Below are 60,948 nucleotides of genomic sequence, written 5' to 3'. Positions count from 1 at the left end.
TTTCGCCTATTTTATCCTTTGGTGTTTCCAGTTAGGAGTCTTTCTTTATATTCTTCTTTGGCTGCCAAATGCAAATTTTTACTGCCAATTAAGATCACTCCTCTTGACTTTGTTGGGACCACGTGATGATGGTGGAAAAGTTCCTAATCTGCAGGTTTGTTGCACTGCAAATGAATAGCATGTTTGCTAAAAGGAGGTTGAGCATGTCTCTGACATTTTTGGTCTTGGGTGAATCACTTAAATCTCTCTGTGCCTGAGTTTCCCGATCTGAAAATATGGATAATACAGCCCTATATCGCAGCCGTGTGGGGAGGATTAAGATAAAATTTGTATAGTGCTTTGAACATATAAAATACTAAATGGGTGCTAAATGGTTATTTGGTTAGTCTGTTCAGCTAGTCAAGTGACACTGACTGGTGTCAGCACATTTCTAGAATCCATACTAAGATATATCTGGTAACTAATATGAAGTGAACTCAGACATGCTGGAAAAATACGGTGTAAGTGGATCAAAAATCAAGCAAACACAATAGAAGCGAAAAGAACAAAAACCTCTGAGCACCACTAATTCACACTCTATGGGCAGTAGTGGTGTGGAACTTTCCCTCTTCAAGCCTTAGTTTATTGACCTGGAAGACACTTTCACAGTTCCCAGTACGTCTGACTAAGCAAAGGACCCAACAGGGCAACAGAGCTATCTTCAGACCAGTCAGATCTTGTATTCTTCCCTGCATCTGATGACTCCAATTACCATTAAAAGAAATGTTACTGAGACAGAAGACCCATTTTTCTAAATGCACAAAAATAGGCCAAATTCATCCCTTCTGTAACACACCATGAAGATTACCATTACGGCAGGGATGAATTTGGCCCAGTCAGTGAATTGTGACCATCAAGAACATTCGCAGACTATCTCACTTAGCTTTAAGAGAGATGAAAGCCAAAGAAAGGACAATAGATGCTGAGGGTACTTGCTTTGGGTTACTAGTATTCTAACAAGCAACTTGTAGCATTCACTGTGGTTAAGTTTAGACAAATTTCCATTTAACCCTCTCCTCAAAACAATAACTTCCTGAAGAGTTAATTTTTTCCCACACAAGTTAAGTTTTTGGCTGAAAGTTTCCAGAGTTGGTTTCTCCCTACCGATTGTGTGGTGGTTAGTCGGTTTGGGGGGGGGGTTGTTTGTTTGTTTTTTGGAGGATGGTGGGGGTATTTATTATTTGGAAACTTGAGGAAAAATCCCTTCCGCTCCTCTGAAGTGATGGGAGGATGCAAAAATACCCACATATGGCCTTGTAAAAGAAACATTTGAACCATACCTTTTTTTTAACAGGGTTGCAGCAAAAGCACCTAGAGTTTGAAACTTAGCATTGGCATGTTCTCACTGAGGAAAAGCACCTTTACTGAGTCTGGGGAAGAGGGAGTGATTTTCAGAAAGAAGGGTTTGAAAATCATCAACATTTGTTTTCGTAGAGCTTTGCACCTCCAATGATAAACATTCTCTCTGCCTAACTTGACCAACTGATCAGCATAAGGTAGGTTAAATAGCTGTCTGCTAGTGTCCCCTTGTACACTGACACATCAGTAGTAAGATTCTGCTTTTTAAGCAGAATCTCCAGCTTGTCTGCAGGGGTTTTTGACGGTTTGTTTTGATGTTTTTATACTAAAAATACGTTGCTTAGGCAGATCTCTTGTTAACAGCACGATGATAGAAATGTATATAATTTAGTGAATTACACAGAAAACTTTGTTTGGAAATGCTGAGTTTAAACTAACCCTTTTAGAGATCAAATAACAGATTTTGATAAGCAGGTATAAGAACATAAGACTGTCCATAGTGGGTCAGGCCAATGGTTCATCTAGCCCAGTATTCTCTTTTCTGAAAGAGGCCAGTGCCAGATGCCTCAGAACGAATGAACAGAACACAGCAGTTTATCGAGTGATCCATCTCCTATTGCCCAGTCCCAGCTTCTAGCAGTCAGAGGTATGCAAAGAACAATGATAGATAGATAGATATATAGCATGACTGCTTTAAAGGGAAAGAGAAACCCTATTGTCCTATACTTACTATTTTAATGATCAAGACACAGGTGAGTTATGGTTAGAAATATCTTGTGAAACTAAGTGTTGAATAAAACTGGTTGAGAGAGGTCAATGTACAATAGACGTTTGCCATCTTTTTCCAACCAGCTCTAGCGCTGAATACCAGTAAATTTAATTGTAAGTTGAACAAGGTCCTTCCTTATATTTACAGACCAGTAAGAGGCCTAGCAACTGAAGAAATGTAAGTAAAGTGACCATCAAACTTTGGCATAGTTGGAAAGCAAAAGAATGGATGTTTATAGGACCATGAAATTTACAATCGCTGGTATGATTACCCTACGTCCCAAGTGCTTTGTTCTCGATATTTGAAGCATCTGACAAAAACACTAAGCTATTTTATTTTTAAAAACTCAGCTGACATGATGGCAATAGCATCCTCCACAGAATTTAAATTTTCTAGTCTTTGATTATTCTGATCTGAAAACCAATGGAGTTTTTCCATTGACTTGGGCAGGGAGTAGGAGTGGGCTCTTACTCATGAAGCATAAATATTTCACTTTTCTCCCTATGTACAGAGCAGTTTCCCTGATTTGTGAGTTAAGTTTGTGCTGTTACAATTTTCACAGTAGGTTACAATCTGCATGTTAGAATCTGTTTCAGACTGTACTAGATTATGGGTTTCCTGTAGCAATTTGTGCTTTAAGACAAAGGAAACACACACAGTCCTGTATGTGTCAGCATAATGATATATTACTATTCTGCAGATGCAGTTTGGAAATTAAATGTGTATCCTTTGACAGAAAAATATTTTTCTAAGGTGTATCTAACTTAATGTGAGTTTATTTGTGATTGTTGCAGTGTGTATCAGTTTTTTCTAAGCTCTCCTGAACATTTTTTTTGTGCAGTAACTACAGAGGTGCTGTAGCCATTTGCTACTTTGAGAAACAGAACACCACAAAATTGATTGGTGCTGACTCGTAAAAGCCAGTCTTTGAAACAATATACAACTGCTGACCACATCTCTGTTTATAACATGGGGATGGTGCTGACAAATGTTGCATTTTTCATGATTTAAAAATAATTGTTTGTGGATATCTGTATTAACTTGTTTAAAATATACAAATAAATTTTATGAAATTTTATTGAGCAACTAGGTTTTATTACCCCTGTGCATACATCAACCCAGGTTTAAAGTCAGTTGACACTTCAGAGACACATTCAAATTAATGAGTAAGATGGGACTTGCCAAAAGTGGGGACTGCTTTCTGCTGTTTACTAGCAGTGCGGCCCTGCTCAGGTCTAGTTCTATGCTGCTTATTTTGATTTTCCTGTTCCAGCTTGCTACAGTTAATGCCAGGTCCTCTAAGTTATCATCATGCTAGTCCAGAAATGATTTATATATAATACCCTTCAATGTGGCAGTCTCCTTGCAGAAGGATCCCATGTATTTTTTTTTTTTTTTTAAAGTTACTGACAGCTTGATAACAGCCAAGTGCATTAAGGCTGTCTAGCGTCATTAAAGATAAATTACCTAAATACACTTCAAGTGATCAAATCTATACCACTTTCACATAACTCAGTAGACTGTTAGTATGTCAGTCAGCTGATGTATAGCTGATCTTTTTACCTAGGTTTTTTTTTTTTTTTTTTTTTTAAAGATCCCATGAGACAAGCTAGCTTAAGTCAGAGAGGGCTGTCTTCTACAAGAATTGTGGATCAGGCTGCAGTTTCATTTTGGCAGCCCTCTGCCCCTGAAGTTCTCTTCAGAGCAAATGGCTAGTGAGAAAGTGCTGTTATGGTGGAGACTTTTCCTATACCAAACCAGAGAGCAGCTTTGCCATTTAAAGTTTGGCTAATGACATACCCTCAATCTCTGTTGCATCATTTTTTTTAGTCCTTTTCAAAGGCATTTTCCATTTACATCAACCACTGTGCTGTTAAGGACAGTCTAGGCGTAGGACTCCCTCCTCAAGCTCAGGTCCTGCATGTTTGACAGCAGGAATTCCAGTCTCTGTTCTCACATGGATAGAGAAACTCCTTGTCAGGAACCATTGCACCCTGTATAAGTAGTTTTCCATGGAATGACAGCCAGATGCCTCATTACTCAACAGCCAACTCACTATCCAGCAAAACCAATGCACACTCTGACTGACCAAGTAAATGGGTCTTTGTCTTAAGAACAGGCATAACCACTGCTTTTTAGAATGGGTGTGTAGGTCCTTCTTCTTTGCACCAGATTACTTCATTGTAAATTAAAATACTCCTGCAGACAGTACAATTTTGACCCCCACCTCAAGTAGATGTCTTAAACTAGGCAAAGCTTAACTTAGTTTTGCAATGGAGAGTAATGAAACTGAAGCACTTTCAATGTTTGTTTTCCTCTTCCTATTTGCTGACTACTTTCCTCATCTGTATCTGACAGTACTTCAGCATTGTGTGGTTGTCCTTATGATCAGCTTAGACAGTGCCCAAGCATTGTGCATTTTCACTTTTCCAAACATCACCAGGAGATTTTAACACTTTATTTAACAAAAGTTAAACATACAAAACTGAAATTAACACACTTTGTATTCATAAAAATCACTTTCTTCCATTAATAGGAAGAACTTTTTTCTATGCATGGATTCTACACTATCAGTTGCAGAGTTTAGCTTGAGTTGTGACTCAGGTAACTGATGGACATTTTCACCAATCAGTGCATTATCAATTGCTGACATGACCTGATCTAATTAACAAATTACAAAATGAGCTACATTAACATAATATACAAGGGAAACATGGTCAGGAGTAATGAACAAGAAGTACACAAGTTATTTAATGGAGGAAATAGTTGAAGTACTCTTGTTCATTAACTCAGCCCTAGATTTTACAAAAATATTTACATTGTATACAGGGCTAGACATTAACTTTTATGTTTTAAACACTTTACGGATTCAGAGGTTGTACCACTACCGTAAGTGAGAGATGTAACAGAGGGAAGCAATCAAAGGCAAGAGCTTTTACATGTGGTTTCTGGAATAAAACTGAAAGGGCTCAGTGACACTGTAGGGCTAAAATTACAATGAACACTAGGGCCACAGACAGGATTATAGCGAGACAGAAACTTCAGACTAGCCTTTACTCATTTACAACTAACTAAATAGGATCCAGGCATTCTTAGCTAATGTGCTTCAGTTCTGTTTAAATGGCTGGAAAAAACCCACACAGGCTACTCAAGTTGAGGATTCACTGTACAGGTGTCAAGTTCCCATAACCTGACCATGAAACCCAGCAGTTCAAGGTGTAGAAGGGTTGAGAACATGACTTTCAGAGCATACGATTTAAATTTCCCCAACACTTAAATCTTCACTTTTAAAGTGCAGTTTTACTCTGAAATTTGACTTTCTCTAAAAATGTCATCTTATGGTTTCCCTGGTTGTGTCTCACTGACTTCCAGTTTAAATTTGCTCAGTATACAAACAGGGAGATTCCTTCCCCCAATTTCTGGCCTTGCAAATTCAGTCTGAAAGCTCAAAGTGAAGTTGTATTCTTTCTAGCACATAAATCATCACACTATTCATATTCTGCCCTCGGTTACAGCTGTACAAGCCTACTGTCTTCAGTGAGATTGCAAGGGAGTAACTTAGAATTTTATTAACAATTCCATTTTATATACAAGCTAGGATGGAATCCAGCTGACTTTCCCAGAGCTGTACTGGCTCTGTAGTGCTAGTGTAGTTTGTCACTAAAGCAAGGAGATAGGACTGTGAATGAGAAGCTTAAGGTGCCATTTTTACACAGTCATTTTTCTAACTCTATCCTTGCCAAAAAGTATGAATGGAAGATTCTGGAGACCAGCATTTCAGCTAACTGCTATGTTGGTGTAACCGCCCACAGCAGCTCATGAAAACAACTGTCTGCAGAATGTTGTTTTAAGATGACTATATAAAAAGTGGAGTAATGATGAAGGGTCAACTGAATAGCAGTAGATTTCTTTAAGGCTAACATCAGCTGAAGCCAAGTGATGGTGACAAATTGAACTATTCACTACATGCCAACAAATAATTTACTTTTAGAAAAATATAATGATAAAAAGATAAGTGTAAAGCCCTGCAGAGATGAAGTTTAGCCTTTTCCCCCGTTACTGAGGCATCAAATGCCTAACGTTGTATTTCGAGGTATCTTGATACTGTGTCATGGGTTTGTCTGCAATTCCACACGTTCCAACTCCCACCTTGCCAGTTACACTCTCAGGGGAAGCAAAAATACTCCTCTTTACCTGAGAAGGAAACAAAAACACCATTCCTAATTAGTCAGTTCAAGACAGTTTGCTAACTGTGAATACATCAGTACTGATTAGCCAGTTCTCTAATTCTCCAATCCTCACCACCCTATTTTACAGACAGGCAAGATGACGCATTAGCGTACTTACGGGCACAGGAGGAGTCAGTGGCAGAGGCAACAGGGAAGTACCTGGCACCTAGTCCTGGGCTCTGACCATGTCTCTCAGTGAGCACTTCTAGCCCATGCTCATGAATAAAAGCCACATCCCTTATGATAAGACTGTTTGTGGTAACTGGTCAGTTTTAGCACAGCCTCTGCGTGACAGAGAGGAAGCCAGAGCGGGCAGCAAAACAGTCTCCCCACTACCTCCTCTGCAACACCGCTGCTCACAGCCCTGCTGCCCTATCCACCACGCCTGCATTTCAAAGGGGAGGTGTAAGTTTCAGCTTGAGGAGACATACCCACGCTGGCTCTGACTGAGCTAGAGTGCTAAAAATAGAAGTGTAGATGCAGGGGTGGGAGGGGCTAGTTACCTGAGTCTATGCCTAGCACCTCGGAGGCGAATGTACTTGGCATAACTAATACCGCCATATGTCTCCTCAAGCTGGAATGCACTCCTCCAGATCAATGAGAAATGGTTGCCCAGTTAACCACAGACCAGACTTTCCGAATCTAAGCTCCCCTGAACCCTTCCCCGTGCTAAACCAAGGCCAATCAGAAGGGTTTATGATGAGCTTGTATTGTATTTATTTTATCTATTGGTTAGTTCATAATAATGACTAGGAACAGCTTCCAATTCCTATACACTATTGATGTAAGTTACATTAGACACATGCACCTCACCTATAGATAAATCCCAGCACACACCTGTGCATAGGTCGTCTTGCAGATCTAGGTTGTGGAAAGAATTCTTTTTCCTGAACCATTTTGACAATGTGCATTGCTATATTTCTATACCGTTATTCAGTCCACAGCAGGTGCACACCACAACTGAACTGCCAATGGCTAACACTACTACTGACAAAGCTTATAGCGGTGAGCTCTCAACGGTGGCATGAATGTATGCTAGTGAAAACCAAAGTACATACAATCTGAGGAATAGTGCTGCCACCTTTCCCTGGTATTTGTTCAACGTTTTTCCTTATTTCCTATGTAAGTATAACAGCAGTGAAAAGATATGCATGGGAGGTTTATGAGAGACCCAGTTACATACTTGTCCACATTAAGGTCTCAACAGTTTCCCCAAGATATGGTATGAGGTGGAGCAGTTTGGCTATTCCTCCAAATGCAAACTTTTCAGCGCAGCACTCACTTGCATAAGAGAGACCAATTTTCCCAACCTAGATAAGCAAAGACCTAAGAATTACTTTCCATATTTAGTCAGGATTACTGAGCATCAAGTTACCTTTTTACACTTATTCAGTTTTGCAGCTGGGTTGCCTCAGATTGTGAAGGTGAGAAGTTTCCTGTCAAAGCATAGTCTGGCTGTGGCTTTTTTCCCCTGTAACTATAAAGCTGGACTACTTCTTTTGCTAACTATTCACACACTGACAAGACATACAAACCTGGCCTTTTTTGTTTTTAGAATAGGCTCTGTTGTTGAACTGTTGCCACTTGACTTTCTGGTCTTCTCGCTCCTGTTCAAGTTCTTTGATTCTCTGGGCTTTTTTCAAAGCTTTCTTCTTTTTATATTCTCGTTGCTGGGCAATCATTTCTTTTCTGTAGGAAAGAAGAGTAGCCCATGATTGCTTGTGCTCCACTTCATAAAGCACTCTGAGGTACACCAAATACCACGTAAGAAATTGAATACAACTATTTTGCAAGCCATTAAGATGTCTAAAACAGGACTTTCAAATGAGTGATTGCACAACCAAGTCAGGACTATGTACACTTATGAATAATACTGACAAATGCCCCCCAAAAGCAGTACTCCTTAGATGCAAGAGCAAAGCTGTGAATTAAGTTACGTGTAACACATGGGTACCATGGTGTAATAAGATCCTCTTAAGCCTAGTTTCATCTGTTGCTTGTACAGGACAGATTCATTCTTTGATTTTAGAAAGAGCATTAAGTCATTTCTTCTGTAAGGCAGCCTATCAATGGAGAGTTTTATTACAGGAATCCACTCCTGTAATATTTATCAGCAATAAAAATGCCCCAAGCAGGCCATTTCAAATAGAGCAACCCCACAGCTAGCACAGATGTGAATTTCTGAAACTGGAAATTTGTCAAATGACCTGTTCAAATATCAAACAACATTTCTGAATCTCCAAGAAATTACTTGGCTCTTTTCCAACACAGGGCCAAATCTCACCTTGGTGATCTGCCTGAGAACGCCCTTGATCTGGAACTCCGGCATTGATCAGGTAAACATCAGCAACTGTGGTGGGGATCAGGCACAGGGAAGAGGAGAAATGGGCTGAAGTATATCATTCCCCCCACTAGCCTCTGTGGGGAATCTGCAAAGAACTTGATAAGACCCAAATTTGTATTGCCTTTTCTGCAGAAGCTTTCTTCAATGCTATGGAACCACTTCTTGCAACGTCCCTCCCATGCCAAAACAACAATAGACTGAGGAGAGCAGGGCTGTGTGGCTCTAGCAAAACCCTAAAGCCAGGAGCAAAGGGTAGGGACATGAGTGCTGGGGAGCCAGGGCAGAGACACAAGTCCTCCACACCAATGTGGATCACAGGGGATCTGTACGTGACAGGAACAAGATGCCATGCTTCTTCCAAGAAGGGAGGAATTAAACACCACCCCCCACCCCTCCCTCCCTCAAGGATTATGTTGGTGTTCCCAGTTTGGTAAGGGAGAGTCAGTAGTCCCTATCCTATGAATTTCTCCTACAGTCCCAGCCTAGGCTGCAGGAAGGATGCAAGAGCTGCTCCAGTACTTGGATCCCCAAATGGACGGGTTCCCAAGATGTAACCCCCTACATTTGGTTTCTTACTAGGAAGCTGTGAATCAGGAACCTCCTGGTGCCAGCTGGCAGGGGGCACAGAGTGCCTAGTTTTACAGGATCTCCTGGGTCAGATACATGCACAATAATTCACGACAGGGTGGCATGCGAGATCTCTACTGAGAGCCAATAGCCCACAGGTCATCATAACCACTGCAAAACGTGTGAACAGATAATATTTGAAGTGTTGTGTGTCTGTGCTGAGAATTATGTTCTTAAGGCAGGTAACCAGGATGTGACATGTCTCGGACAACTTCCTTTCAAGCAGAGAGGTAAGTGTCTTTTACTTCCTTTCTGGTCGTGTTTGTATCGGGCACTGTTTGAATATTGAGCCAATGCTAATCAAGAGTTTGCAAAATCTTGGAGAGGAAATTTACAGGAAGGAATAAACAGCAGGTGTGGATCCTGTTTGAGTACAGACAATGGATTCCTGGGGTATATCTGGGGGTTCAGAGGTACGGCCTGGATCCTTCACTGAGAAGGCAAGCTAGCAGCATATTTGTCTTATGAACAAAGGGCCACAGCACTGCAAAGTTCTGGAAGGACTTTGGGTGAGCATTGCTCTAAAAGACAGGAAAGTATCTAGTTAAGTCTAGGTTCTAGAATGCTTGTTATGATGTTATTGTATATGTAACCATTTATTTCCAATACTTTACTTGCTACCACCTGGATCTCTAGACTTTGTTAAATAAACGGTTACTTGTTTTCACTATAAACATAGCGAAGTGCTTGCTGTGTGTTAAGTGGGGCCATGATCTGAGATGTAGTAGTAAGCTGGGGTGCACTGCTTCTTTGGAAGCAGCAATCTGTGAATACGGTCAGTGTCCAGTGGCACAGGGGCAGGATACTCCAGGGAGATGCTCAGGTCTGGAACATGCCCACTACTAACCTGAAGCGAGAGAATGGGACCTGCATAGGCTGAGAGAGGATGGCTTGTGTTGCCTGTGGCCGGTGAAGTTGGGGATGTGACCTATGGCAGGCACAAACAAGGCTTCCTTCTGCTAAGGGCAGTGGGTAATGAGATCCTTCACATCCCTGGGTACTCCCACCAAACATCACAGAAGTGTCACTTGTTGAAGCTATTTTTTCATTCCTCCAAATGAAAACTGGTCTATGCAGCACTCACACTTTCAACAAGGAGCTCTGAAAAGCTTCTGCTAGATGACAGGCCTCTACCACTTCTTTAATCAGTCATTTATAATATACTCACTGCTTCACCACACACAAGTCTCCATCTTCTCCAGAAACACAAATTGTAAGCATCATCTGCACTGGCCTATTTGCTGGCAATGAAAGAACTCTACTTTTCTCTCTCATTAATATCCTTGATAAATATGATAGCAGAATTGGTCTAAGAGTGAGGTGCTAACAGGCTGTTTTACCAGAGTGTGTTTCCTTAAGCAAACTCCATCCCTCCACCACATGAACGTAACATGCTTGGCTGGCCTCAGTTCTTTGTTAGATAAACATATAAGGCTCTAAGTCACTTACTTGGACATGGGTTTGTTGCCACTGTCCTCTTTTGCCTTTCTTCCCTCTTCTACAGGTTTGAGGTTGAGCAGAGGTGTGACTTCAGCATTGCCATACCCAGCAAACGTGATTGCAGCAGTCCCATTCTCCTCATCTATCTCTTCAATCTCAGCTTCGTAACACCTGTAAAGATATCATGGCTGTAAGCATGTGAGTAATGGTTTAATACTCAGCCCTACAACACCTACACTATTATTCTGCTACTCACATTAAGCTAAATACTTGCTACCAACCTGCTTCAATTTTTGGGACAAAATACAAATCAGACTGAGAAGTTAATGTTCTTCAAGGACATAAGTACATCAGTCCTGCACAAGAGCTTAAGCTCACTAGCTGATCAAGGAACCAGTGACAGTTTTAAGGCCCAGTAGTTATTGAGGCTAGAAACAAATATCTTATGCAACTGCAAAGTTAAACATCTTTTTTCTTCCTATTTGATTTGATAGGTTATGCAATATCAGATTTTAAAACTATGGCAATCTAGATAACAGATTAGAGATAGTCAGGAATTTTCTGACAATGTCTTTTCCACCAGAAAATATTGATTTGTTGAAACTAAAACTATTCACAGGAAAGGATTGGATTTGACAAATCTTCTGATTCAGATTTTTTTTAAAAAAGTTTCAAAATTGTTGAAATGTTTTGATATTTTCAAAACAAAAAAGTGTCTTTTTGGTTCAAAACAACTTGTTAGTAGTTAATTTATACTAAAAACTTTTTTAAATTCAAAACCAATTTTTTTTCAGATGATCGGTTTACAAAGTTTTTCAGACTAACTTTTTGTTTCAATTTGGGATGGGAAAAAAATCTGAAGTCTCAAAATCTTGCCGAATGGCAAAGTCATCTCCCACCAAGCTCTACTACAGACGCTTGAAACTACACTTACAGATATCATTTCAATTAACATCTGCCTACATCATTTTTATATAGTTTGATATAGCCACCATCTTGAGAAACACTTGAGTTGCATTTGTCACCAGTGCTTTATACCATATGAAAATTGATGGGAGCCCCAGCTTTTGTGTGGTAGGAAGCATTAATCTCTTAACTAGTACTGCATGAGACATTGGCTGCATAAATCATGTTGCAGCTTTAATGGGGGAAAAAAACACGATAGTTATCAAAGTGATTAAGGTCCAATATCACATGACCTGCACCAGAAGTAGAAACACCTAAGTGGACCAGCACAAATGCTTTTAGATCCAGTAAACTTCTCATTCTGATCACTAGTTTAGGACCAGAGCTTGGGACAAGACTGAAACCCAGTGGTGACCTAAGAATTTTAAAAATGTAACATTTATGATCTTAGGTGAAAATATTTCAGCTGTCAATGCCTAGCAACAGAAGTGTTTTCCATTTTAAACAGTTTATTTTCTACATGAAAGTATCAATAATTCTGCATCAGTACTTATATTTGGTGGTCACTACATTAGCAGCTCCATTGTACGAGGATACTACTTCTTTTCTAAGAGCAGGCAATGGGATGTTGACTGAATCTGAACAGTTTTCAATTAGCAAAAAATTCAGAAATGCTTCCATGTTACAAAATAAAGGATAAAGTATTTTGAAAATATGTATCTTTGTATTTCAAAGACTACAAGATGAGACTAAATTGAAGCAATCCCAGAAACTCTCAATAACATTAGCTGGGGGGTGAAGGGAGGAGAATCAAAACCAAATGTTTTGGTACAGCATCTTCAGAGCCTGGTGCAGCCAAGTATTAAGCCCTAAATTACAGAGAAATATTGCAATCTCAATATAGCTACAGTTCCTTTAAAGCCAAACGATGGTGTTCCATGTTAAATACACAGACTTAAATCTCTCAGTCAGTCATTTTTCATGACCATTATTAAATATAAATTATATTAACAGAATTGCAGTTACATACCCCAGGACATTTGAGAGGCACTACACTAAGTGATTATAATTAGTTTATGAAAGTGTAAGGGTTTTTTAAAAAGTTGTATGTTATATTTCTTTTGAGGGTGGGGACAAGAAAAGGTGTTTTCAGAATCACCCAGTATCTCCTTCGCTTTGTCTATAATATTGACCTTCACTAAAAGGAAATGCAATAGTTACTTAATACTAAATTTCTCTTAGCTATCCTATGTTAGAGTTGCTCAAATGGGGCAGTTCAAACTGAATTAAAGTCTCTTACCATTGTACTGTATTATTTCATGTAACTGTTAGAGAAGTTTGTTTTCTACACTTACTGTCCATCTTCACTCCATACAGCCATACATTTATCCCCAACTTTCCATGAGTGACTGGGCAGGGCAGAAGCAGAACTATCAGAACTTGCAAGGGCTTCCGAAGGTTGTGTTGAAAGGAGATCTTTGGTTAATTCTATAACTTCCTGGAAAAGGAAGAGGCAAAGAATATACTTTCAAACACTATTACCATGCTTTATTTTTCCCCACATTGACAGATCTATTTTCTAATAGTTACTGTGTTCAACGGATATCTGATGTAATGCAGATTTCTGGCTATCTACCACTAACAACAGTGTATTATCCTCATACATCACAGATATAGAAGAAAACAACGTATGGGTGTATGCTATATTGAAATGAGGCCACCATTCAATCCTTGGCCAACTTTCAAAATGCCCCAATGTTTCCTTTTTTACAGCAATTCGTTCTAGCTGAACTGCTTTTGCATAGGCACAAAGATATAGCCAGCTATTCATGTGGAAACAATCCTTGATGTGACTCTTTGCACATGTGTGCAGCATGTGATTCTTAATTTCTGACTGAAGAGCACATGGCAGCAGTGGGTAGGTAGAGTCAGTGTCACATTCACTGCTCATAGGGAAGGCAGGGCTAAAGAACAGATTCAAATACATTTTAAGTTAGAGGTTTTTGATAGATAATTGTGAATGTTTTGCTTTTCCGCCTCAACTGCAGTTTATTTTATATTAGTGATTATTTTAAAAAATGATTGGTTAGCCCAGAAATTACACATTTCTTAGAGTTTTAGAATACTGAATATAAAATAAGTGTACTAATGATAAACACCTCTGAATAAGAGGTGCCATTTTTTCGGTTCCTTTGAAAGAGTGGGAATTGGCTAACTTGAAGTATCTACAGAGACATTATGGGGAGAGGAGTGTCTCCCTTTTGAGATCCCAATTCAGGAAAGTATCCCTTTTCAGGATTAGGCACATGAATAATTGCCTTCCTGAAAAAAGATGGACTTAAGCATATGCTTAAGTGCTTTCCTGAATCAGTGCCTCAAAGTATGGGGCCAGAACCTCCCCATTAACCTGACAGAATGACCTGAACCAGACAAATGGCAGAGGAAAATATACCTTTTTTCTATTAATTGATTTTTAATGCCTTTAGACATTAGAAAGTGAAGTCTTATTTATTCACAGAGCAGATGCATTGCTGCATACTGTGCTGTAAGTTTCCCTCAACTGCCCTGCCATTGTGATTGAACCTGAAGGGACTACATCTATGGGTAAGTGTTTAGTTCAGTCTCAATATTGCCTATTTTAACCTAGATAACTGCCCCGATTACACAGCCACCCTCTTTACTGTCTCGGGAGCCAAAATAGATAGGCAAATTTCCAGGATTTCTATGAATTTTGTAAACTAATGAAGAAAATGCTTAGATTGTTTAGAGGGTAAGAATTTGAATGCATATTTTTCACCTTAATAAAAAAGGTATTTAGCGTCTACTACTTTTATTGCAATCTAGCCAATGCCAATTGAATCAGTGCTACACTCTTACTTGCCAGACTCTTGATTATGACTACTGAAAAAACATGTGGTTCAACAGATAGCAGATAAAAGCAAAACACAAGCACATGAGGAAAGGCAACTCCACAATTCACAAACAAGAAACAGTCATTAGCCCTCACAACATCCCAATATTTTTATTATCTGATGCAAGTCACAAAATTAAGGGCAAATATTTCAATTGAGGAGATTACAGAAATCCTGCATTTCCCCCACTGCCTCCAAATAACCTTCTCCTCTCCACAGATTCTCCCCGCACCATGTTATATCTGTGCTGCTGCTCCTACACATAATATTGCCCGGAGGCAAGGCCAGCAGCAGGATGAATTGGAAACAATTCTAATCAGCTTTGCCAGAGCAGAAGTGGCATAAGCTGTTCCAGCAAAGGCACAAGCATTCTTTGCAACTACTGGCTGTGGGGTGATTAAATAAAGAAACTGTACTTGTGATGAGGAACAGCCTTTTTCAAAATGCATTTCCACTTTAGCCCATGAAACAATACAAAGCATGGAGATTCAATGTTCCTGACCCCATTGTTTTTGTTAGCCAAGATCCAAGATAAAAACTACTTTGGGTAAGTTGTACACCCTAAAGATTTGAAAGGCCCCAAAGGGAATTCAACAGTCTTGATAGACTCCCCTTCCCAGTTTTCTTAATAAACAGGATCTAGACAGTGGGACAGAAAGGCTCCAGGACCCAGCAGGGTTCTTCTCTCAGCTCAGCAGAGATGAGAGAGAACAGCTGAGGCCTGACTCACTAAACCTCATTGATAAAATAAGGGCCTATAAAGAGAGGGCAAGCTCAAGGCAGCGAGGAAACTGATAGAGGGGCTGCTCGTCATTCCTCAAAAAGTTTGAGGCTTCTACTCAGGCAATTCCTAGAGACCAACCCCATAAAGTGTATGTTTTGTTTTCTTATATGTATTTTTGTTTGAGTAGCTAGTCCAAAGACACAAAGAGCCTGATAACAGGATTCTCTTGTGTTTGTTGATATCTGAACCAATCAATCAGACCTTCCTAACAAGGAGGTTTGGGGTTTGTTTTTGCTTTAGCAGACTCTCTGGTGATTTTGTAGTAGGGACTGGAACAGAGAATGTGGCCACAGTCTAACTTTACTACAATCTTTATTTTGCAGAATATTGCATATGGGCCAACACTGATTTTGATATTTAGAGTATTTCATTTGAGGGAGCTCCTTAGAGTACATACCATTAATTACTTTTCCTTCCCCAGGTCTGAGCTCTAACACTGCTCCTTCACTGACAGAGCGGGTGGTAGTAGCAGTAATCTGCAAATCCAGGAAGCATCAGGGCTTGTGATATGTGTATCAGCAGGTCAAAGAAAGTACAGCTGTGCACTGATTACCTGAAGGTAAGCGTTTCAGATATACAGAAACCACTGTAATTTGAGACAGTTGACTTACTCCTGCCTCCTTCATAAGTCATTTATCTATTAAAATAGCTTATTGTAGAACTTGAGTGAATATGCACACAGACTACTCTATCAACAATCCCCTGACTTTGCCATAGTCATTTAAGGGATAGGCTGCAAATAAACTTGTAATAAAATCTTATTTTGTCTAAGTATCTTAGACTGGACACAGCTAGTGGACAGAAACGTCAACCATACAGTCAATGTCTTGAATTGATTTAAGGTTCCAATATCTCTTATTGTTTTGTTGTTCTAACATATAGCATGCTATAGTGCTAGTGAGAACACAACTAGAGTACTGCACATAATGGGGGGCATCACATTACAGAAACAACTGCGGAACTGGAAGGTGCAGAAAAGCGCCATTACGTTTATGCAGGGTTTCAAGGGTTAGGGAAACTAGATTAGTATAAATAAAAAGAGAATGGGAGAAAAAAGGGAACTTGATCCCATAAAATTTTAAAGAAAGTATCAAGCTGGAAAAAACATGAGGACAGCAACTGAAACTAAGTACAGGCATTGAAGGAGTTTGAAAACAAGTTTATTTAAGCAGAACAATGTGGGACCCACTACCAAAGTAGCAACAGAAGCTGCAACTGTCTAATGTAGATATCAGACAAGCACTTATGGGTGGTCTCTGGACTCTAGATAGACTGTATCTCATGAACTAGAGTAAAACACTACAGGCTGAATAGGTCATTTTTAAAGCAAGATTTGTGGGGATAGGAATATGTATACTACAGCAAAACTGCTTATTAAGGTGGACAAATGCAGCCAAGTGAGCTATATATACAATGTGGCTTGCTGCCACCTTCCTGTGACATGGATATGCAACCTGTGGAAACTACAGGTCCCAGCATGCAAAGATCCATCCTCATGAGAGTGGCCTTTTACACAGGTCAAGATGGAGCTCTGTATCATGGAACGCATAGTTTCCACAGCTTTTATCACCACATTAAAAAGGAGGGTGGCTGCAATCCACTCTAGCTCATGCAAGTTAAGTTTGATCTTTGGTTGCAAAGGTACTTTGCTAGAACTCCTTCAGTAAAGTAAAATATGGGGAGCCCGTTATTTACATGAAAATATCTTGGTCAAATCTGAGTATGCTGTGTATGGTAATGATGGATGCAATACTGAGAGAGGATTGTTTTGGATACATAATTAATTATCTTTAGAACAAACAGGAAGCAACAATTTAATTGAGACATTAAAAAAATACAGTTGGACTTATTTTCCATTTTTAAGGTCGAATGTATGGGTAGCAAACTTTTTGGAGATGAAAATGCGAGTATCTTCCCTATTCTGTGCAGAAAGCTTTTATTTAAATTTTTTTTTTTTGCAATTTGACCTTTCACATCAATGATTTCTTCACATTAAAATGGACCTTGTGTTGGAAATATGGGTTTTGCTCTGCATTTTAAAAATACACATGCTTTTAACAATGTACAATAAAGTACATTCGGATTATACTACAGGGTTCCTTGTGGGCACAAGTCCTTTACATTTAAAAGGAAATCTAAAGCTTATTGATTACGACATTATTGGTTTAACTTTTGTTTTTGAGTTGTATTTTTACTGTTACTATTTCTTCAAACAGCAGCAGTTACTGAATGCTGCAGTGGGTAGTTTTATCTACTTAAGTTTTGTTAATAACATCTTGGCTGCTATAATGCTCGTGCTCTCGACATTTATTTATATATTAGCAGTATTTTGCACTCATACTCTAACATTTAAGAAACTATTAAAGGTAGGCTCAATTATGGGTCAATTTTGTTGCCTGATGTGACTAACGCAGAAGATTAAAAAGGCTTTTATTTTTTTAAAATCATCTTATAATCAGAGTAGGTGTTCATGCCATTGTCCAAAGTGGGACTAATCAATACTTTAAGTGGCTTTTAACTAACAACAGAAAATAACGTTATGAGCTCAAAAGTCTAAACATCTTCCCAGTGGCGGCACTTTTAACACTACAGGACAAACAGTGACTTTTTTTAAAGAAGTGTATAAAACAATATCAATGTTAAGACTTAAAAAAACAAGCCAAACTTTGGGATGGCCACCCATACTAATGTCCCTTGAAGCAAGCTGAGATCATAAAGTAAACCTTTAACATATGTTTTGTCATAACCTCAACAACTATTTATTATTTTTGCTGCATGCAAATGCTCAGCAACAAGCTACATCTCTGCTTGACAGAGTGATGGCATTTTTGCCCACATTACTCAGGATAGAAAGGTCTCAGTTTCTAATTCCCTCAATCCTCACCTGTAAGTCTTTTTTTAATTTTAGTAAGTCTTCATTTTCTCCATTCCCGGACAGAGCAGCCTCAACTTGCTGGAGCTGAGCTTTATAGCTAGCTAGCTGTTTTGCAAGATCTTCTGACATCTGCAAGAGAAGTAGATATTAAAACAGAAAGGAGCAAAACCGCTTTGATAAACTGTCTTGTAGTGAAAATAAAATGGAATTTGTAACTGAATTAAATAGCTTTCACATCTATTGTAGATGGATACCCAACATACTAATTTTTAGTACTACACTATTTCAATAGATAACCACTCACCCAGTTAAACTAATTCTGATCAACTACTCCCAAAACAGCACCAACAAAAAATCCTTGAAATAAGTAATTTACAAGTTGTGTGTGTATAACAGTAGACACTATAGAAAGGATATAAAACTTAGCATGGAATGATTCATATCTTCAAAATATTATGGTGTCCGAGCTATTATAATTTTGCCTTTCCATTTATAAACAGCATCTTCACATTCTCTCTGTCTTTAAACATGTGTACACAACCTTACACAAGCCCATGAAATCAGTCTCACTTATTCTTCTATAATCTTAGTTTAAACCTCTTTTGTATATAATAAAACACACCCTGCTTTTAAAGTTATTGTAATTCTAGCCTTTCCTTCTAATGTCTTCTGCAGAGAGCACCATCTGATGGAGACAAAACTAGCCTTGTGCAGCCAGGGATGGATTGGTGAAGATTGTAAACCCTTTGGGGCAGAGACAGTCTGTTCTGTGTTTGTACCACATTCCATGACTAGGACTCCTAGGGGACATGATAATGCAAAGAAAAAGAGAGGCTGACACGCTCATTCATATACTCGGAGCTGTGCAATTTTAAGAGACGGGGCCTGCCTCTTCCTTAACAGATAATACTCAGGCATGATCACTTACAACGGGCACCTTCTTCCCAAGCCAGGCAGTGGGGCTGGGGGAAGAAAGGGACTCTGAGCACAGGCACTGGAAGAGGAGGGGAAGGTTAAAGCCAGGCTCTCGGAGGAGAGGGGAGAGCACGGGCTGGTGGGGCCAGAGCCTACGGAGGGTCACTGGAGAGGGCTGGAACACGGGGGGAGGGGGGGCGCAAGGGCTCACAGGGGGATTAATGGGGGCGGCCATAAGAACGGGGGGGGGGGGGGCTACGGCCTATGGAGGTGGCCAGGTCAGGCGGGAGCACGCAGGGGGGCCTACTGGGGGCGGGACTAAGGATGTTCCCGAGGCAGAGAGGGTCCGGCCCTGGGGCGGGGGGGTTCCCATGGCCCAGTCAAGCAGGGGCTGAAACCTCAGGGACAGGGGAGAAGGGGGGCGGGGCGGGCCGCGGAAGCCCGAGGGACGCTCGGCCTCGGAGCAGCCTCCGGCGGGAGGCGGAGCAGCGCCGGGTCTCGCCTCGGCCTCCTCCCGGCTGCGCGCGCGGGAGGGAGGGAGGGAAGGGTTAATAGTCGCTTCCTCTCACCTTGGCCGGAGGGTGGGGGGGCGCTGCGCTCCGCGCCGGGCTCGGTCCCGTCGGGCCTGGGCCGCTTCCTCCTCCCCGCGACGCCGACCGACGCACGGAGCCGGGACTCGACGGCGGAGTCGCTCACTGTGCACCCGACCCGTGACCGAGCGCAACACTCGCGAGACTTCCGGGAAGACGAGTTCGGTCACGTGCCCTCCCCCGCTGGTCAGAGGGCACGTGGAGGCTGCTGGGAGAGAGGCGAGCGCGCCAGAGCCGCTCTGGGGAGGCCACGTGACGGCAGCGAGAGCTTTGCTCATCCGGGGCTCTTCCCGGCACTAACGCGGCGGGAAGAGGGTGTTGACCTTGGAACGCTCCGCCCAGGGGCTCGTGCCCGGCTCCTCCTTCCACCCTCCCCGTGCCGGCCGTTAACGGCTCCTCCCTCAGCCCAGTGCAGCAGCGGCAGCCAGGTGCTGCGCGGGGCCTGGGAACTGCTTCCGGGCGGCGATCTTCAGCCCTCCGCGCTGCTGGGCGTGGGCCTGAGACCGGCATAGGACCGGGGTCCGGGACGACTTGTAAGGGGCGCTGTTGTACCCCTCGGCGGGGCGGGGCGGGGCGGGATGGGATGGTCAGGGCGGGGGCAGGTGCACGCCGTGGGGAAAGCGGGGACGTTTCTTGCGCTCATGAGCCGCTGCCCCGCTTCCTCCGCAAGGGAGCTGTTAGCGTCTCTGCTTCGCGGATGGGGAAACTGAGGCACCGAGCGGCTGAGGCCTGGGTGGCCACGCCGACATCCCCCCCGTAGCGGCTGGGTCCGGTTGGTACTTGCAGGAAGGGCGTAATCCAGCCCCCGTGGGACCGTGCGTGCACACAGGTGCGTGCGAAGCGAGGTTACGCCCCAGGGCACAAAACCACGTCTCTTGTGCCTGAGTCCTGGATGCGGGGGGGGGGGATGACGACGGACGGACGGACACACACACACAAGCCCTAGAGAAGGAGACTGTCTGATACTAAACAAGTGGCCCGCTTAGTTAAGGCCCAGACTTTCCAATCAAGCACCTTAAATCTACCCCTCCCCCCCGGCTTGGGGGGCTTTAGGCACCCCCCTTTGAAACAGGTTGGCAGAGGCTAGCGGAAAGGGGAGAGCTGCGCTAGCCTGACCCTTTCCACCCACAGAAGTTGGCCCAGTAAAGGATATTACCTCACCCACCTTGTCTCTGCCCTCCCAGCTTAAGTGGCTCTTTTCAACCATTTACAACTTTCTCCTCCATTGCCCCTCAGGCTGATGTTTATCATAAAAGGCTTCTGCCTATCCGCAAAACCTGTTGTTACTGAGGGAGCCAAACCTGTGAAAACTTTGCTAGATATTTTTTCTTAGATAGCTTTGCACTCGCAGCTCAGACTTTTTGTGTAAATTAAATGTCACCACGTTTGAAGCATATTAGACTGCAATGCATAAAGGAATTAGTTCTGTCAGCTATACCGGCGCATTAGCTGTCAGAAGGAGAAAGTTAATCATACGTGGTTGCTTTTAAAAGCATAGGCACAGTCCTCTGAGAAGTTTCTGTATGTTTGTCTGCACACACCCATGCAGACTAATAGCTGTATAATGTAAATGGGTACGCTTTACATGTTTAAAGCACTATATTTCTTATACCCACACAAATATAATTATCCCCATTTTACAGATGGGGAAACTGGGTCAGAGTTGATTTATTCCTGCGCATCTATATACGTGGCAAGAGCCACAATAGACAACTAAAGACACTATCACTGTATCAACAAGTTTACACTCTATGCGTCCAGCTGTGCAGTTTGAGCTGTATAGGTTGACATTTACACCTGCATGAAGTTGTGTTCAAGGCATTGGCTCCATATGGGCAGATTAAATTGTGGCATTAAGACAACATAATTTGTAATAACATGTACAAGGTCACACTACAAATCAGTGTTAGAGCCAGGATTAAAATTTTAAAAAATACTGGCTTCCAACCCTCTGCCCACTTCTCTAAACCACTCTACTTCTCCAAGTAGTGAGTCCCAACTCTTCCCTGCTTATTGCATAACCAAACAGAACAAAAAGTAAAACAACATTATAAACCCACATCCCTCCCCTCTATCCTTATGTTGGCCTTGCTTTCTTGCAGCTGCAGCTCCTTGGCATAGGGAGTGAGGTCTTCCTGGCTCAAAGTCTGTTACAGGCCGTAAACACTGGTAATCTTAAAGGATTAACATCAGTTGAAAGTATTAGCTTCAGCAGAATCTGCCTTAGGGTAAGACTCAGCTGTTTCTTTGTGGAGGAATGATTTGAAATTCCAGGTGTCTGACTTTCAGTTAATTATAAGAGATAGCAGGGGTACTGGACATAGTATGCATATAGTTTAGCCCTACTGATTTGTTTCTTCATACACAGATGTGTTAAAAATGTGTAACTTCACACTACTTTATCATTCTTTCATACCAGTGTGCTATGATACCTTTTTGATCATGCAGGAGTCCAGTCTGATTTAAAAACCCTAGATTAGAATCAAGTCTCATCTCCCCTCCCTCAACCCATACCCACCCACCCACCCAAATTCAGCATCAAACAGCAATTTAGAACAAGAAGTGGGGAAGGAGGGGCTATATTTGTTTTTGTGAATCTATCCCTTTGTTTTTATTTTTAAAAAGGTTTAAAATGCCCCAAATCAAAACATTTAATTTTGAGTCAAGTGAAACATTTTGTTCAGTCTCAAACAAAATTTTGCAGCGTTTTCTGATTCACCAAAAATTCCAAAAAGTTTTGATTCAACCTGAACTGATTTTCTTTTTTGTAAGTTTATTTTTTGGAACTAAAAAATTATTTATCCATGCAGCTCTGCTCCTTAGTCACCAATATGACTTTCTACCACTTGCTGGTTATCTTTACAAACACACACCTTTCAATTGTTCCACATATCAAAAGCCATTGCTTTCATTTTGGTCCCAAAGTTACTTCCATTTCACACAAATTTAGTGTCTGCTCACTTTTATTTTTTAATATTGTTTCCCTAAGGAAGAATCTTAAATATAGGTTCATGCAAAGTTATTTTTAATTACACTAATGGAATGACTCTCTCAGTATTTTTAATTTCCTGTATGAATCATTTCTCTATGTTCCTCTTCATCCCACATTTAGACCTTGGTAGGTTCAGATATATGGAAACACCTAAGTGATCCTCACTGCTTGAACTTGCAAATTATAAGGGTGCAAAAACAGACTGCCAAATCTGGGTATTTTATAGAGATCATTAATTTCTGTAGTTTATCTCAGTTGCTGCTGGCCTTTTGAGGTTTGTTAGTATAGCTTTTGGCCTCATTGATCGTATTAACCCCCAATCCGATTTAAAATGGGAAGGATGATTATCAGGAGTTGTGAATTGCCACCGGGGACAATGAACAAAGAATTTCTTAACCCCTATCACAAACCGTAAGAAACTGTACAAAGACAACAAATGTCTCCTAGTGGAACTCCACCCACAGAAGTATTTTAGTGCTTCAAAAATATAACTCAAGAGTGAGAGGCGTGTGCTCACCAGCTTGTGTTTCCACTGACAGTAGCAGATTTACCACTTGCAAGTTGCCCCAAAGGTAAAAAGGTGATGGGAGAAATGTAACCAATGCAGCCACAGAAAGGAGTTTTCAGGAGATAAACCACCACTGTAATCTGGTGCACAAAAAATGGGCATCTTCCACTGAAAGAAGCACAGGTATCTGGGAAGCACTGTAAGCATTTACTTATGTTCAGCATTCTGTGGTAGAACGTTAAATTCACATCCTTAGTGTCTAGCTGAGGCTGTTGCATACAAGCTTACCTCACTAGGGAACGGTCACCCTTGAAAAGCATAACATCTAAGGTGCACCTCAGGGCAAAGCATTGGTTGGTATAAGTCACAGAAGCATTAGACTTGAACCACACAGGTAATATCAGGATTTCATATAATAAATAATAAGTGTTTGCTGCATGAGGCCTTAAGAACAAAAAGCAAAAAAAAAACCCCCAACACTCCACCCCTCAAAACCCCCCCCAATATAAATTTCTACTAGTTTTATCTATAAAGCAATATTCATCTTCACCTAAAAAAAAAAAAAAATACCAGTTAGTCCAAGCTTGTCTATATTAACCAAAAATGGGGATTGCATAGTTCACCACTTGTAAGAATCATAATACATGTAAAACTCATATTGTCTAACCCTAGTCTCTAATGTACTACTAATAGTGTTTTAGAGCATTACTTATTTTCATAGAACAACTCATACTATCATGCCAGGCATTTGCTCAGACTACATCTTCTTTATTTAGGAGCATCCCATCTAGCTAGTCTCAGGCATTTGCCCTTTATGTCGTCTCAATAGGCATAAGTGAGTTCAGGTGTGCTTTGACCAGAGGCTGAGGTTTCTAGCTCTGCTTCTGATACTCCCATATATATATATAAGTGGGAAGTCAAGTGGCAGTTGCTCCAAGATGTAGTTCTGCTCAGAAGTGTTAGATATGCCTTGCTTAAAGAGAAACTTTTCTAAGGGTCTGTTACTGTGCAATGAATCTGCCAATATATTAGGTAAGTACAGAGGCCTTTATGGTACACTTTGTCATAAACTTAGAGCTTGTATGTGCTGATTCCATGTGGCAGTTCACTTCATTACACATGTAATGGACAATTGTTTTATTTCCTCAAAGTTCAGTTTAGTTTTTGTGGAAGACCAATTTATTCAGTTTTGCCTTAATAAACATTAACCTCCATGAGATTCTTTGCTATAGTAGCAGGAAATTGTCTAATAAATGGTAGTATAGTGGATGGGAACAAGTAGAGAAAAGATCAAGGAAAATGGAGAGTTTTTGGCCAATAACCAGAAGCTTTTTTCTTAAAATTCCTATGTTGAACATTAGATGGCAGTGCTGCTGCACAAAACTTGCTTATTTTTTGATGTCTGCAGAGTTTTCTGTAAGCTTGCAACACAAAGCAGCCTTTGTAAGATGTTCTTTGTGTTTACAAATGACTGTGTGATTTTATTTTTTTTTTAAATAGATCTCAAGCTGATTAGAATAAATACTTGCAGTCGCGCTAGGAAGCAGCTGAAACATGGAAAATCTTTTAAAACGTGTTATCTCCTTTGTGTAGGTGCAGGCAAGCAAGCCGTTTTCTCTATCCCTCCATGTTAACCACTGAGGCTGTTTAGGAGTTGCTGTGAGAATGACAAGATAGTGAGGTAATTTCTCTCATATCCTAGGACCAACATGGCTACAACAACACTGCAAGTTAGGAGTTGCTGTGTCACATGACAGGTGACTGAAATCTGACAGTACATCTGTTCAGTAGCAAATACTGCTCCAAAGGTAACTATCTGAATAGCCTTAAGCCCCAATCCTGCAACATAGGCATGGTGGGACTGCTGTGACAGCACTGAGCCCCTGTCACTGAAGTCAGTAGGTGTCTGTAGGGGCACAGTAGTCTGTCACCATGTAAGAAGTTGCAGGATTGGGGCCTTTGTGGTCAAAGTGTGATGCAAGGATTTTTTGGCTTTATTAGCAGGGCTTGCTTCTTGCCGAGGCTGGCCTGGCCCTGGGGCAGCATATCAGGCTAGAAGGTTGTTGATCGGTTTGGTTGACTTGGATGCTCAAGTAAATCATTTTAGATTATCATGCTTCACATGTAGGTTTTGCATATTTTCTTGAGGCTAGCTAGATTTTCTTTCCTCCTGTTGGTGGTGCTGTCCCAGACAAAGTCAAACAGTTGTTTCTAGCATTTCTTTATTCATATTATAAGCAAAACTGGCAATACCAAGCGTTCTCTTGTTTTCAGTTGTTTATAATTTGGCCAAATTTTAACCATTTGGCTGATATTTTCCATGCTGAGTATCTGCCTCAGGCTGAACACTTTTGGAAAGCTACAGCAACAATGGTTTGGCCATTATCAAGAACAAAGTTAGGGAAAAAATACATGTTTTCCCCCTGATAAAAGAATTCTTACAGCTTATTTCACTGGGAAGCATTAGTGCCTCCATGTTTTGGAGCAGGCATGTAATGTTGTATGGCATGCCCTGCTGTCAAGGACATGCCTTTTGTTATTCTAGGTGGGGGGTGGGGGGAGAAAAGCCTATATTTCGCAAAGTTATAAGCCTTTGAAATACCTCAATTTGCACATGTTCAGTAGAGGTTAGTTTGCTGGACAGCTACATTTTCCAAAGATTCCGGCCTGGTCTACACTTATGAAAAATCCACCCCCCTGAATACTGTAGCTATGCCGAGCTAATCCCACAGTGCAGATGCAGCTAGGTCAATGGAAGAATACTTCTGTTGACCTACCTGACCTTGCTCGGGGAAGTGGTATTGCTACAGTGATGGAAAAGCCCCCTTCCGTTGCTGCAGTTTGCATCTACAGTACAGGGTTACGGTGTCCTGGGTATGGTGCTGTAGTTATGGTGCTGTTGCACCTGTAGTGTAGACATGGCCTCCATCTGCACTGAGCCTAGGGATGTGGGGGCTGTGCAGGTCTGACCCAACAGCCAGGTGCCACTGTCGTGTTGAGTAAGGAAACCAAGAACAGGCCAACTGTGCTCTCCATGCTCCCACTGCTGGTGCCCAGGCAGTGTGGAGAAGGAGGAGCAACCTGCACAACTGTAGAAAGACAAAAGCTGGATAAGAAGCCTAGAATGGGAAGAGCTGGTAGGGGAGGATTTGGACAGGGACAGGTTGGAGGATTTGGGGCAGGAGGACTCATGCTTTGGGGGAAATGGGCAGAAGGGGCTGTGTCCACTAGAACACACTCTTCTTTAGAGCCTGGAATGAAAACCAAGATTTTTGAGTCTCACCATTAACCATGGGCTGTCAGCAAATATCTGTGAAACCCTCTTATGAGTGTGTCTTTCTCCCTTTCTAGTGCTACTCCATATACAGAATGATAACCTACCACTGCTATTGGCTGCTTTCTAGTTCAAATAGCAGAGGTCTGTGTGGTGGATCTAAAGGTTCAAACCCTGTGGGCGCTAATATATTCCACATGGTGAAAGTTGTCTCTTTCTGCTTCAGAAGAATATTAAGGTTGCAAAGTCAGGCACTCAAAAATTAGGAAATGGTAGAATTAAGGTTGCCTGGACAGCCTTATTTTGGCCCCTTTCTGTGTATCATTATGACATTCTTTAATCATGTGATCACTTCACTTCCACAAGACCCCTGCCTCATTCAGTGCAGAGAATGACTGAGGTTTCTCTGGGAGAAAGAAGTTGTTTGTGGGGCCCTTACCCAATTTATTGCAGAAGTTGAAAGGTGTGTACTGAATGAGGCAGATGAGGCAGAGGACTGCAAGAAGAGAAGGAATGGTCTCATGGTTAAGTCAGTTGTATACTGTCCTGAGAAATTAGATTCTATCCCTGCCTCTGCCACAGTTGCTGTGTTACACTAGGCAAGTCGTTTCCAACATCCTCTTCACAGATGGTCACTGGCCATGTTGATTTTTTGGAGTGCCCAATTGGCGATTATGGCATCTGATTTACAGATGTGCTGAGTACTTATGTCTACACTTGAAGACAATCAGAGCTCTACTTTGAAAATATGATGTGCTATATACTGCTAAATACTCTGAAAAATGGTCTCAAAATTGGTACCCAAAATGGTATCATGGGGATAATCCCCCACCAGCTCAGAAGGGAATTGCAAAAATAAATGAATGTTTGTGAAGCACTCTGATACTAAAAGTGGTGAGTGTCACAGTAAAGCCCAGAAAGAAACTTAATTTCTGTTTTCAGAGCCAGTTTTGAATAGCACACTGCAGCCTAGGTATGGGGGTTACACATTGAACAATGAGGATAAAACAAAATACTGAATAGCTGCTCATTCTGTGAGCATTGTCCATCCTGTGCACTGAAGGATGCCTGGGTCCTGTGGAAAAAATAGTAATGTGATTGTTATAATTAAAGACTAATATAATTCATAGGTGCAAGGGGCCTGAATTAAGGTTGCCCAGGCAACTTTAATTCTGGCATTTCCAAGCTCTTGAGTGAATGACTTTGGAATTTTAATGTTCTTTCAATGTAGTTTTATATGTCTAATATAAAATCAAGTTTTTAGGTGTTCTGGGGAGTCATGCTGACACCAGATCTGTAAATTGTCTGACATCAGAGCAATACCCAAAGGCTAATTGAGTGTGGCTTTGTCTTGCACAGTTTTCTTTTCATCCTGTATAGAAATTACACAACAGAATTATTTTAATGCTGTATTATGAATATTGTGGGTTGTGTTTGTTAGTAAATTAATCAAAGTTAAATCCGCTCTAAGACTGGTCAGTTATGTTGTGTGATTGCAGAATGTACATTTGTTAATAATACTTTCTTTGCAAATGTATGTAGGCTGTGCACAAGCTTCTTATGTAAATATCCACAATATGAGTATACCTGTGTCAAACCTTTAGATCTTTTATTTCTCTGAGAAGCTTTTAGACCGAATTCCTCTGAAATGAGTGAATTCCTATGATATGTAAGAAGTAGGGAGATACAGCAACCACCCGTCCTGTTACATGAAGAAACCTGTTAAATCATCTCCCCGAATCATATTAGTCACCACTGTTTGTGGGGTGAGACTGTCTTTGTGTGGTTTAGCATCCTGTTGCTAGTAACCAGCATACTTTCTTGTTTCTTTCAGGTGATGGACTCAAGGAAACAGTCTAAAGAAGGGACTCCAGTATTTCTTGTGCAAACTTGGTTTCTCATACAGTAATACGTTCTTAAATGTCTTTGCAGGTGTTTCCAAATGAAGACTTACAAAGATTTAGATGTTAATAGGCAGCTGCTAATGTCAATGGAGATGTTCACATAGAGGGCATTTAGAATTTTTTCCAATGTCTCCTTATATTTCAGGTCAGATGAAAGAAAAAAATTACATGTCGATATCCCTTTAAATGTTTTTTAAAAGTGGGAGCAAGAGGTACTGCAGTATCTACCTTACTAGGATGGAAGAGAAATAGATGGATAGCTATGTGACTACAACGGGTATCCTGAGAGCTTGAGAAGAACTAGAGTATGTCTGTACAGCCAGTGGCAGGAAGCCTCCAAGTCTGGGTCAACAGACTTAGGCTTGCTGGGCTCATGCTACCATGCTAAAAATAGCACCTCCTACCTAGACTTCAGAGCCTGAACCATGATGTCCACACAATTTTAGTGTGGGTAGTGCAAACGAGAGTCTGTCGACCCGGGCTTGGACACTTTCTGCTGCAGACTTTATGTGATGCTTAGCTACAATAATTCTTGCTACCTGAGGTGGGATCACCACATTTGGGCTATAGAATATTTTTGCTTGCAGCATATTGACGACGAACTCTGAACGTCTTTCAGAGCATTTGGTAGTGATCTGCTCTCAGTCTCTAAGTGCATGTCTACATCCATGTCTGGGAGCAAGTCTCCTAGCCCAGATCCACACATTTGTGCTGGCGACTTTAGAAATAGCTGTGTAAATGTTGTGGCTCAGGCTCTGAAGCCTGGGGAGATTTGTGGAGAGTGGGCTTGAGCACCAGAGCTCCAGCTTGAGCAGCAATGTCAAAGCTGCATTTGCACAGCTATGTTTGAAGCTCTAACAGATCTGTGGACCCAGGCTGGGAGGTTTGCCCCCTGGATGCCGTATAGACATGCCCTAAGGCATATGTGGACATATTGCAGATGATCAACTTCCTCTGATTTCAGGGGTGGTTGATAGGCTGTGCTCTGCTGTGTATGGGAATTTTGAGAACCTTGATGCTAAAATCTCAACCTCCTCCTTCGCATTATTGTGAGCAGGTCTCAGTACTTCATTAGACAGGCTTGAGCTGTGAAGTTGGGATCCAGAACCAATCTTTCCCAGAATTTGAGGTATGATAACAGCCAGGGTTTTGGTCTGGCCCATTAGAGGTAGGCTAGGGCATTGGTGATGTGGCAGAATTAGATCCAGACTTCTGTCAAGTTTGGATATGGATGGACGTGGGACTATTTTTATATTGGTATCCTCCTGTGCAAGAGGAGGGAGAGGAAGTTGTTGATAATATTGAACGCTTGGCCCTTATTTATAGGGCAGAACTCAATATAAAAAACACCCACTGTTTGAGAATGAAACTGTGGGACTTTACCAATAATGGTGTACATTACCATTCTAATGTTATGTCATGTTAATATGTCATGTTAAATTCTATTGATTTGATTTACCAAGAAAAATTAAATAAAAACGGCTCAGTTGACAAGGTAGGGTCTACTGGGTTCAATAGTAAGTCAAGTGCTGGTCCAGACCTTCTGTAGGCTACCAGTGAAAGCCTCAGCCTGTCAACTGTTGTCCTTTCCACCATAGCCTACAAGCCATCTAGTGCTTCAAACCCACCTACTGAAAGGAGTTAAAATTCTATTTGCGGTGGTGACTTATTGAACCGATGCTGTCTTTACGCTTTTTGGATGAGGCAGAAGGGCATACAGTATAATATTGATTATTCAGACACAGCCTGCTTCGGTGCAGGCTTCTAGTTTTGTACTAGACCCGTAAGATGCCTGCAAAGGACTGGGGTGAGCAGCAGTGTTTCAGGCTGGTTACTCTTGTGGCCTGTTACATTATTGCTTTTAATTATGTAATGTGCCAGATCATGTTATGAGGGGCACATAACGAATTGCTGTATGGATTATGATGGATAAATAATGAGATGGCACAACTGAGAGTGGGGCCTTCTAGATGTCAAGGATTTGCCTTTCAGCATCATTCCCAGTATCCCCTTGCGTGTTGTGCAAATCTCCAGATTGCTAGAAAGTTTTAGTGGGCATTCAGGTCAGGGGATTTGTTTAGAGGCTATCATGCAGATGTCTCATATCTGAAACTCTGATCTCCATGAAACTACTCTGAAATGTGGGATGGCCACATACCAGAAGCTGGTGTGTTAACTAGCCCACTGCTGCCTCAGGCATTAATTTTGTATATCTAGATATGACTAATAAGGGAGTTGCTTGCTTCACTGTTAGCAGCTGACCAATTTGTACAGCTAGGAGGAACAAAGCTAGAGGAGGTCATGTTACCCAGAAAGCAAGCGCAATCCCCAGCGTGAGTCATGAAGCTTATACATTAAAACACAAGGTGATAAACTGGTAGGAATTTCAAAAATAGTTATGCCACCTTATTTCTTCCTATCTTTTGATAGAGATGGTTCCATGCAGTAAGGTTTTTTGTTGCGAGTTTCAAAGACCTACAAAATTAAGGAGAGGGTGTTTGGAATTACCAGTTTACATGTGAAAACCAAAGGGAAATGAGGAAAGTGTCTGTCTTGTGTAAATCATAAAAGATATCAGGCAGAAGAAGGCAGTTTGTTTTTTCCCCAGCTCAGTTTTCATAGTATCACTTTTTTATTTCTATAGGCACCCAGGGGATCACATTGATGCTCTGGACTGGGTGATCCACATATTAAAAAATAAAAGCATTTCAGGAGTGGAGGGGGGAAGGCCATGAGCACAAGGGAATGAAAAGAATCTGAATTATGAAAGTCATTAGTGACCCCTAATGCTAGTTAAAGGTTAAATGCTAGTCTGACAGACGACTCCTCCCCCTCCCTCCCCAGCTAAATGGACTTTAATCTATGCTACCACTGTGGCTTAAAAAAGTAAATAAGATTTATGGGTGCCATTTTAACCATTTTCTTAGTTTTCAGCTTCTGTTTGTCCCTCCCCTGCTGACAGTTCCCTTACAAACAGATGGTTCCTCTTCTCAAATCATTAAACATTCTTCAAAATGTTTAACCTGGGTAAAATGTAAAACCAAGGATTGGGAATCTGGTTCCAATAAAACATAAATGAGCCTTGAAATCCAGATGAGGTTCAGATTCAAGCAAGGCCAAATTAGGGTTTTGGATCCTATTAACAGCCATAAACCTAGTGAGCCATTGTTATGAAATGCTGGTCTCAAATGGCTGAAATCTCATTAGATCAGTTGTTTTTAAATGAGAATTTTCGAGATGTTGGAATGAAATCCCTTGGACTTCAGCAGCATCAGAAAAGGGTAGATCAGGAACTAGAACTGCATTTGAGTGGGTTTAGGTCAAGTGACAGCTGTATCTGGCTGTCTGAATATCTATTCACTGTATGAACATTGGTGATTTGAATAATTAATGATCTGTAGCTTGTACTTTAGAAGAGATGTATATCTAGTAACACCTTTACAGGTTCCTATCTCCTTAACATGGTACTGAAGCGCATTCAAAGGTACAGAAGACAATCAGCCGCCTAATGAGATTATATGCAAACCTCCTCAAACAACTTGCCTAAGCAATCACTGAGAGTGAGGAGGAAAACCTTTTTATTAATTGCAAAGCAGTATTTATCTTAAAACTGAAATAGGAACAGAGGAGAGATTTACCATAAGCCAATAGAAGACAGGAAATTAGCTTTTGTTTCTATGCAGCTTCCCCCCCCCCCCTTCACCCCCCAGTGTAATCAAGTTGAGTTGTGTGGAAGGAAGAAGTGAATTGTATTATGTATTGACTCAAGCATACATCCCACAATGATGTATTGAGCTGAAGAAACACCTCACATCCACTTCATAAGAAACAGAGCTGTAGTCTGGGGCTCTCTGCCAATAGCAGAGAAATATACACCAGTGTAACTACATCAGTTCAAACGACTGCCCACATCTAATGAAGACATGTTGCACCAGTGTAGAGTTCTGGTTTTGACCTTTCACTCCATCTTTGTGTAAAGCTCAATCTCTTCTGGTTTGGAGTGATCAAGGGTATGGCTCAGGCTTCTAAGTGGGGCCTTCACGACTCTCCCCTGCTTTGCTGTTGTGGCCAGTGAGAAGAGGAACTTGCTGCACCCAAGGACAAGGGCTGCCTGATTCCCTCGTGGACTTGCACGATGCTCTTCCCTTAATTATTGAATGGTTAAAATGCCTAGGTGAACATGCTTGACTTGACTGTGTAGATGCAATTGCAGTGTAGAGCAGCTGAGAGTCACAGAAAAGGCTCACTAAGATTTCATGGCTCTTAGAGAATTGGATTGAGCTGTTTAGAAGCTCTTTCTGCAGTACCTTGCTGTTCAAGTATAGTTTTGTTTTATCAACTTCTATTTCATGCTTGTTTCTGTACTTTGCCATTAAGGTAGGCTTTTATCTGAGACAACCTTAATGGTGTCCTAGTCCTCTTGGCTGAAGAAGATCAGGGGATATGCATGGGTGGTTGGTATTAAAGGCGGAGGAGGGCTGAGCCACCCCTTAGGGCCTGTGGGGACCCTGCCTCTTTCCCTGTTCTCCCTGTTGGGAAGGCAGAAGTCTTTATGCTCCATCGGGAACCTGCCTGCATGGAGCATATAAAGCTCAACTCGCCAGACATGCAGGCAGCGTGAGACTGCCCCCAGTGTTCTAACTTCTCCGGTCTCCGTTTCAATTTCACATCACTCTCTGCCTATCCCTGCCTACCTGGCTGGGCTCTGGCAGTGCTACAGTCTGAATCTGCTCTCAGCCTGCCCACCCCTAATCTGAGTTAACTCCTTGCTGCTGCAGTGCTTCTCTGTGCTTGCCAGACTGGTTCCTCCTCTCCCCACCCTCCCCCTCTCCCGCATGCCTCCTCATCCCCCCTAGCCTGTTCAGTAATCAATTAAGAGTCCCTTGAAAGACACTCATTTGTTTTTCAGATAAGGGAAATGGAAGGTAAAATTTAAGGGCAGAGGTAGCATGACTTGGTGTTGAAAGCAGAGCTAGGAATGTGAAGATTTGGGGTTTTATAATGGCCCCCTCTCACAGACTTGCAGTGGGATATTGGACCACCGGTCATTTAAGGCTGGATCTTAAGGGGAGTCTTTCCATTCATTTAAAAAGGCAGTGGATATAGGGGACGTCATCAACCTGTGCCTCAGTTTCTCCATCCAAAAAACAGGGATAATACTTGCCTGCCTCAGAGGACTATTGTGTAGCTTAATTTAATTGTTTTTGGTGAGGTGCTTTGAGGTCATCAGATGGAAAGTGCTTTAGAAGTGCCAAGTGTTTCCACAGTTAACCTTTCAGTGATATGCACTCCTCCTGGATCACAGGAGATTGGGATTTTATGGGACTCCTCCTCTGGCTGATGCTGGAGCAAATTGCAAGAGCAGGAGTGTGGGGGGTAGGGAAGGAGGGGCCAGCAGGGCCTGCTCCGATCATCACTTTTCAAAGTGGGAGGCAGGAGAGCTAGACAAGACAAGATGCCACCAGGCCAGCCTTATGCTCTGTGCAGAGGGTGCGCCGTTCGCTTCCAAGCCATTGCAGGGCTGGCCTGGAATGGGATCACTCATTGTGTGGCAGGGGCAGACACCACTATGCTGTCCAGGCTTCAGGGCCAGTGCCAGCTAGGCAGGGCCGGGTAGCTGAGCAGTAAATGGCTGGGAGGAATGAATCCCCGTCCACCTGGCCCAGAGCCCTTCAGAGTGTTCCCACGAAGTAAGCAGCAAGCTGGCAGCAATGAAGGGCACCTGGGGCAGAGAATGCTCCCCCCTATTATTATTTTTTTACTTGTTCAAGTGGTGGGGGGAGCTCTCAGCTCTGTGAGGGAGAGTGGCGAAGCCTTGGGGGAAGAGGGTGTGTGGAGAAGAGGGGGCGCTGCACATGTGGCAAGAGGGTTGGGGGGGGGGGGGAGGGTGAAAGAAAGGGGAGGTGTTTTTTGAGCCTGCCTGGTGCAACATAGCATTGCCATCTGTTTTTCAGACTAGTGTGGGGTGGTGGTTCCTTGGGTGGAGCTGCATTTGGGGACACAGCACAGCTGGGGTTGCATTGGATGACAGGTCTTTTGGGAACAGTACAGTGGCCAGAGTGCGGGCGAGGGCAGCAATTTGGGGGCATGTTGGAAAGGGGCAAGGTTTGTACGGGGAGGGTAGCAGTATTGGGGAGGTTGGCTGGGCTTGGCGGGAGGAGCAGTGTGTTTTAGGGAGTGCCCAGCACTGGAAGAGTGCCTGGGGTTTGCCAGTACTGGGGGCAGAACGAGCATGTGAGATGCGGGAGGAGGGCCCACACAGACGCCTGCCCTGCTGCGTGGGGGGAGGCTGCTGCAACGGCACACAAGCCAGAGCAGCACCACAGTGGAATGTGTGAGCATTTGGCATTGGCTCGGGAGGGAGCTTGCCCAGCCAGCCAGGTCCTTCTGCTGTGATAGGGAGCCTTCTCTCTCCCCTAGCTCACTTCCTCTTGCGTGGCTGTCTGCACACTTCCTTCCTCCTGCCAGACCTTCCTGCATCTCTCCCAAGCTCCCTGGGGGTCTGTTTAATGCCTCCCTGGCCCCTACCAATGTTTGGGTCTGTTTGGTAACTTCCCACTGCTCCCACCTCAGCCAGGTAGCGAGGAAAAGACTGAAGCTTCTGTCCCATGCCCACCCAGTCGCCTATGGAGGTGCACAGCAGCTCATGCTGGCCTAGTGGGAGAGAGCAGGAAAGGAGACAGAGATGAGGGAGTCCCGCAGGGAGCAGAGATGGGTGGCAGTGAGTGGGGGGGAGGGAAAGGAGTGTTGGGTGGGGGAGGGGAGGTTGAGCAGGTGTGGGAGCGTGGGACAGAGCAGGGGTGGAGTGTGGGTGTGGCCCGGGGCAGAAGAGGTGGTACGGGGAGCTAGCCTTCCCTAGGGGTAGGTGGATATGTATTTTGGAGAGAAACTGAGATCTGCCCCTAAAGGAAACCGGATTAGAATCCATGGGTAACATAAGGGCATGGGCAACAGTAGTTGGGATTTCCATCCCTAACCAGTGTTGTGAGGCAGAGTTAATGCAATACAGGCAGGGAAGGAGCTAAATGACTTAAGGATTCAAGATCGTGGTACAGAATCCAAACAGTTTTGTACAATATTTAATGAAGTCAGATTTAATAATGAACCTTCATCCAACATCGAGCCTTTGAGACTCAGTTGTAATCAGCTAGTTTGTGTGTGCCAATGCCTCAAAGAAAAGTTCTTTGTGTGCCATAACCAGTCCAGCTGGAACCAGCAAGTGCTGAAAACCTCACAAGAGAACCTACTTTTTCAAGATCATAGTATTGCTTCCAGACTGAAGAGTTTTAAGTCAGAAATCCATATTTTGGGAGGCTTATATAGGGGGAGGCGTGGTTAAAAGCACGGGACTGGGGTTCATGAGATCTAGGTTCTATTCTTGGCTCTGCCAGTGATTTGCTCTGTGACATTGGACAAATCGTTTAGCTTCTGTACCTCAGTTTCCCTATCTATAAAATGGGGATATTTACCTATTTCACAATGTGGGGGTTAAGGCTTCATTCATGAATGTTCATAACATGTGAACATCTCAGCCAGAAAAAGTTATTGAATGAAAAAGCATGGTGGTCTGTCCAGTTCTGTCTGAAACTGAAATGTGTGTAGTTTGCCCATTGCTGTTTACGGTGTCAAATGAGCACCATGCATGCTGTGCACTCTTTTGTGGCGTGTGCAACATATGCCAAGGTACAAGCTGTGATCCCTATGTTCTTTTCTGTAACTTGGCCCGCAGGTGTTGTCCTCTGTGTATGCTATCACAGTCTGATCATTGTGTCTAAACACTGCAGGTGAAATATGTCACTGAAATACCGAGGTGAGCCGGGTGGTGTAACACTGAAGAAATAATAAACCCAGAAAGCTTTGAAGCACATGACTTCAAAATCATCTAATGTCTAAAAGAAATGAGTATAGATCAGGTAAGCCTGTCAGTGTAAATGAAACTGTGGGATGCATATCCCACAGCCATGACTAATTTGGTACACTGTGACTCAGCCCATGATGCATTATCAGGAACCTCTGAAACCTTCTGGCCTCCCAGTTAACAAAACAGTAAATAAAAACGTTCTATTTTCTGTGACTAATAGGATCCTTGACTCTAATTTTATTGCCCCCTAAACTATCAAATGACTAAAGCTGTGCAAAACGGGGGTTCTGATCCACAGAGCCTCCTATGAATGCTTCCTTGGGTTTAAATTCACATGGGCTTGTGCCTCTTGAGTATGGACTGAGTTATGTTTAAACCCAAAATCCAAAGTAAAACTAATATGTTTCACTTCTTTTAATCACAAAACCATATATTTGACTCAGATTAGCTAGAAAGGGCAGGAAATCACAGGGATCCTTGATGAATCCAGGCTAAACTTCAAGTTTGTAACAAGACCCAGAATAGGGAAATTTTCCATGGTTTGGGGGTTTGAAGCAAAAGTTTCGCAAAATTCTAGACTGAAATAAAAAGCCAATTTTGGATTTATTTTTTTAAAGCATGGGCCTGAGCCATTTTGTTAAGGCCCCCTTTTGTATTTTTTTAACTGCATTTTTTTTAATGAAATATTTAATCTGCTTTTTAAAACTCACATCAACTGCAGGACAAAAATGACAGGTTGACAAAATCTGACCAAAACACATGGTCACAGAAGGGTGGTTAGTGATGAAGGCACTGGACTGGTTCTCTGGAAATCTGGATTTCTCTCTTGGACCTGCCAAGATTTAAAAAAAAAGTGTTCTTTTAAAAAAAAACAAAACACACAATAAAATTGGTCCCAAATCATGACTTTTTAATGACTTCATTGTGTGTTATGGTCTTTTGCTTTTTGAGCTCCCCTTGCACACCCCCTACATTTGTGACAATTCGTGTTGTTCACACTCCTAAAAGTATAGAGAAGGTGACCTTTGCCCCTGCTGCAGGAGCTCTCACTGGCTCCCTTATGTGCGGAGCTTCACCCCAAAGCCAAAAATTCTAATCATGTCCATTCCCCCCAGTCTTCCTCCCCCAGTCCTACATCTGCTTGTACCCTTGCCCAGCAATTATTTATGCACTTCCACATCAGTTCTGGCCCCCCTGCTCCACCTCTCCTGCAACTTCAGGGATTCACAAGCCCCAGATCTGGGGGTGGTGGGAGGCAGCTGCAGTAGGGTTCTTCCCCTTCCCAGGACTGGGGAGACAGGGCAGCTCCAAGGATTCGTCATACCCCGCTCTTTTTCCGTGGCCTGGTGTTGCAGGGATGGAGGAGCAGAAAGGAGATTGACCCATGCCATGGTTCACAGGAAGGGGATAGAGGGAAGAGCAAGTGGCTGGGACTTTTCTGCTCCCTTCTCCCCTTTTTCTCCCCTTCTGACAGTGGTGTGTCAGCTGCTTCTTCTCTACCCTCCCCCACCCAGAAACTCCTCTCAGCTCCCGAGGGGTGGGGGGAAAGACTTGCTTGCCTTCAGCATCTGGCTGGCCTTCCCCAAGAGAGGGGACTTGACCCTGGGAAGGACTGGCAATCCCAACGACTGAAACTTCTCATCAGTGTGAGACTGGCTCCAGCAGGATGCAAAATCCTGTTACTGGACTTGAAATTGGAAGCATTGGCAACTCTGCCTTTGTTCCCATCTGTTAGGTAGGGTTAATGCTTCTTTTGTTTTTCTTATCTATACAGGTTGTAAAATCTTCAGGGCAGTGATGGTCTTTAACTTTGTATGTACAGCTCCTAGCACAATGAGGATCTGATTGCAGTCGGGGCTTATTGTCCTTTAGATCATTCCATAACATTCTCTTTTGCCATGATGCCTACAATGAATTTGACAATGGGTAGGCACCTGCAATGCTGAGACAACTGCCTATCATCAGGCTGCCCAATATTGTCTCACTAGAGCAGAATTTCAGAGTTACGAACACGTCGAGAATGGAGGTTGTTCGTAACTCTGAACAAACCGTTATGGTTGTTCTTTCAAAAGTTTACAACTGAACATTGACTTAATATAGCTTTGAAATTTTACTATTCAGAAGAAATGCTGCTTTCCCTCTTTTGGTAGTTTATGGTACTATACTGTTTTTGTTTTTTTGTTGTTGTTTTTTTTAATCTTCTGCCTTATAAATAGAGATGACATGAATTACTGTTCTCTGCTAGTTTCACCTAGAAGTATGTATTCCCTTGTTTGTTGACATGAATTGCATCCCTTTCACTCACTGTTTTGAGTCCATGCCAAGCATTAGCATAGGTTGTTTGCTCATTGATTACTGCTTCATATGCAACATTTTGCATGTTCTGTATTTCTTTCACCTGGTTCTTTCATACGCAAGGGTCTATGGATGGCAATAGAATCTTTGCAATTGGTATTGAGGAGTTGAAGTGCAAGTTTTACTCTGAGGGTCTTCAGTGGCATATGTGAAACAAGAGAACGGGTCTCAGTCCACATCACAAGAAACCGATCAGTCATAGGAGACAGTCACATTGACAAGCTAAATAGAGAGGCCAAAGAATTGTCATGCAGACTGAATAACTCACACCAAGGATGTTCATATGTTATACAGTGGCATAATGAGTCTGATCATGTCTCCTTCTAGTGATTGGCCCCAGGAATTAATAATTTGCTACTTCAGCAAGACTACTAACATCCTCCTTTAGCAGAAATGGTATAGTCTTGTGCTTTTGATGCTGACGATCCCATTCCGGAACAAATTCCATCGCTAAACAGTGTCTCTGCATGTCTGTGATCATGGTTTGTGGGACAGGGATGTACTAGAAAACCCTCAAAATATAGCTGCATATGCATTTGTGAGGAAGCCAAAACACCTTTCTGTTAAAGCTGACAAACTTTAATTTAATTCAACGTGCATCAAAGCCAATGAAATACGACTGCTTAACAAACATTTCAGACCTCAAAAGTCTTTTTGTTGTGATGTTTGAGTTGAACTAGGATGCCTGCTAGATGGATTACAGAAAAATTGTGCCATTTCAATAGCCGTTTATATTGCCCAGAGCCTGAGACACGCACGCACAAATCCTCCCCTTCCCACCTCCCCAAAAGCGACAGCTGTTGTTTTATTTGCTTGGTTTCACAACTCTTCATTTTTCAGGTACTGTTCAGTGCAACAAAACTAACCAGCAAGACTTGGCACATCATGGAATTCTAATGGGTAGTTAAGGTAGAGGCTATCCACAAAGTAACAGCTTTGCTGCCCAGCTGGGGGGGGGGAGGGAATACATGTTTTACTTGTTTGCTGCTAGGTCCCTGAACATAGTTTCATGTGAGAGTGACATCCACCAGATATGAGGCAGCATTTTGATTTTATTGCATGTTTGTCTTTCTCTATGGAATAAAAGGGAGGTTTTCCCTGCACACTTTCATTTGGAGTTTTTATACAGTAGCCTGTCACTTTGTAAAGCAGCTGGACATTTAACGAGTACAAATGGAAAGCTGTGGATAATTAGGCTGCTGGGTGTTGGAACATTATTATTAATTTTTATCAATTAACTAATCAAGAATGTGCTATTGAGACAGCCTATTTTTTTTCTTCAAGCAAGCTTCCAGCTGGTTTACAGGATAGATTCAGATATAGGATTCCTACCAGGATCTGTAAGGACTCCTAAGACAATACTGCTGGGCAATGAAGGGTAGAGGATTCTGATGGACGAGACTGCATAATGAAGTATGATGTTGAGCTGTGGTTCATATAGACCCCAGAGCCTAGCTGAAATAATTTTTTGCTCTGTGGTTCTGCCCCAAACTCTGCAGCTCCTACATATGAGCTACCTATCTGCGTGGGCGACCTTTTGATTCCAGCAAGAATTTATCTCCAGAGTTATGAGTGTCAGTCAGTCTGATCCTGGAGATAAGTTATTAGTTCATTTTATGTATGCATCAATAATATCACTTGATAAATGCAGCCAAGGATTTACAAAATGATTGGTGATTTTTGGGTGCCTCCGCTTTGTGGATAATTAACTTAACATCTTAAAGCAGCCAGATTTACAGAAACTGTTGAAAATCAGGCCCCTTAAAGGTGTGTCAAGGTGGGTATCCCAAAACTGTGACACTTAAAATGGCAAACACTTCTGAATGTGTGTATGGTATTTTCAGAAGTGCTGAAGTGAAGTGACTTAGAAACATGAACCCCATTGAGGGAGAGGGCTTGTGCTCCTGAGTCCCCTGTGTGTTTCACCTGGTTTTTAAATGTGTGTGCTCTAAAAAGTGTTCCTTAATTTACGAAGCTAAATACATACGAACTACAATTTTCATGATGATGTGTCTTTGAACTACAGGATTGTAATGTGCAGTGATAGAAGGCATGTTGGAACCTACTGTTCTCTCACTGTGTGGGCAATTATTCATCTATCACAACCCCTCCATGCAGTGCAGAGCAGAATAAACCTCTCTGTCTGAGTCAAGCTGTAATATATGATACAAAGCTGGGGTGAGAACTATCGCCCAAGAAGGAGCATCTGATGTTGACATATGTGACAGCAGAACAAAATTAATTCTTTAAACTCTGCTATCCTTTTACATTTCACAAATTCATTTATACATTTAATGTATTTAAAATAAGTGAATTTGGTGCTCATGAAAACGTGGCTTGAGGCAGGTAATAGTAAGTGTGGAATGTGAAAACAGTTCCCGTAGAGCCCTTAATCTTGACTCTCAAGCACTGTGCTATTCTCCTGGACCCTACCTGAGCAAAAGTTACCTGGTCATGCAATGTGTTTGTGATGTGCCCAAATGGAGAAAGGATGAGCCTACCAACCTTCATTCCATGTGTGATCTAAACTGTGATTGGTAGTCAAGTCTGTAGGATAACAGACAACTGCACCAAACCACTGTGCCACCAGGCTATTTTCCCCCATTATGCGTCCTTTGTTGACATGATCTGGGATCAGTGCTCACTCCTCAAAAGTACAACATTCCAAATTCCTTTCTGACACCATCCTCCCAAGCATTTTAACTTTTTCACAACACCCCAATTATAACTCAGTTGTGGGTTGGTGGGTGGCCAGGGGCTGGAAGTAGTTTTATATTAGAGCTGAACGTGCTGGATTAGAGCATTTCTGAGCTGGTGCTTGCATGTTCCTCCTGCACCAAAGTGGCAGTCATTCCACCCTGAAGGCTGGGAAATACTGAGACAGTTAAATGCATTTACTACCAGTTTCTGAATGAGGGGGAAGGCTAGCCTGTTGCTAGACTAGAAGTGAATGTATCCTACGATGTCCACACTTACCTCTTAATAAAATGAGGCCTTTTTGGTAAAGAGACTTTTCTGCCCCTTCCCTGTGGGCAGCCCCATAGACTTACACTCTGCTTCAGGGCTGATGTCCTCATTACTTGAGACATTTGTTCCACTGCCTGGAATGCAGCAGTGCACTCTGAACTGTCAATTTGGGAATATTCGTTATACAACAGAGTTTGATAAAAGGAGAACAAAAAAAATAGGACAGTCGTCGTTTGAGTTTTGCCCTGACTCTGCTGTGCAGTATAGTCTGGGTACAGACACCCCCTGTCTGGTTTTGTCTATCACCCTTGGCGTGTCAGTGTCATGCTACATGACAGCTGTGTATGAAACACTGTCCGGATGGTGGATGCTTGGAATTAATCTCTCCTTGGCTTATTGTTCTTAGATCATTTGCATCTGTTTGTTTGATACAAGAGCAGGTGATGGTGAGCAGGAGGTGGGAGGTCTCCTGCATACGAAGGGGGAGGCTATGCTGGGCACAGGGGTTGGCCTGAAGAGAGATGCTTGAGTCATGAATGGTTGAATGGCTGGGCCACGGACAGAGAAGTGGGCAGAATGTAGAATGTGAGGAGTGGAAGGAAATAAAAGCTTGGAAGAGAGAGGCAGCGGAAGAGCTTCGGAGGAGAAGATGAGGAGACAGTGGGACAAAAGATGGAAGGAAGTATCTCTATCTACAGATGGCCAGAAGACTGCAACTCATCCTCTGATACAAATGTTACCTCAGTTACGTCATCATCTCCTTTTAACTGGACTGCTGCCTGTTAACTGGGTCTTTCAGATACATGGGGCTCCATTTTGAAGACCAGTTGGAAGCTTCTGCAAGTGCATAATACTGATAGGCAGTGATCTTATAACATCAGTGTTCGGTGCCTTCCCATCCACATAGTCACCAGCACTTAAGAATCATACAACTACCTTGGTCCTGTGTGGTCTAGGACCTGTGAAACTACCTCTCTCTGTGTCCCATCTTGGTGTGGAACATCCAAGAACTGGTGAGGAGAGATCTATGAGTCCTGCCTGTGGAGCTTTCTTGCCTTTGAAGTTCTCCCTGAGGTGGGAGAAGAATGGTCTTGGGGCCAAAGCACAGGATTGGAGGTCAGGAGCTCTTAAGCCCTACAGTATTCACAGCTCTGCCATAACTTTCTTTTTTGACTTTAGACAGGACTTGTCACCTCTTTTGTGCCTTGGTTTCACCAGCTGTACAATGGGCATAGCACTATTCCATTGAAATATCAATATTTTCCAACAGTTGTTAGTTACCACCCTACGCATAGAAGAAAACTGGCATCTCAGATACCATTCTATGGCAACTTGGCAAATGCTGTTGTTTTTATGGCAACCTTCACGCCATGTGGGGTTGTAGTGCAATTTAATTCAGCAAGGTATACAAAGAACTCTGAGTTCCTTAGTTGCAAGTACAAAGTGCTGTATTGCTAGTATGTTACTTGCTTGTTTGGCTTTTAACTAATAATCGCCTCATCAGAGAAAGGAAAATGCATGGCAGATGAAGGGCAATAATTTTACTGAGCCGTCCGTGTGGGTGACTCATGTATTTTTGTATTTGCTTGTTTTCAATTCCATTTATAGGAAGAGACCAGATGCTATGTTTAGATGCCAAAGAGATAAACATAGTAACGCAAAAGCAGCAAAGTCTACACTTGGGTTTATTTGAACATTTTTTTAAAAAACACAGTACTCCTATTAGAGTGCTGCTTACATATCTGGCTTCTTCCTGGCCCCATAACTGTATGGCCAGCACCTGAGGTGCAAGACCTCAGACTTCTCCTCCTCTGTATCTTGTTATGCTCAGTGAGTGTCTCCAGTTCAGTGTTTCTGTGGATAATTAAAGTTTACTGCAGAAGGAGCAGGGAGTGGGTTGAGAGCACTGATGAAGAGATGACTAACAAAGTAATCGGCAAGTGATTATAGTGTAGGCTGCCAGGCGCAGATTAGCCCTCCCTGGACTCCGCTTTTATTTTAGCTGTACATTTTGAATTAATTCTCTGTTAATGATACATAGGACTTCTATCCCATCTACTGTAGCTCATCATTTTAGAGCAAACTTAACAAAAGGTCCCTGAAATTCAAAAGCCTCTGATTCAACGCAGGTTGCAACTGCTCACATGAAACATGGCACTGAATAGTTGGCTCCTTTTTCCTTGCCCGGTGGGAAGGACAGTGTGGGAAGTTAAGATGACCTTACAAAGTCTTGTCACATTCATTACCTGCATCATAGAGGATTGTCTCAGAACTCCAGTGGCTGCCAATTCATGTGAAGAAGGGTGGAGAATGAGTTGTGGATAAGTCACCAAAAAAACTTTCCACAGGCAGAGAAAGTCAAAGAAGGTAGGCACAGAGAACTTCAATTTCTGAAGCACCCAGGCTCAAATCAGCTTTCATGGAAGCCTGCTGATGTTTACATGATACAAACAGAGATAAGCCATCTTTAAACATCCTGTGTTAATGCTTGTAGATATTTTTATCTCTGTCTATTTGGGTAGTACCAATATGCCCATCATCTTATTGCCTAGGTACCACTTGATGGGTTCCCAGAGCTCAGACACCATCCAAGCTGCCCTGCAATAGCAGTTAGTTGGAAATACTGCATACCTGCACGTGAGCATCCCACTCTCTCCTTCAGAATTTCCATGTCCAATGTAATAGCCACAGTAGGTCCTATTTGGCAATTGGAGCAGACTAACACCAGCCAAGTATGTAGCTGAGGAAATATTGTCCCTATTAAGAGTTGATCTGAAGGCTATATCTGACTGGCAAGCCTCGCCAATGCCCAGAACCATAAAATTTAGAGGCTATATGTGATGACAGAGACAGCACCTGGCTTGGTGGTGATACTGCACAGCAGTATTTGTACCTGAGGCTGGGGAAGAACTTGTGAGTTTTGCAAACATCCTCTGAGGGATTTTGACTGATACAATGGGGGAGGAAATAATTCCACATAATCCCAAACACCCAGTAGGTCCTGCTCCACCTGCACAATCTGGACTGAATTTTTAGGTTGTCATCCTGACTTTAAAAGTCTTAGTGGGTTATAAGATGGTTGAGGTACTTGCAGAACCACTCCAGGACTATTGAAGGCATTATATATATAATAACAATTTGATTTCCCACAAATAGCACTCTAAATTGCTACTTGACTTTTCAGCCCAGATCATGCCCCACCACCCCCACCAAGCAATGGGATTTTACTGGCAGAAATATTCACAGAAAGTGAACATCAAAGTTTCTTGTGCAAGTATTCAGGGAACCAAGCTTTAGATTTGCTCAGGCAAGTATGTGTTTTGGAAGTGCTTGTATGCTCATCCAGTCAGAGAACAGAAATAACACTATCTGACTTGCTTGACCAATCTCCGCTAAGCAGCACAGCTTGAATTTTGAACATTGGCAATTAAGCCACAGAATAAAAAGATTAAAAGGATATTAAATATGAAATTTGAGGAACTCACAATATGCCTAGGATATTACAGGAGCAGGAAAGGAGTGTGAAGTCACTGAATAAATTATTTGATGTTGATTATTTATTCAGCTCTTAAAATAAAAAAAAAAATGAACTTGATCCTGTTGGATTTAGAGCAGTGCAGTTCCTGGAGACCTTGTGCTATTGATTCCCATGCACATGTATCAGGAAGGTGGGAAGCCATCATTTGCAATGGCTGCAGCTTTCAGGTAGACATAAAGGAAAGCCTAGGCAGGTGCATATTACAATCATCTGACCCAGTGGTGGGAGATCTGAATAACTGTAGCAGGATGGTCTTTCTTAATAACTCAGTGGCAATTAGGGTGACCAGATAGCAAGTGTGAAAAATTGGGCCTTTTTGGGGGGAAGGGGGTGGTATAGTTGTGTATGTAAAACAAAGCCCCTAATATTGGGATGGTCCTCATGCCATCAGGATGTCTGGTCACTCTGTCAATAGCCACTCAAGCTGACTATAATATGGTCTTCTCTGCTGAGTATTATTTAACTGAACTTCTTTCAAATGGATTCTTATTGAATCTATAAAATTTCCACCAATATGATAGTTTTAGTCTCATGTTTTAAATGGATAAAAAAAAATTAATTCCTGGGCAACCTAATCCTGTCGTGAATGTTCATTTTACAAGCACTTGTCAGTTGAAATAGTCTGTTAATCATATTCGTCAGCAAAGCAAATAGTGGGACAGATTCACTCTCTTCATTTCAAGGCAGAGAAGAGATTAGGTGCTTGATACCTAAATGATGCGTGGGTAGGCTTGCTGCTGAGCCAAACAACATATAGATCTTGTCAAGCATGCTATTGTCTTTCCAGATCAAGGCAACTTTGTGCTTAAAAAAGAAAATATAAGGGAAGCCACAAAAACATGAGCTTTGAAAGAGGCAGTAATGAGATGCAAATGACTTACAATCGGAGATGAGGCGTAACTGTTGATAGTGGAGTGGGGGGGGGGGCACAATTTAAAGCAGTGGTTTTCAAATTCTTTGAGCTGAGCCCCCACTTTGAGTTACAATTTTTGGTTGTGACCCCAGCCAGACAAAACGGTGAGTTGGGATGGAGGTGGCACTCCCTCCCCAAGCTCTGCCGTGCAGCATGGAATCCTAAACCTCCTGAATGTTCCTCTGTACTACCCTGGGGGGCACCCCCCACAGTTTGAAAGCCTCTGATTTAAAGGTTCTGGTGGTATGCAGCAGGGTTCAGGGCAGAGCATAAAAACCCTGACAGAAACTGGAGAAACACGGGACGTGACACTGCATGCCCCCTACGCGTCTCCTCTGCTTACAATCATACTAGGAAGCTAATGGTGATCTGATGAGCATGTCATTCACAAGTCAATGTCATGGACTTCAACTGGTTTAAAAGTAGCCCCTATTTTCTCCTTCCTGCCCGGATCTTTTGCTTATTTACCCAAATACAGAACTCCAAAGCAATGACTGATTCAGCTAGATGCTAAATATGCTGACACCATTCTTCTCTGCTTTACTGTGATTATAAATCATAATTAGGATAGGTTTCCCTCCCTTCCTTCTCCAGATGGAAGAGAGCAACCCTGGGTTTTGGTGCTGGAACTGGGTGCCTCTGGGGATTGCAATCCCCAATCAAGCCTTTTACTTCTCCAGCCCTCTTTTATACCAAAGAAATTTTTATAAATGGTTATAACAGTGGTATAAGACAGATGGACCTGTTCTTAGTGAGTTGGTTTCAAGACCATCGATTTCTCTAGCCCATCTTAATCTTGAAGTCAGCTTGGTAAAAACAGATCAAATCACCTCAAACTGGGTTTGTACTACAGCCATTTTGAAAACCAGTTAAAATCTTCCCCCTCAGCACAGACAGGTCCAAAGATGCTGGTTCAAATGTTGCTCAAAGCCATAGTGGCTCAAAGAAGTTGCTGTCTGGTAGCTGATTGGCCCACATGAAACAAAGCATAGCATGCTGTAGCCAACCGAGCAGAACTTTGGAGCTAGACAGGTGGAAGGTTATTACCTGAATTGGAATTTGCCTCTTTCTTTTCTATTCAGGTTCTCACTAGGGCTGTCAATTAATTGCAGTTCATGCATGTGATTGATGCAAAACAAATTAACTAGATTTTAAAAAACTGATTAATCGCACTGTAAAAAATTTAAACAAAGAAATAGTATCTTTCAATTCACCTCAGACAAATCCACTCAGCCCTACTTCTTCAACTAATTGCGAAGACAAACAAGTTAATTTACATTTACAGGAGAGAATGCTGCCCGCTTCTTATTTACAATGGCACCTGAAAGTGAGAACAGGCATTTTGCATGGCACTGTTGTAGCCAGTGTTGCAAGGTATTTACATGTCAGATATGCTAAACATTCATCTGCCTTTCCATGCTTCAGTTTATAGGCTCTAAAGTTTTACGTTTTGTTTTTGAGTACTGTTACGTTAAAAAAAAAAAAAAAAAAAAAAAAAAAAAAAATTTCTACTTTTGTAAGTTACGCTTTCATGGTAAATAGATTACACTACTGTATTTGTATGAAGTAATTGAAAAATACTATTTCTCTTGTTTATCTTTTAAAATGAAAATATTTGTGATAAAAATAAGTGCGCACTGTATACTTTGTATTGTGTTGTAATGAAAATCAGTATAGTTGAAAATGTGGAAAAACTTCCAAAATATTTATAATACAGTTAAATTGGTATTCTATGATTGTTTAACAGGGCAATTAAAACTGCCATTAATTGCAACTTTTTAAAAAATCTTGCGATTAATGGTGATTGTTTTTTTTTAAATTGTTTGACAGCCCTAGTTCTTACTCTACAACTTCATCTTGATATCTGAGCACCTAATCATTGATCGGAGCTGAAATGACAGCCTTTGGCATGCCAGCCCAATCAATCACTTATCCATTAGCCCACGTACTTCCATGATTTTCAGAAAAGTGCAATGGGATCTCTAGTGACCCCCACTGATTAGAACTCTATTTTAAGTTGGTACCTTCAGCAGAATCCCAACTTATCCCTATGTTGTATCCCATTTGTCCTGTTGCTGAAAAGAAAAGATGGCTTTCCTAATTACAATGGACACGAAATGGTCTGCCTCCTCCATTCATTCCTACCTTTCTAGAAATTTATTTTAATTGCAGTTTTGTTTTTCTAAAGTATGTTAGGTGGGTTAAAAATTTCCCATTCGGCACCAGCATAATATGATGATTGAAGCTCCATGAATGTGAGGTAGATATTTTTAACTAGCCTCTGAGTTTGAGATAATGGGAACAATGGAGACACAACACTGCCAAAGCAACACATGGGGCTAATGGTTAGAAAAAGAAAATTTCAGAATAAAGGAATTTGAAACTTGAGACTACGGGTTTCAGTTTGCCTGGTTTTCAGTAGAGCAGGAAAAAAGTAATATTTCTGCAGCTGGTAGTGTATGAGTCACCAGCTAATGGGATCTTAATGCCTAGCAAAAAAGATGTCATTACCCATCATGAATGTGAGATACACATGCCTTGTCCAGCATCTAACACATTTCTACACACTCATTCAGCTGAGAGCTGAGCTCCTTTCCCACTCTCCATGCATACGTCAAACATTGCTTCTGATCAGCTCTGAATTATTGTTATGGGCAAGTGACTTGTTTGATGGTAAAGTGCTCTTATCCTTTTGTGAGGAATAAGAGCTCATCTTTGCTTATTAATAGTGGTTTAAGAGAGAAACTGCTGGTTAATCAGCAGACATTATATGCAAGTATTTTTTTTTTTTTTTTTAAATCCCCGTCATGTAAAATACATCCAAGGTAACACGAGAAATCATTACAGTAGTCCCCATACCAGGAATTCTAAGAAGCTTGGGTTGAGAAAGACATAACACTTAGCCCTTTGCAGCAAACTGATATATTCCTTAGGGTCTCAAGTGTTCCAGGGGCCAGCAAGTGCATACAGAAAAAGGAATATTTCTTAATTCTTCATGCTAAATTTAACACAGTTATAGACAATGGGGTGTCACAATGTTTAATTGGTAGCACTCTTGCCTCTGTACAAATAGAGAAGGATTTAGGCCCATCATTCCGACTGATACAGTGGTGAAAAAGATGTAGTGAGTTTTTAGAGGGACTAGTCCAACGGTCTCCTTATTTGCTCCCCAAATCAGACACCATTTAACTCCAAATGAAGTCACACAAAGGGAAGAGGGCTGAATATCCAGAATGAATCTGATTGCTTGTCAGGAAAGGTTTAAATTGTCTTCAGGTGCCAAATTGGTCATTGCCCAGTAATTGTTTAGAGCTGTTGCAGCCGTGTTCGTTCCAGGATATAACAGAGACAAGGTAAGTGAGGTGATCTCTTTTATTGGACCAACTTCTGTTGATGGAAGGGACAAACTTTTGAGAGTCTGAGCTCTTCTTTAGGTCGCAGGAAGGTAACCAGAGTGTCTGAGCCAAGTACAAATTGGGACAGATTCACATCTTGAAGGAGACTACTTAAAATGAAGTAGCCAATTAAGGGTTAACAGGTTGTAGGTTGTGTTACAAATTGTTGTAATGAGCTATAAAATCTCTGGTTAGTCCATGTTTTTTTGTGTCTAGCAGAGTTATGAATTAAAGTTCCCATGCTTGTGTTTTGAAGGTGTTGTGCGGGTGTCCTTTGAGGATGAGGACAGAGAGGTCAGATGGAGTGCTTGCTTTGTTGAAAAATGTTCATCCGTGGGTGATGTCGTGTTTTTGACTTATCGTTTTTCTGCGTGAGTTTATTTTAAGGCTGTGCCTACACTTAAAACACTACAGCTCTCCCATCACTGTAGCTAATCCACCTACTCAAGATGGAATAGCTAGGTTGATGGAAGAATTCTTCTGCTGACCTAGTGCTGTCTACACCGCAGATTAGGTTGATGAACATAAGTCTCTGAGGGGTATGGATTTTTCACATCCCTGAGAGATGTAGCTATGCCAATGTAAGTTTTAAGTGTAGGCCGAGCATTACTCTTACTGAAGGAATATCAGGACTTCTAGAACCCATTCCCAAACCACTTGCCGCGCAAAGCGCTGGCTTCCTGCAACATGCTACTGACTTCCTCCAGAAACTCCACGACATCAAGAATCTTTCCCCAGAGCACCATTCTTGCCACCATGGCTGTCACCTCCTTATACACCATCATCCCTCACCATGATGGCATTATTATAAATCTATTCCCAGTGCCAATAAATCTGTGCCTCTCAGACATGTTGGACAATCATGTGACATTTTGTGGTTACTTCCCCAAGTAGGGAGACAGTGGTGGAAAGCTGTGGGTATTCCAGTAAGGGTGAAGGATGGGGTTAGATTTTTGCACAGGCTGGTAAGTGCCCTTACTGTTCTACCTCAGGACTGGATGTTGTGCGATGTACCAACGTACATAGCTCGCTTTTGACAGTTTTTTGCAGATCTTTGTTGCGACTGTACTTTTTTAACAATGAGTGGGAGAATGTGGCCAACTGCTTTCAATCTGTTGTGAAATACTGAAGTACCATGAGGAACTATAAAAAGCTCAGATCTAGTCTGTCTCTGGCTAGCTCTCCTCCCTGCCCAGTGTATAGATTATAATAAGAGAACTACATGTTTAACAGAGGAAAAAATAAAGTGGAACAAGTGGCAATGGGTGTTAAATAACAGGTATTGCTTGTAAATTGTGGCTGTGGCATCTCAAGAGTTTGTATAGCTTCTGTTTTACTTCCAGCTGTTTTTACTAGTAAAATGTGTAATCTGACAACATTATTTACCTCTGTATGCCCTAGGCCAGATTTGCTAGTAAAGCTACCCTGTGGGAAATTCTGATGTGTAGATGTGCCTGTTACTTAATTTATTTGCTCTTACAATGTTGAATTGAAATATACAGCAGGGAACACAGAGCCGGCAGGGAATACATATTCGGTATTTATTTTTTAAGACAGCTACATTTTGAACTGATACAGCGCTGCAGTATGAGAGATTGCATATGAGAGTAACTAGGACACCCTGGAAGTCTAGGGTCACAAGCTGTATAACACAGATAAGGTTGGGATACTTTACAGGGCTCCTATTATACCAGCGTTGGACATTTTGTGATAAATAATTCTTCAATACATATTCTGGAGGATTTGCACTAGTAGGAGAGAAATTCTGAAATAAAGAGTATAGCTAGTCATCTTCTAGAAATGCAACATTTTGTCAAGCAGACTACTCAGTTGACGAGAATAACATGCAATAATTTAGTCAATCAGCACCTATAATGTTTAAGGATCATGGCATATGTTGTACTGTGCCTTTAAAAATAGAAAAGTAATGGTATCTATTTCCTTTTCATTGAATATACCAATTAAGGGATTATAAAAGAAGGATCCTGAGCAAATTGGTTTATCTATAATGTTGCTGCTTATTAGTGCTTTGTCTATAAAGCATTTAACCAACTATCTAATTCTCCCAGCACCCTTGAGAGGTAAGGAATTATTTTCCCCATTTCACACATGGGCTAAGAGACACATGTTAAGTGACTTGGCCCAGGCAACAGTGCGATTCAGGGGCAGAGCTGGAATTAGAACTGGGAATCCTGACTCCTCATTCTTAGACCAAGCTGCCTCTGCCTCTGTATTGCTGGTGCGTACCTGGAACAATTCTGGGCATGTGAGCACAGGGCTGTCCTTCTCACCTTTCCAGCAGAGAACAAGTGAAAGGGGCCAGCAACAAAGAGGCTGGCTCAGGAGGATGGGAGAAGTTAGCACATGCCTTACCATCACCCAGTCCAAGCTACCCAGGGGAAAGCTACTGAATTGCAGGCACTGAGCCAGAGATGTCGGAAGTGTGTGGGCGTAGATGATGGAATATCAGGCTGTGACTCTTCCCGTTCTGGTCTAAAAGTGAAGTAATAGCGAACTGCAAAGTCAGCAGCCTGATGTGTTTTGAGAGCAGATATTTAGTGCTGGGCACAAACACCCCTTCCATCTGCAGACGGGGAGCATCCTCTAGTTTTTCTGTCATTCTCAGCCACCTTCCAACCACATGTATTTTTCAGGGAATGGGGAGCAGAAAAGGGGAAAATATCAGTTTTTGCAGCATCGTATGTATGTTTTCATATTCAGTACACAAATCCTGGAATTTGAGCAATATCCCTCTCCTGTTAATCAGCATGTTGGGTGACTACATTGGGTATGTGTAATGCACCAGTCATAAAACCATGGGTGTATATTAACAATCAGGGAAGAAATGGAATGAAGTGCAAGGGGTGGGGGGGAAAGCCTTGGAAATGAAGAACTCCTACTCAGCAAGTCAGCTCCCTTATCTGTCTTAGGTTTTTGGGTTTTTTAAAAAGACTCACCTGCCTCAAGAAGTGAACGAAATCTCTCCATATGTGCCAGGAAAATCTGAGAATGATTGCTTATATTTGACAGAACCCAAAGTGCATCTGTATAAAGGATTATAAAGTATTTGAGTAGGTGGTGAAAACTCAACAGCTGAAGTGATGGCTTCTATTTTATTTAATGTAATTCTTTTAAAGCCCAAACAGCAGCCTGCTTTGGAAGGTGTCTCCACTTGGGATTCATTACTTATTATCAGTAGCATTGTGATTGACAGCCCTTGATTAGACACTGTTGCTTCCCTCTCCTGGGGAAGAGGATCCTTTTCAGGTCAAGTCATTGCTAAATAGATGATAATGATTTCATGGTGCGTTATTGTAGCACTTGCCACTTCTTCAATTCCTTCCCCCATAAACGTTTCACCCTTCTGCTGGGAAAAAGAGATGGGCCCAAATCTTGGATTTGAGCATCCCCTAGCTTTGGGAAAGTTTGGAACAGCACTGACAACTAAGTTATCCAGCTCAGGTCCAACCCTGCTAGGAACTGAATACAAACTTCAATGAGTTTATACTGTGAACTCAGTGTTGTCACTGTCAGAAGACCTCCACTCACCTACCTCTCCCTGCATCAGAGTAGAGCTGTGCACAGATAGGATCTTCAAGACACAGGAGTTCTAGTGATGGTTAAACCTCAAGAACTTTGAGACTTGGTTTGATTCAAATAAACCTCCAGAAACTGGGTAGACATTATGAAAAATGCCCATGCACACAGTGGCTTCTCCATATAGTAACTAAAAACTTCTCCCTGAGTTTTCAAAACTCTGCACGGCATGCTGGCCACACACGTCCATCCGATCCCATTCCACCCTTGGATACACGTGTGAGACTCCCACTCCTGATTTCAGTCAGAGGCCCAGGCATGCATTCATTAGCTGTTTGGCTCCCTGGCGGTCATAAAAAGCCTTCACAATGATTTGAAATCACTGAGGGCCTGTGGCTCTCCTTGCATTTGCAATCACGTGTTCACACAGTTAGAAATGCCTTGCTCATGTTACGCACCTCTGAAGTAGGTTCTAAGCATCATCTGCGGTGTTCATGACTGTTTGCACTGGCATCTTTCATAACTCCCACAGGGCACTAGCACCAGTGTGGAACAACAGCGCAGACCGGCACACCAGCATTTTCGCCTGGGATGGTTGGTTTGGCTCCCAGGATGGCTGGGCTGTCACCAGCTAAATATAAAACTAAAATGAAGAAGTCCTTGGGGGATCTGCTTTGAAATGAACAGCTGTACTTCTGACCTCAAACTGTCATTTCCTCCCTATTGGGGAATAGGGGAAATCCTAGCAATGTGTTAGTAATCGAGCGAAGGTCATGGCCCTGCAGTAATAACAGGAAAATCTTCAATTCTTAAGAACAACTTCCTCAAAATAACTACTTCGAACCACAGCCCACTGTGTGTAAGGCTCTAAGCAAGTCTCAATGGCATCGTGGTAGAAACACTAGTGGCTGGTTTTACTCTAGAACCACCATAAGCGGAACTGTGCAGGGGATTGATGCAATGTGAGGGATTACGAGGAGTATACACAGCAAACTAGAGATTCCCCTCTTACTATTTCGGGGAAATGCCCTTGACTTCATTACTCAGGAATTGTTAGGTTTCCCTTCTGAGGGGAAAGTGATACTTCGAGGTCAGTAGCTGCAGTGACTTGACAGAGTGGATAGTCCCTAACCCTGCCTCTTTAGGGTATTGTGTTGGGCAGAGACAGTTCAGCAGTTCTGTAAAGCCAAGCGAGGCATCTCGTGCTTTCTGGGGAGGCACCACCTGGACTCGTCATTCCTTTTTTCATTTCTGTTTGAAATGGAGTGATAATGCTCGCAGAACGTCACCCCCCCCCCCTTTTTTTTTTTTTTTTTTTTTTTTTAGTTTTGAGGCTGAAGTGCTGTAGCCACAGGTCGGCTCTCATGCAGCATCAGCCTTGCATGCTTTCCTTACGCTATGCTTCATCCCTGTTCTGTGAGGTCCATCTTTGTGTGAGATGGGAATTAGGTCTCCATCCCGTTCCTCCTTTAGGCGGTCTGTCTGCCTGACTCTCCCAGTTTTCTAGTGATCATCTAAATACTGTCTGGCAGCCTTACGTAAGTCTATCATAGATGGGTGTCCACATTACCAACCCCCCCACTCCCTCATTATGTGGTAGTCTCTGCCCTGACAATGAATGACGGTTTCCTCAACCTTAGAGGGGATCCCTCAGGTTAAGGTACCTTGTGTAGGAGAGAAGTTGACAGCTACTGCCCCTGGACTGTTCTGTGTATAAGCAGATTTTGGTTTGCAGAGGTGTTGGTCAATTCTGCTACCTTTCACTAGCACAAAACTCACTTCACCTTCCTCACAGGAGTATGGAAATCTTTAGTGAGCTAATATTTCTAATGTTCATTAGGAGTCTCTGGTAAGTGGTGCCGTGTGGGTGCAAAGCAATATACAGATTCTCAGGGGGCCAGAGGGAAATACATGTGCTTAAACAACATCTGGGAAATTTGCAAAATGCTTTGTGAAGCTATGAACTCTGCTTCCCACACACCTGATGCACCATGTAGTATTTTGCTATCCAGCTGTATGATGCATCAGCAAGGAACTCTCTCTAAAGATGTATTCACAAAAATATGTAACACAGTCAAGAGACTGTTTCTTGGGCAACTCCCACATAGTGCTAGTTTGTTTGCAATGATTCATCTGTCTTTACCTGTTGTGGTACCTTCAGATTCCTCCTCCATGACGGGTTCCCTTCCACCTTGGTGATGATGATGATGCTTCCAGATGACTCATGTCACCAGGCACCCAGCTTTTCCAGATGCCTAAACAATGTAAGCTAGGTGACTTTGTATGAGACCAATCTGCCTATGGGCAATCCAGGTAAAACTATTTGGAAGTGGTATATGCTTCACAGCTGCCTTTTTCTGCTGTCTATCTACATTCAAGATCATAGTCTGTAGACAATGGATTTTTTTACCAATGGCCATGTAGCCAGGACCTGGTACAATTATTTGGCACTTTCTCATAGAATTATATAAAAATCACTAGAGAAATAAAACTAGAAAAACCAAGACTCTGAATCTAAGCGCCCCAGAGCTTTGAGGGTGTTGGAAATCTAAACCCGGATCCCAATTTGCAAATTGCCTGTATCTTTGTAATAAGCAAAACCAAAACCCGGATCAAACATCTCTGAACTCTGGTGGTGGTTGACATCTGGGTCCACTTTTTGTGACTTGAGCTCATCTTAAAAAAAGTGATAGGTGAACTTGAAAAAGCTGGCTTTATTTATTTATAGAGGTGTCTGTGGTTCACATCACATAGTACCTGGATCTAAGCATCCTCACAAGTTCCAATTAAGTCCCACAGTACCCCTGCATAGTAGGTAAGCATTCTTATCCCCATTTTACAGAGACTGTAATTGAGAAATTTAAGTGTCCAAGGTCACAGAGGAACTGACCGAGCTAGGAATAGAATCTGATTCTCCCTCTGTGGCCTTAACTACAAACCATCTTTCCTCTCAAACAGATTGAGTTCAGAGAAGCACATGAAAGTTGGGAGGCTTATCAGAACAGCCCGATTCAGCAAAACCAGGCTGAAAATCTCACCAGAACAGTGGTATTTTGATCCTTTAATTTCCAGTCCTGGACAGAGTTCGGAAGTTCAGAGTTGTGAAAAAAATATATTGTAATCTCGATTTATCAAATTCTTAAAAAAAATTTTTTTTTTTTTGCAGGACTTCTTTACCCATCCTGCTGGTTTAATCTTCCCTGGGCCAAATATATCCCTGGTACAAGTGGCTAAAGCTCCATGGCTTTCAATGGGAGTTCTGCCCATGTACGCTGGAGTTGAATACAGCCTTATCTGACAAGACATGAGAGAATTTTGTTTATAGTCAAATTCCATATAGATAGGACTTGTATTAGACATAGTCAAGCTTTGAGTATCCACAATTGGTTGTAGCCAGTTCCTTTCCTTTTACAATTGCCCACCAAAAAAAAGCAATTACAGCAGAAAGCTTCTCAGGTGCTCCTTTGTGTGTGAAGAGATGAGTGCCGTGCCTTCTTAATATTGGGCATTGGTCATTGTTGGAGATGAGTGAAATTTTGGCCCCATTGAAGTCAGTGACAAAACTTCCATTGACTTGAGTAGGTCAGGATTTCACCCGAAGCGCCTACATCTGTTGGAGCAGACTGCTCTAATCCAGTATAGCAATTCTTGCATTCCTATTGGTTTCTCAAGCACACCAGCTGCCAATGTTCAGTGCAATTTTAGATCAATATTGTGGATGGATTGTAAAAGCAAAACTGTGTTTAAACCCAGGGGTAAATCAATACCATTGACTTTCTGGTGCCTGGTGAGCACTGGCCTGCAGTATGTAATACACAATCAAATATTCTTGGGGAGACTCAGATCAAGGAGGAGGGAGACCCAGGTTTTCTGAATACTCTACTTTAAAAAAAAAAAAAAAAATCTCATTAACATTCCTTTAAAATGTCCAAAATCGACTGCACACAGGTGCAGGTGTCACAAGGATACAGCTCTTGGAAAATTTTCTCCAGGGAAATGCAACCGATTTCTCATGTATGGGGATTGCCAATTTTTTAACAGATTTTCCTAAAAATCACATTGTAGTTGTAGTTTGGCATGAGCACACTCTTGTTTTTTTTTTTTTTTTTGTGTTAAATAACGCTACTCTTCTAGCATCTCTTATCAAGATCATCAAATTTGAACTCCTGTGCAGAAGAGATCAAATGAACAATAAAGATGTAAATAACTTCCTGTTGCTCATTTTATATTCATATTTTTCACTTGTTACATTTTTATGCTACCGTCTTGTAAATTTATGGTAATCAGGAACAGGACAGGATAGAATAAACTATACTGGGAACTCAGATCCATCAATTGCTCTTGTTTAATGATTTTTTTTCATTTGAAAATGGCTTACTTGGGCAAATCAGAAGCAAAATCAATGGTTATTTCAGTCTCAAGTCAATGGAAATTTTATTCTCTACTCTTAAAAATGTGATTTAAAATGAGAGATGTGCAAAGCGTTAGTTAGTGGTGGAGGTCTTGGTTTGCCTTTTCCTTTACTTCACTTTTAAACTGATGTACTTTTTCCACTTCCTTTTCTCTGTCAAATCTACTTCACAAGAAATCAGGAACACATTTCACAACAAATTCAACAGAACTATCACACCTTTGAATTTAGAGAAGCAGAAGTCCATGTATAGCATTATTTCTTCTGGTTCTCTATTGACTATTCTCTACTTCTCTCTGAGGCGTGATTCTCTTTCCAATGTATCTGCTTTACCTTCTACAGCACCAGTCCTTTGCACTAGTATTGGTTTCTTTTGGCAAGCAGGATACTGGCTACAATTTATAAGCCAGTGGCATAACATAAGCATGGCTGTACTGGATCAGACCAATGGTCCATATAGCCCAGCATCCTTCTTCTGACAGTGGCCGGTGCCAGCTGCTTCAGAGGCAATGAACCGAACAAGGCAACTTCAAGTGATCCATCCTGTCATCCAGTCCCAGCTTCTGGCAGTCTGTGGTTTAAGGACACCTGAAGCATGGGGTTGCGTCCCTCATCATCTTGGCTAATAGCCTATTCTTCATGAATTTATCTAATTCTTGTTTGAACCCAGTTATATTTTGACCCTTACAACTTCCCTGGCAACAAGTTCCACAGGTTGACCGTGGGTTGTGTGAAGAAGTACTACTTATGTTTGTTTTAAACCTGCTGCCTACTAATTTCATTGGGTGAGCCCTCATTCTTGTGTTACATGAAGAGATAAATACTTCCTTTTCACTTTTCCATACCATTCATGATTTTATAGACCTCTGTCTGTCCCTTAGCCTCTTTTTAAGCTGAACAGTCCCATTCTTTTTTAATCTCTCCTTGTATCAAAACTGTTCCATACCCCTAATCACCTTTGCTGCCCTTCTCTGTACCTTTTCCAATTCTAATACATCTTTTTTTGAGATGCAGCAACCAGAACAACATGCAGTATTCCAGGTTTGGGGATACCATGGATTTATATAAAATGGTTCCTTATGATAAAAGGAAAGGGATAGGTAACATCTTCCATTTTATTATCTAATGTTCTGCTAGCATTTTTGACCGCTGCTGCACATTGAGCTAACAGGTCTCTGAAAACATCCATGATAACTCCAAGATCTTTCTAGAGTGGGAACAGCTAATTTTAGATGCATCATTTTGTATGGATAGTTGTGATTTGTTTTTCAACATGCATTACTTTGCATTTATTAACACTGAATTTCACCTGCCACTTTGTTGCTCAGTCAATCAATTTAGGGAGATACCTATGTAACTCTTCACAGTCAATTTTGTACTTGATACAAAATTACTCAAGATAATTATCGGCAAATTTTGCCTCCTCATGGTTCGCCCCTTTTCCCAGATCATTTCTGAATTTGTTAAACAACAAATGCTCCAGTACGGCTCCTTGAGGGTCCCTGCTATTTACCCCTCTCCATTGTGAAAAATGACCACTTATTCCTACCCTGTGTTTCCTATCTTTTAACCAGTTACTGATCCATGAAAGGACCTTCCCTCTTATCCCATGACTGCTTAGTTTAAGAGCCTTTGGTGAGGGACCTTGTCAAAAGCTTTGTGAAAGTCCAAGTACACATGCTTGTTGACCCCCATCAAAGATTTCTAATTGATAAGTCATGATTTCCCTTTACAAAAGCCATGCTGACTCTTCCGCAACATACTGTGTTCATGTGTGTGTCTGATAATTCTGTTCTTCCCTATAGTTTCAACCAATTTGCCTGCTACTGAAGTTTGGCTTACCAGCCTGTAGTTGCCAGGATTGCCTCTGGAGCCTTTTTTAAAAATCAGTGTTTTTTATTAGCTATCTGCCAGTCATCCGGTAAAGAGGCTGATTTAAACGATAGGTTACATAACAGTGTTAGTAGTTCTGCAGTTTCATAAATGAGTTTCTTCAGAACTCTTTGGGTGAATACCATCTGGTCCTAGTCATTTGTTATGGTTTAATTTATGTTTGTTCTAAAACCTCCTCTATTGACACCTCAGTCTGGGACAGTTCCTCAAATTTGTCACCCACAGCTGAGCCATTCTTTTTAGGTATTTCCACCACGTCCTCTTCAGTGAAGACCAATGCAAAGAATTCACTTAGTTTTTCCTCAGTGGCTTTGTCTTCTTTGAGTGCTCCTTTAGCACCTCAATTGTCTAGTGGCTCCATTGACTATCTGCCAGGCTGCCTGCTTCTGATGTACTTTTAAAAAATAAAAAAGGCTGTTAGTTTAAATGTGTCTAGCTAGTTGCTCTTTAGATTCTTTCTTGGCCTACCTTATTATACTTTTACATTTGACTTGCCAGAGTTTGTTCCTTTCTATTTTCCTCAGTAGGAATGGACTTCCAATTATTATGCATTTTTAACCTCTAATGGCCTCCGCCTGTCTCCTGTTTAGCCATAGTGGCATATTTTTGGTCCTTTTTATATTACTACAGTTATTTGGGGTATACATTTAGTTTGAGCCTCTTATGAAGTTTTTAAATAGTCTCCATGCGTTTGTAAGCATTTCATCCTTGTGACTGTTCCTTTTCATTTCTGTTTAACTAGCTTCCTCATTTTTGTCTAATTCCCTTTTGAAGTTAAATGCTACGGTGGTGAGCTTCTTTGACATGTTTTCCTCCACAAGGATGTCAAATGTAATTACATTATAGTTACTATCCAGGAGTTCAACTATATTCACCTCTTGGAGAAGATCCTATGCTCCACTTGGGATTAAATCAAGAATTGTCTCTGCTCTTGTGGGCTCCAGAGCTGCTCCAGGATCCAGTTGCATATCAGGGAGGGGGTCATGCCCCCAGGCGCCAGGCTGAGGGTGGCTCTGGCTGGGCCCTCGGAGGAGCCGCCCCCTGCTGTCACAGGAGGCATGGGGCCGCCAGGCTTTGACATCCCTGGTGGCTCCACCGACCCCAGCTCAGGCCTGCCAGTGGCTGAGGGCACCCACTGGGGGGGAAGTAAGTGTCCTTCTGGCCCCTCCGCCCCAGTGCTGGGCGCAACAAGGGAGCCACAGAAACCAGAGCCTGTCACAACCCTCCTTTCCACCCCCCCCTCCCCCCACCAGTGGCCCAGGGGCATCTGCCTGTCACTCCCGCTACCTGCTGCCCCCACAGCGGTGGGGGGTAGGCGTGGAGAAGAGCAAGAAATGGGCCCACAGACCCCTCTGGGGTGCTGCTGCTGACAGGGGGAGGGTGCAAATGCAAGTATTGGCCTCCTGGCGCCGGAGACCCATGGTATGCCACTGCCAGGAGCAGTCTTTTATAGTATCTAGACATTTTGTCTTTGCATCCCTTCCTGAGGTGGGCACATACCTGTCAATATGAGGATAGCTGAAATTTCTCAATTATTGCATTTTCTGTCTTTGTAGCCTCTCTAATCTCTATGAGCATTTAACAATTGCGGTCACCATCCTGATCAGGTAAGCAGTAGTACATTCTTGCTGCTATAGCCTTCCTGAGTAGAACTGTTACGGTGTCTTGTGC

At 42.1% G+C, this 60,948-nt stretch overlaps 1 protein-coding gene and 2 long non-coding RNA genes across 4 annotated transcripts; 2 read left to right on the top strand and 1 right to left on the bottom strand.

The window, feature by feature from the left end:
• Window positions 1-4,550: 4,550 nt before the first annotated feature.
• On the bottom strand, window positions 4,551-20,468 carry SMNDC1 (survival motor neuron domain containing 1). Of its 2 annotated transcripts, none has more exons than XM_067537055.1 (6): window positions 19,709-20,468; window positions 18,234-18,353; window positions 13,009-13,151; window positions 10,757-10,918; window positions 7,872-8,025; window positions 4,551-6,301 (listed from the first exon to the last, which is right to left on the bottom strand). In XM_067537055.1, exons 2-6 carry the CDS (start codon window positions 18,351-18,353, stop codon window positions 6,164-6,166), a joined length of 717 nt encoding a protein of 238 aa, XP_067393156.1. In that variant the 5' UTR covers window positions 19,709-20,468; the 3' UTR covers window positions 4,551-6,163. The 2 variants fall into 2 exon arrangements, with proteins under 2 accessions (XP_067393156.1, XP_067393157.1); XM_067537056.1 differs by lacking the exon at window positions 19,709-20,468 and adding an exon at window positions 15,747-15,902 and having other exon boundaries at window positions 18,234-18,287.
• Window positions 15,306-19,305, top strand: LOC137146004 (uncharacterized). The gene is made up of 3 exons (XR_010917814.1): window positions 15,306-15,437; window positions 15,771-15,908; window positions 18,900-19,305. It is a non-coding gene; the product is annotated as an uncharacterized lncRNA (long non-coding RNA).
• A 3,706-nt stretch (window positions 20,469-24,174) lies between the features above and the next one.
• Window positions 24,175-37,171, top strand: LOC137146005 (uncharacterized). The gene is made up of 4 exons (XR_010917815.1): window positions 24,175-24,261; window positions 24,823-24,910; window positions 36,192-36,320; window positions 36,990-37,171. It is a non-coding gene; the product is annotated as an uncharacterized lncRNA (long non-coding RNA).
• The last annotated feature ends 23,777 nt before the right edge of the window (window positions 37,172-60,948 follow it).

This window comes from Emydura macquarii, unplaced genomic scaffold (assembly GCF_026122565.2).
Source record: "Emydura macquarii macquarii isolate MOO-44397 ecotype Brisbane River unplaced genomic scaffold, CSIRO-AGI_Emac_v2 contig_3692, whole genome shotgun sequence".
Lineage (NCBI taxonomy): Eukaryota > Metazoa > Chordata > Testudines > Chelidae > Emydura > Emydura macquarii.
The sequence above is the reverse complement of the archived record's forward strand: the minus strand, read 5'-3'. Positions and strand labels throughout refer to the sequence as shown.

Excerpts from the sequence above, each read along its gene's own strand:
- SMNDC1 (XM_067537055.1), bottom strand. The coding sequence starts at position 18,353 with ATGTCAGAAGATCTTGCAAAACAGCTAGCTAGCTATAAAGCTCAGCTC. Across the intron at positions 8,026-10,756 it reads GGCAACAAACCCATGTCCAA|AAAAGAAATGATTGCCCAGC; the intron begins GTAAGTGACTTA and ends TCTTTCCTACAG. Across the intron at positions 6,302-7,871 it reads CTAAAAACAAAAAAGGCCAG|GTAAAGAGGAGTATTTTTGC; the intron begins GTTTGTATGTCT and ends TTTCCTTCTCAG.